The following is a 68279-nucleotide window of genomic DNA, read 5'->3' on the forward strand; positions in this document are numbered from 1 at the left end:
ACCTCACAGGGGGTGTTGATCTTGATCTTCAGGCAGGATATGCAGAGTCCGGACCCTCAGATTGCGAGCTACGGACGGGGCCTACGCCAAAAAACTTTATTGTTTGCTGGGTTGTTAATAGATGGATAATTGTCACAGTATTTATTCTCCCGAGTCTTTCTGGTAGAAATACTTTTCAAGTTCAGTGCACTGACAATATTTACATTCAATTAGAAGTAGCAAACCATTTTTTTTTTTTTTTAAATGTATTGGTTGCAATTGTTTTAATTTACAAACCAAGCAATGAAGACACAAAAAGAAACAAGCTGAAGTGAAGTAAATGTAATTACAATGTGATCTGTCGGGGTGTTGGATTTTTAACAACATCCCAATAGTAACCAGCCCAAACAAACAACACTCATTTACAGATTATCATACAAATGAATGAGGGCATAGTTATATGTGAACACTCATAATTTATGATTAAGTAAATGTTTAAAACCATATCAAATATGCAGAGGCAACCCAATAGCAGGCAAGCCAGGCAATTGCATGATTTGATTTGTTAAACATGAAAAGGACTTATCCGTCTGGCATGGCTGCTCGCTCTAACGTTAACTAACATTAATCTAGATAAATGTTCGCTATTATTAGGTGCATATCCAAGTGTTTGTGCGGTGTGTGGAGCGCGCACTGCATGACATGGAGGCGCCGACGCAATTATTTAAATTTGTTTTATAATAATAAAACAAAGATTAAATTATATTTAATAATTATTTTATTAAAATAATTATTTTATTTTATTTTCCGGACTATAAGTCGCACTTTTTTTCATAGTTTGGCTGGTCCTGCGGCTGCGACTTATAGTCAGGTGCGACTTATGTATCAAAATTAATTCATACTGACTGACATGAACCAAGTGAAAACATACCGTCTACAGTCGCGAGAGAACAGATGCTGCTCCTGTAGCCTACCCCTGAAAAAATTTACTGAAAACAAATGAAAAACTGTTAACTGAACGTTAACCTAAAGACAACTGAGAAAGCCTGAACACAAACAAAATGCCCCCAAAAAGAAAAAAATCTCCATGTTTTCGGTGCTGATGCATGATGTAACTTAAGGGTGGCGCTGCCAGTAAAGCACCTAAAAGCTGTCACAAAGAACCGGCAAAAGTAATGATTATGAATATGTCAAATATAGCATGGAGACATTTTAATTATTTATTAATAAACAATGTTTTCTGTGTCAGTGTCGGCTGCAAAGATGAAGTTGATGATGCTGACTCGCGATCTTCGCAGTAGTGAACGCGCCAGAGAGAAATGCACAATTCGGATTACATGAGCAGAGAACAGTCTGTTTTCTTTCGTTTTTAATACGTTGCTTATACAAATAGCCTACATTTTATTTCAACATATTTCAGTCGATTTTTATACTCATCTCAGTATAGCAATACAGTTTGCTAAAACATCATCATTCATTCACACACGCGATTTAAATTTAAACTGTCTTTTTGCGAGCTGTGGTAAACAGCGCGCATCCCTGCCGTTCATTCATTCACAAAACAGAAACGCGATTCACGTGAGAAGGAAAAAAAAACTTACTACAGTTTTCCTCAGCTCAGTCGGATCCTTGCTCCTCGATATACCCGCACTTCTGAGGGACATTTTCCATTATTATTATTCCTCACAGTGCTGCGAGACGGTGTAAACAAGTAATGATCTGAATAAACTTGTGTTTTCTCGAGCTGATATGGGGGCGTTCACAGGTTTGCGTGGATTGCCTCATTCATTTGCATTTGAATAGCGCGCGCTCTCCGAAGGCGGAGTCACATTACATTTGAATGAGCTGTAATGAGCTCGACTGGAATCGCTCTCTTTTAATACAGATTTCACAAGATGAGAATATTTGTTTTTTATATAAATTACTTCATTTAAAAGAAGAGAATTCAAGCTTCATGCCTGTGTGTCTGTATGCCTGTTTGACTGAGTATTCGCTGAGTTATTGTTCATTTTCGGACGCGTTTCAGAATGGACTTCACTGGCAGAGAGAAGGCAGAACTCGCTTTGTGTTTATTTTTCATTATTTGGCAAAAAGCACAACACTTTGTTTTTATTGTGAGTATACACAAAAATAATACACATTTAACAGAATCGATTGATGTATGAAACTCCTATGGAAAATCAAAGTCAACAGAGTATTTATGAGTTTCTTTTACACTGATAAAAAAAAAGCGAGCTGGTATCGCCGGCGATACAGCCGACCTCAGGGGGTTAATTGTTCTGTTTAAAAGTAGAGATTTCAAGCTTTATATGTCTCAGGTCTGTGATGCAAGTAGGCTACCTTATACGCTGAGTTTCGGTTCATTTATGAGACAAGCTCCAGTTCACGCGCCGGCGCCTCCGTGTCCTGCTTATATGTCTGCTTATTTATTAAATCCAGGCAATTGGTTGATGAAACATTGATTCAAATTAAGATACAATTAATTTTTTTGATTAAATTAAATTTAAAGACAGGCTTAGTGCTTTCTGTTTGAGGTCTCTGTGAAAGTTTTAAAGCAGTCTTTTAGTGCCGCTTTCAGAGCGGTCAGTCACGTCCGTAACGGAGAACTGTCAAGTCCGTAACATTGTTTTTTCCTCATAAATGCGAACACGAAAAATAAAATGGAGAAATAAGATGTATATCCATCCAATAAGATGGATTTTATTGATAGGCTACTGATTTCATTGTATTAGTAACATACACAGTGTCTTTGCATTCTGATTTAATTTATTGATTTAATCTAAGAAACCTGACATTAAGATGACATATATGACAATAAAAATTCATTTTTAGATTTGCTTTTTTTTTCTTCTTTTTTTTGATGGATTTGTAAAGAAATCAGATATTCTCTTCTGACTCGCCATAGTTAGCTGAGTTTGTTTTCTCGTTTGAATATTCTAATTTTAGCATAGTCACATTTACTCAGATTGACTTTTGAAATATATTTATTTCTCAAAATCACAAAACCACATTTGACATCATATAAAAACGAAATTATATTTTAAACAATTTTATGAATAAAGGTAGAAAAATAAAAACCTGTTTAAAAACAAAATCTTTATTTCAAGTCATATCATTTTAAATTCTCGTGCTGTCAGCAGGCCTAGTTCCCGCGGCCATGCATTCACAGTACATTCAAGCACAGTGTTGTGCCCTGCATATATTTATTCCAGACTATATATGCTTTTTGGGCTGGTGCACAGGGATTCCCAACCCTGAGTCATGAAGTCACCCAGCAATACATATTTCAGAGACCTGGTTGATTTAATGCTTTACATTCCCCTTCATTAGTGAAATGCAAAATTTATAGCCAAGAGACGTTAAAATGTAGCATGTCATGGGAACCAACAACAGCACATACATTTAGGCTATACCCATATTTCTATATATAATGCAGCCACTTTAAATTCACATAATGTTTCACTTCTGAGTAACAGAAATATATATATTTTTAAATATAATGAAAATTAATTGCCAACTAAGACAAGTTGAGGAAAAATACCAAGTAAAACACAAATTTGTAAATATTTGTTTGAATGTTTTTGTAATGAGCAGTTTTTAGAAAACCAGAATGCCACAATAATCACACAATAGTCAATGAAAATACAGTTCCAAACAGCGCCACAGCAGAACAACTGCAATTGTCTAAAAGGAGTAGTTGTGTAGGTGTTAAATATATATTTGTGTTTTTGAAAGAATAGGTTGAACATCAACCAGTAATCTCAATAGAACAGGGCCTTGGCGCCATCTACTGGCAATTTTATATTGATATTTAGTAGTTTAATATTTATTTAGCCTCCTTTCGGCATTTACAGCAGTTTAAATGAGCTTGCTAGAAGTTCATAGAACGGTTTTTTATAATATAGAAATTCTGAATATAATTAAGTAATGCATCCATCCACTCTACTATAGAGCTTTTTTATTATTATTGTAGCCTATAGCCTATTTCCTATTCCCATGCATGCTCGTGCATAATTGATATTGTAAAATACATTCAAAGCTTTTTACTGTTGAGATTAGTTTTTTTTTTATGTATCCAAACCTAAATAGTATTTTCTTAATATTCTTCAACGATGTTAAAAGCTATGCCTATGTTAAATAGCTATTAATGTAATTTTCTCTGCTGAAAAATATTTCATCTAATTTAATAATAGCTTAAATTATCAAATCTTCTAGCCCACACTGTTTGAACAGTGTCTCAAATAAGACAAGTCCATCATACAAGTAGCTGCATAAAAGTATGCGCTATTTTGAAATTAGCCAAGGCACATTACGTATTGCGTTCAGACGGGCAGACGAGCAGACGTTAAGACGGGCAGACGTTCTCCACACGCACGTTAACACGTCTTTAAGCTTGGTTAGGAAAGAAATGACACAAAGCGATCGCCAAAAAGTGCACAAATCACACCTCATATCGGAACGCCATAGCATGCACGCGTTTTCCGCGCGGCACGAGACGCGCCTGAGTGCAAGCTATAACCTGTTAACATGGGAGCCGAAATAAAAACGGACACGCCACTCAGCTGAGACGCTCACGCCACGCAGCCAGTGTGTCGCCGGCCTTAGGTTTTGGTTGAGGCTAAGTTGCATGTAATTATGCATAATTTACTATTATTGCTTTGGTAAGTACATGTAACATATGTAACAAGGACACTGTCAAATAAAGTGTTACTGTCTTATTTTTGTGAATTGTTATTCTAAGAAAAGAGAATGAAGGATGTAAGATTGAAGATAATATTTTTAACAAAAGGCCAAGAATATCTCCAATACAAACATATTTTTGTAACAAATACATGCATTTTCATATTAACAGTCTTCAGGAAACAAGTTAAACTGGTTAGTTGCTGTCTGCAGTATCTTTAGGCTAACAATAAGCTTCACTGACCTTTTGAACCAGGGGTAAGATATTGCATATATAAAGGGATTGATGCATGAATTCGTGTAAAATAAACACAGTAAAGCAGAGAGGCTCACAGATGACTTTTGAAATTGTTTCATATTAAGCATACCTATATACCAGGGAACCCAGCAAATGAAATATACAAAGACAATTGTGCTTAATGTTTTTGTTGCCTTCACCTCTGATTTCCTGGAGGATTTGAGATTTTTCTTTGTAAAGTTGGAGATGGATTTTGCTTGTCTCAAGGCAACTGCAAAAATTCTTACATACAGGATAAACATCACTATACACGGAGTAATGAAGCTCACTATCAAGTCGGCTGAACCCAAGGCGTTGCTGAAAGCCACTGCACATTCTCTAAAACAGATCACAGTTGTCCCTGTCAGGTTTAAGTTTCCAAAATTCACTGGTACAAGATTATAAAAGATGGATGCAGCCCATCCTAAACTTATGCAGATCAGTGTTTTTCTCATTGTCATTTTGGACATATACAGGAGTGGATCACACACAGCAAAATAACGATCAACAGCCACAAGAATGATGTTGATGAGGGACACAGACAACAAAATGTACATAATTATATGAAAGATACGACAGTGCGACTTTCCCATATAAAAACATGAGTTAATGCTCCTGACGCTTTCAACCGGCATCACACAAATTCCCACCAAGAAGTCAGATACGGCCAGTGAGAGGATGAGGAGGTTGGTCGGTGTGTGAAGCTGCTTGAAAACTGTTATGGTGATGATGACAAGTAGGTTTCCACACACCGTCAGCACAGAGATTGTAGATATGTACAAGAAAAACAAGACATTGACATAATTCAAATGAAAGTCCAGAGAGCAGCTTGTATTCCAGGAGGGAAAGCAGTGATGCTCAATGTATTCCATGGAGAAAGTCTTCACTGCTTTAAACTTCAATGCATGTGATATGGCTGCAGATCCAAAATCCTAAAGATGATTTCACTGCCAGTTTGCTTATATAAGTCCAATGACAGGTGTCATTTATGGGAGTGACCAAAAATTCTAAGCATTCTACAGTCATCAGAGTTTACAATTATCATACAACTATAATCTATTTTTATGTATCAATCTTATATTGTGTCATGTTGATAAAAAAAAAGTAACATTGCTATTAAAATTAAATCCCCCGGTTTCACAGACAAGGCTTTAAAGGGATAATTCACCCAAATATTAAACTTCTGTCATCATTTACTCACCCTCAAGTTGTTCAAAACCTGTATGAATTTCTTTCTTCTGATGAACACAAAAGAAGATATTTTGAAGAATGTTGGGAACCAAACAGTTGATGGGCCTCATTGACTTCCATAGTATTTTTTTTTTCATACTATGGAAGTTAATTGCCGCGTTTCCACTGTCGGGCCAGGGCCGGGCCAGGGGCCTCATTTATAAACGTTGCGTACGCACAAAAGAAGGCGTACGCCGCTCTCTACGCAATAATTGGTATTTATAAAAAGCAAAATTGACGGGAAAATGTGCGGTCCTTCACGCAAGCTCTGACCCAGGCGTACGCACAAAAACGGGTGAAATGAGAAATGGCGACACCGTCGGCAGACGGAAGAAACACGTGAAAGTGTGTCAAAGTGTGTGAAACTTTAGACCGTTGTGTAAAAAAAAATGACAATACTGCCTCTCATAAATAACATGAAGACTTTACAAAGCAAGTCTTACAATTAACAGCCTACACGAACACCCGTTTGATCGATCAAAGTGTAAAACAAACAAAATCAAACGAAAATTACAACAGAAATGCTAATTAACACATATTTGCAAAAAGAAAAGTGAAATATGTTCTGCAATAATATTGGCATGTTGTGCAATTCATCCTCATAAATAATATAGTAAACAGAACGAAATAATGTACAAAACTGATATTCTCGTCAATGTGTCCATCTGGCGGAGCAGATAGATGCAATTAGATAGATAGATAGATAATTAGGGAGATATATAGATAGATAAATAGATAGATGTATTAATTGTCCACTGGGGAAAGTTGTTTTCATAGTAAAACATTTCTTCATCAGCTACGGAATCATGGTATTCATGCATATGCCTTTAGTTTGTTTTATTTTTGATAAAATAACGTATGACGTATGCCTCAACTCTGGCGATGCACTAGACGCTTTTTTGCCTCAACTTTGATGTCCGACCATTTCTTCTTTATTTCGGCCACGGTCGAGGTTGTGAGTCTGCAGCATTTACGCCGTCTGCAACCTTTTGCCACTCAAGTGCCTTTTTGGCATTAGTAATGCCCACACTGTGCCCTCCAAACAACATTTTACTCCTCTTTTCCACCTCGCCAACGATAACTTCTACTTCACATTGAGTGAAGTTACGTTTTTTTTTTATTTCCTCTCTGTGTTTGCCATGATTTCGCAATCAATGAATATTAACTTGTGGGCGTTTCACGGACTATTTATGGGCATCTACGGGCGTGACATGAAGCCGCAAAAGCTGCGCTACATTTAGAATTGATTGTGATTTATTAAGGGAAAACTGCTTAGGATGTGCGTGCGCACGGTTTTATAAATCCGAATATTTCTGTGCGTACGCACGTCCTATGTTTCATCCGTACGCCACTTCTGACGCAAATCCTACGCAAAGTTTTATAAATGAGGCCCCTGGGCTTTAAACGGGCCGTGCCGGGCTGATAGCCTCGGGCTAATAGCACCGGGCCTGCGTTTCCACTGTCGGGCCAGAAGCTCCACAGCGCTTCACTAAAACACGCCCGTAACACGCCTCTCTGGAACAACGTCACACTAACCCATTCACCAACTGTGGTATTCTATGAGTAGCGTTTGGTTAGCCTACAAATAATCAGACCGAACGTTGCATACAGTGCTTTATTACTATACCAGCCCTCGCTCCCAACAACGTGCCAATATCCCTCCGCCTGATATCTATACAAACGTAATGACGTACTGTAAGCAGTACATGCAAGTTTACTGATATAATCTGAATATTACATCACTTCTTCTTATTTTTTTTTTTAACTCATGAACTCAGTTATGTTGTTTCAACTTTCAGTTACTTGAGTAAATCAACAACTAAACATTAACTTGGTCTGTAATCAACAACAAGACTCTATGAAGTAAACAAACAGATTGCTTCAGTGTAATAACTCAGTTAAGTGCCTACTCAGAAACAATTTCAAATGTAGGATATAGAGCTGCCTTTATATACATTCTCGGATTCTGGACAAACCTTTTTTTTTTTCTTTTTTTTTTAAAGACACATTCTCTTCACTTAACACTTAACGCATTTAACACATAACGGTTGTGTCACCTAGTCCATATCACCTATAGTGTATTGGGTCCATTTCACAGTCCTACTCAGTCCATGTTACCCGTTTTTCAGGCTGTGACAAAGTCTCTGAGGAATTGTGGAGGCTGTCGGTGCCTAGCAGGGTACCTTGCCACCACAGGGACTGTGTCGGCAGTGACTTCTTCATCCTCTTCTGCTGTCGATGTGTCACGCAGACCAGGGTCAAGCTTTTTGAAGAAGGATGAATTTCTTGTCACTCGATGTCCATTCCACTCAGCGGTGACCATGGAGCCTTTGACTGTGGTTACTTTGTACGGCTTGTGGTTGTATGGTGCTGTGAGTTTATTGCGCCTGGGTTGGGAGCACAACACCATGTCACCAGGTTTGAGAGAGTAATGTGCAGCGTGTCGGCGAGTGTCTGAGCACGCTTTCATTTTGGCTTTGGCCTTGTGGTCTCTCCTGCGAAGATCCTTGTCCGATCCAGTGGGTGTGCTCACAGAAGGCATCTTTGTGTGTATCCTGCGTTTGAGCAACAACTCAGCGGGTGATGTTGTTGTTGTGCTGTGTGGTGTTGAGCGGTACTCACGTAGGAATGTGTAGAGATGCTGCTTCCAGGGGATGTTCTCCATGTAGGCAACACGGAGGCATTTTCCAAGTGTTCTCATAAACCTCTCTGCAGTGGCGTTTGCCTGGGGCCATAGTGGTGTGATCTTTCGATGGTGAAATCCCATGTAGGCTGCAAACTTGCTGAACTGCTCACTGTTGAATGGGGGGCCGTTATCCGTTTTCACAGAGCTGGGAATGCCAAACATGGAAAAGATTTTATCTATGACAGGGATGACAGAGTTTGCAGAGGTGGAGTGTATAACTTCCACCACGGGGTATCGGGAGTAGTCATCTACGATGACTAGCAGGTGTTCACCTGTTGGTAGTGGGCCGTAGAAGTCTGCACTTACATCTTGCCAGACTGTGTCAGGGAGATCGGACATCTGCAGAGGTTCTGTGTGTGTTTCAGGTGTGGTGGCTTGACCTGCTAGACAGTTTCTGACCATTGCCTCGGCCTGTCGGTCGATGCCTGGGAACCACACCTTCTCTCTCAGGAGGGCCTTCGTTTTTGTGATTCCCTGATGTGCCTCATGGGCGAGCTGAAGTACTCTGTACTCGAGGGAGGAGGGAATGACGATTCTGGAGCCCTTAAGTATGATGTCATTTTCGTGTGATACTGTGAGCTCGCTTTTCACATGTTCATACTGTCTTAGCGCAGCGACTTTTGTGACTGTGTGCCATGCATTGTTGCGTATGAGAACACTAACTTTTTGTAATGTTGCATTCTTGAGTGTCTCAGATTTGATTTCGTCCAGAGTCATCGCTTTTGGTGTGTTGTTCTGCATGATGAAGTTTACATATTCTTCAGCCACTTTTGTGGCACGGGTGTTTTTGGTAGGTGTCTGTGCTGGGATTGGATGGCGGGACATGTAGTCTGCTGGATTATCAGTCCCTTTCCTATACTCTATTTTGAGTTTGTATGGCTGCAGCCGGAGTCCCCACCGCTCGATGCGGGCAGGCGGCTTGGACCTTGGGTTGTTCCAGATTAGTTCGAGTGGCTTATGATCCGTCACCATTGTGAACTCTTTGCCGTAGATGTAGAGATGAAAATGTTCGCAGCTCCATACAATTGCGAGCGCTTCACGCTCTGTTTGAGAGTAGCGCTTCTCGACGTCGCTGAGTGCTCTACTTGCATATGCGATTATGTGTTTCTTTTCTTGGTCTTTTTGCAGCAGTATTGCCCCTAGCCCGACTGGACTAGCGTCGACGATGAGCTCCGTTTCTCTGTTCGGGTTAAAGTATGCCATCGTGGTCTCGCTGGTGAGACTCTCTCTCAGTGTGCTCAGTGCTGCATCCTGTTCTACGCCCCACTGCCAGGTCGTGTTCTTCCTCGTGAGCTTTCTGAGGGGCTCTGTTACTGTGGCAAAATTAGGGATGAAGCGTGAGCAGTAGTTTGCCATGCCCAAAAGACTTCTGACCTCCGCAGCATCCTTCGGCTTGTCGGCTTGGTGTATGGCGTCGACCTTCTTGGGATCTGCTGAGACACCGCCAGCAGAGAAAATGAACCCGAAGAACTCAAGTCGCGTCTTGTTGAACTCACACTTCTTTCGGTTTAGTGTGAGGCCACGTTCTTTGAGTCGCTGGAACACAGCTGTTAAGCTCTTGTCATGATCAGCCTGTGTCGCTCCGTAGACGATGATGTCATCGCTGAGATTCTTCACCCCTGCGATGCCCTGAAGTGTCTGATGGATCTTGTTTTGAAACACCTCCGCGGCTGAAGAGATGCCAAAGTTGAGGCGCTTGTATCTTCTCAGGCCCAGGTGCGTTGTGAATGTGGTAATGTACCTGCTGTTGGGATGTAGTTCCAGCTGGTGATATCCCGATGTCAGATCCAGCTTTGAGAATATGGTCGCTCCATTCAGTTCATGAATAACGTCATCCATAGTGGGAGTTAGGTGTCGTTCTCTTTGGATGGCTGTGTTTGCTTGTCGCATGTCGACACATATGCGTACCTTATCTGGATCTTTGGGCTTTTGTGGCGTTACGATGGGCGAGACCCAGGGTGTTGGGCCTGTCACTTTTTCTATGATATCCTCATCTTCCAGTCTCTGTAACTCAGCTTCAACTTTTTGACGTACATGAAAAGGAACTCTGCGGTGTGGCTGGCATGTGGGCTGTATGTCTGAGTTTATATGTAGTGTCACTTGAAAGTCTTTCAGCTTACCAATGCCATCAAACAGCTCAGGGTGGCTGTTCACAAGCTCATCTGCTACTGTGAGGTTCACTGAGGGAGGGCTGATAGAGCGTATAATTTTGATCAGCCCCAATTCGTCAGCTGTCTGGTAGCTGAGCAGGGAGCAGCCATCACCTTTAATTACATAGAACGTCCCATCTGTTTTGGTCTTGTTCTTCGCCTCCACGCAGCCTGTGAATTTCCCTAGGATGGGCAGTGCGTCTTTGGACCCATAGGCAAGTATTTTGAGATCTGTGTGTAGGAGGCGGGGCTGGATGCTCAGCTTGTTGTATGTCATTTCACTGATGATGTTTACAGCAGCACCAGAGTCAATCAGAGCTGGCACTGTGTCTCCATATAGCTTGATTTGTGTTAGCGGCTGCTTACTGTTGCTATTGCTTTTAACAGTGTATGCATAGGATTCATCACTGCTTGAAGATGACTTGGGTTGAGCTGGTTCACTTTGTGTTTCCACCTGATTGATTTTCTTTCTATAGCTTTTCTTGTATCCCTGTGTCTCAGCTTGCTGCTCTGTGTGTTGTGGTTTTGACCTGCATTGTCTGCCGAAGTGGTTTTGCTTCCCGCATGCTTTACATTGTTTACCCTTTGCAGAGCATTCATTTTTGTGTGGCCACTCACCCCCACAGTTTCTGCATTGCGTGTTGCTGCCACCCGTTGGACGTTTTTGGTATGACTTCTTGTGGAGTTTTCTGTGTATTTGATTCACAGCTGTAGTGGGATTAGAACCCTCTTCGATTCCCTTTGACTGCAGTTCAGAAAGTTCTAGAGTCCTGCCGTATTCAAGCAGTTCTTTTAATGTCTTGTTTGCCTCCCTCAAACCGTATTTGCGCACCCTGGAGGACGTGCAGCTTTGGATGATCTGTGACTTTATTTCATTGTCTACGTCTCTAAACTCACAGTATTTTGCCAGCATACGAAGTCTCGTATTGTATGCATCTAGATTCTCACCGGGCTGTTGTGCAGCTTTCCTGAAGACGTACACTTCGTACTGGACATTCTTTTTGGGCGAGAAGTACTCGGTGAGTTTTGCTTTCACGTCTGCATACTTGTCTGCCTCCGCCGCCACTGTGTCGTATATGTCGTGCACTCTTTCGCCAGCCAGATGCAACAGGAGGGCTTTCAGTCTTGGGTCCCCGGTTATATTCACAGCTGTAGTGTAGTTCTCGAACCGCTGAAGCCACTTATTCCACCTCGGCCCGACAGAGCTGGGTTCGCTCTCTGTATCAAACGGTGGTACGGACGGGCTGTGTGCTAGCGCCATGCTAACTGTCCGGTTGCTAACTAGCTAGCTCACTTACTTTACAGCCGGTTGCTTTCACTCCGAACTTTCTTCTGCACGCAAACGTCCGCTGTCCAGGAGACGTTTTCGTTATTGTTGACCCTCGTCGCCAGTGTGGTATTCTATGAGTAGCGTTTGGTTAGCCTACAAATAATCAGACCGAACGTTGCATACAGTGCTTTATTACTGGGCCGCCTATACCAGCCCTCGCTCCCAACAACGTGCCAATATCCCTCCGCCTGATATCTAAACGTAATGACGTAAGCAGTACATGCAAGTTTACTGATATAATCTGAATATTACACCAACAAATGGAAGTTTTATAAGAAAACTAATCAGAAATCAACAGCGTTGAAAACAAACATGATAAAAGCGGCCGTTTGCTGGCATTTTTGTTGTTTACTTGAATATTTAAAACCCAAGCATCGATGTTTTACCACAGGTTTACAATAAAAAGTGATACATTGATCATAATGAATTAATTTATGTCAAAATTGCACATTAGTCACTCATAAATAAATTACCGTTAGGTCTATTTCACAAAAGAAAGAGGACACACTTACTTCTTCAGTCGCGTCTGTTACTGTTTATCTGGTAGTTACAGGACATATTTACATCACATTTAGAAAGAATGATAATTTCTACAAATATATGCCACCAAAAATACGACCTGAGGAGCTTTAGCACTCTCTCGACTCCCATACAGATATTTTCAGTCAGAGAAACAGACGAAGCTCCCGAAAAAAAAGTTGCTTTATTTTATGATAGTCCGGTATAAAGAGACGAGACGTAGGCTACTGACAGATAAAATAAAAACATGACTGTGATAGCCTTTATTTTACTATTTTTTTACTATGCGTATCTTCAAGCGTTTACTATGTTTACTATGGTAATGGTTAGCGCGCATAGTCTTTTACATCACAAACACAAGGCATTCAAACATGAACGCGAGTTAAATTATTTTAAAAGTCTTTAATGCTGACAGAATCATCCGGCGCTGCCGTCTCCCGACTCAGGTGAACTCCGCCTCTGTTCGTAACCACTCCTCTAGCCCGAGCTGGCCTGCTCTGGCCCAAGGTATTCGACGGGCCAGAAATCCTGGCCGTTGGCCCAGAGTAAGCCCCGATCAAGCCCCGGAAGTGACAGTGGAAACGCGACTGGCCCTGGCACGCACTAGCACGGCCCGGCCCTGGCCCGACAGTGGAAACGCGGCTAATGAGGCCTATAAGGCCTAATCCTGGCCTAATCTAAACCCTGTCTGTGAAACCAGGCCTGTTCTATTTGTTTTGGATTTACTTATTGTGCTCTTGAATACATAATTGCAATTTAATTCTTGAATATTCCTTCCTAATAGAAAGTACACACACACACACAAACACACACACAAAGGTCAGCTAAGAAAGCAGAGAATCACAGTCTCATTTTTTTTTTTAGATATTCGAATTGTTCGGCTACTTGATTTCATTCTCAAAAACAATAAAAGGTTAGTAAATAAATTTTTTTTGTGTGTGAATATCTGTTCACTTTCATAAGTGCATGATATTTGACATTATATAATGGCCGGTTCAGATTACGCGATTTTTTTGTCTTATGCGATAGTCACTGTGTCAGATGATTACACGATTTTGACTCCTAAAATCGTGTCGTGTCGTGGACAAGAACCATGTCAGACTACACGTTTCTTCCAGACCAGTCATCGCGTGCCGTCTTTGAAGATGCGCGTGAAGGCGAAACTAGTAGCGCCTGACTTCCGGAAACGAACGTAAACAAACAATGGATGAAGCGGCGATTTTCGTATTGGCTGTCTTGTGTTCAGAAAAAGAGAAAAAAGAGAAAGAAAACCCGACAATGGACACGTTCCTGGATTGCACGAAGAGGACAGTATGGACTGTCAATCCTTCAAAGAGGACTTGAGGTAAAATATGTTTAATCTGTAAAATCTAGTCTATGTACATGTATACACACACACACACACACACACACACACACACACACACACACACACACACACACACTTAAACTCACTCACATAATACACACACATAAACTCACTCATTCACACACACTCTCGCTCGCTCGCTCATTCACACACACTCTCGCTCATTCACACACACTCACGCATTCTCACTCGTAACACACATTATGTTAACTGACTGGAATTAGCATTAAAGGTCCCATGACATGAAATTTTCACTTTCTGAGGTTTTTTAACATTAATATGAGTTCCCCTAGCCTGTAGGCTATATGGTCCCCAAGTTTCTAGACATTTCAATCGGTGTAAATCGAGCTTTTGCTATCTTTCTCTGCCTTTGAGAAAATGGAGGCTCATACGCGCTGATCTTGAATCTCCTCCTTATGACGTCATAAGGAGGAAATGTTACCTCCCCTGTCTCTGCTTTGCCCGCCCAGAGAATATATTTTCCGCCCATGACAAAATGCGCTAGGAAGTAGGAACGCGCGATTTTAGTTTGTCCACGAGAGATATCATGGCTTTTGAGCGAGCGAAGCATAACAATTGCTCAATAATTGGATGTACAAATGAACACCGAAGGGTCAATACAGAGCTGGGCTTGCTGAACGTCTGAAACTAAAGTCTGGATCACTCTCTTTGGCTCAGCTACACACCTCGGACAAGTAAGTCAACTAATGATATATAAGTGTGTTGCTTTACTGTTTATGGTTACCTAGATTGTTACACGTAGAATGTGGCTGTAACATTAGCTATGCAGCTATGCAGTTTGTGTGTGAATACACACTGTAACGCGAGTGTTGTACACTTCTTTGTTATTTGGATAACCGTTTTCCTGTTGGTTATATGGCGCGCGATATCCGCATTTCAAGATCGCAGAGCTTGATGTAATTGTAATAAGATAAATACAGACGTTACAGATCTCTCATGAAAATGCAACAGTAGGTTCGCGTTAGCTACATGATAATAACTGTAAACCATCCGAATAAAGTACCGTATCCAGACATAATTTTTTAAACTAACCATTCGGAAACGTCCTGCTGGAGCCGCTGAGTTGCAACTTCTTCATCCGTTGCTTCTCCATCTGGATCAGATTCTGGGTCAAACTGAAATGCTTGAAAGACTGCGTGTCTTCGTGCCATTGCTATATCCAACGTAAACATGCACGCCACGGTACCGTTGCGCAAGATGGTCAAGGCCACACCCACCCTCCACCTTGCGCCGCCTTTCTCCTCCTCATTATCATTTAAGGCTACAGACACCGAAACGGCCTGTCTGAAGGAAGCTCATTCTGGGACTGGCTTAAAGTGGCTATAATTCTGCACCGAGGCTGAATTTTTGGAAAGAGATTTCAGATACAGTACTAGGGACCACTAAGGCCTATATTAAAGCCTACAAAAAGTAGCATGTCATGGGACCTTTAAGCTAACTAATCATTCATTAAATTGTACTTCGCTATAGATAAACTTGTTTGTGTGAGTGTGATTATGTATGTGTGACACATACATAATCACACTCACACAAACAAGTTTATCTATAGCGAAGTACAATTTAATGAATGATTAGTTAGCTTAATGCTAATTCCAGTCAGTTAACCCCCTGAGGTCGACGGTATCGCCGGCGATACCAGCTCGCTTTTTTTTTATTAGTGTAAAAGAAACTCATAAATACTCTGTTGACTTTGATTTTCCATAGGAGTTTCATACATCAATCGATTCTGTTAAATGTGTATTATTTTTGTGTATACTCACAATAAAAACAAAGTGTTGTGCTTTTTGCCAAATAAAGAAAAATAAACACGAAGCGAGTTCTGCCTTCTCTCTGCCAGTGAAGTCCATTCTGAAACGCGTCCGAAAATGAACAATAACTCAGCGAATACTCAGTCAAACAGGCATACAGACACACAGGCATGAAGCTTGAATTCTCTTCTTTTAAATGAAGTAATTTATATAAAAAACAAATATTCTCATCTTGTGAAATCTGTATTAAAAGAGAGCGATTCCAGTCGACCTCATTACAGCTAATTCAGATGTAATGTGACACGCCCACGGAGAGCGCGCGCTATTCAAACGCAAATGGCTGAGGCAATCCTGTGAACGCCCCCATCAGCTCGAGAAAACACACAAGTTTATTTAGATCATTGTTTACACCGTCTTGCAGCGCTGTGAGGAATAATACTAATGGAAAATGTCCCTCAGAAGTGCGGGTATATCGAGGAGCGAGCTGAGGAATACTAGTAAGTTTTTTCCTTCTCACGTGAATTTCTTCACGTGGGTTTCTGTTTATGAATGAATAAACGGCAGAGATGCGCGCTGTTTACCACCGCTGGCAAAGACAGTTTAAATTTAAATCGCGTGTGTGAATGAATGATGATGTTTTAGCAAACTGTATTGCTATACTGAGATGAGTAAAAACGTTACGTTACAGTCAGACGAAATATGAAAGACAACATTTTGTTTAGTAGATTTGGGTACAGTTTTTACTGTAGAATATACTGCCACATCAAATAAGCTTTTGTTTAGCAATTTCTATATATAAAATACTATTTTTGTCAAAAATAAAGTCATCAACTAAGATGTTAGCTGTTCCAATGTTGGCTATATTCAAACTAATGAATACATAGATAAAATGTAGGCCTATAATCATTTTTTTACAAAGAAAGAGTACACTTGAAATATTGTTGAAATTGTCATTATTGTTGTAATTGTAACCGTTTTAATAAAATAGCAAAACATATTTACAAGATAGATGTAAGCAAAATCTTAAATGGTCAATATAAGTCTTCTTCTAAATATATCTTTTGTCCTTGCATTGTGGCTCAGTCAGTGTCACACCTGAGTGAATGGCTCATCATTATGCAGAGTGGGTGGGACATTGTATTCTAAGGTGTAAACCACTCCTCGTTCACGCCCCCCTCGCATATTGGCTTTCCAAGCAAAACCTGTTTTACATCAATTTAAATCAATGTATGGTTTTATGTGAACGATAAAGCAAGACTATTTTCACATAATTTTGAAGAAAAAACTATAGGCGACGACATCCATTAGTCAAAAGTCTTATTGCCACATATTTAGTATGTGTTTTGTGGCCTTATTTCAAAAACTTTAATTTTTAGTTTTTTCGATAACCACGCATAAACATTATTCTCTCAAAAATGAAAACATGTACATACATGTGGCTCACATATTATTGTAGTCCTGTTTGTGCTATATAGAGTAAATTTACACCTTTGCCATTAATATGTTTATAAGCAACTGAAAAAAGCACAAATGTCAGAGCATGTCAGAACACCCCCAGGGCCCAAAAAAACGCTCAGACACCAGAGGGTTAACAGTTACTCACCGGATTGCTGAAGTACTTCTGCTATTTTTCGCCATCATTTTTCTTTTTTAATTCTGTCATGGTACTCTCTTGATGAAACATCATACAGGCAGGAGTACTGTTGCCACAGCTCCACGAACCTTTCCTCCATTTCATAATTCCACTTAGCAACACCATCGTCTCTATTTCGTTTCGGCATTTTTGAAAGCTGTGTATTGAAATGCGTCTGTGCTCCTATTGGTCAATGTCACACGTGATAGAACCCGTCGTGGAGGACCGAAAAAAAAATTAAACATGATAGTCTTTTTGTCTCTTGCTCGCAAGAGACAAGAGTCTTTTTGTACTCTTGCTCGCTCGCTCATTCACACACACTCACGCATTCTCACTCGTAACACACATACATAATCACACTCACACAAACAAGTTTATCTATAGCGAAGTACAATTTAATGAATGATTAGTTAGCTTAATGCTAATTCCAGCCAGTTAATAGTTACTCACCGGGTTGCTGAAGTACTTCTGCTATTTTTCGCCAGCATTTTTATTTTTTAATTCAGTCATGGTACTCTCTCGATGAAACATCATACAGGCAGGAGTACTGTTGCCACAGCTCCACGAACCTTTCCTCCATTTCATAATTCCACTTAGCAACACCATCGTCTCTATTTCGTTTCGGCATTTTTGAAAGCTGTGTATTGAAATGCGTCTGTGCTCCTATTGGTCAATGTCACACGTGATAGAACCCGTCGTGGAGGACCGGAAAAAAAATTAAACATGCTAGTCTTTTTGTCGTGGTGTCATGAAGCATCGCAGACGCAACGTAGGCTGTCGCCCGCTATGACACACTATATGGGATGAAACGATCGAATCTTGCGTCCCGACGCCCGTTGTCGTATACGAATTCCCACAACACTCTAAGTCAAACGGATCGTGGCAAAATCGGGCTAAAATCGTGTAATCTGAACCGGCCATAAGGCTTTTAAAGGTGCTCTAAGCGATGTGGGGTGATGTCACAAATTGTTGACGTTCGAAGTATTGTCAAACAAAACGGAGGCTAGCTCGACCATTGCAATGGTGGATCAACAAATTTCAACTCCACCCCAAATTACACAGGCGAGTGAAGTTGAAGGTCACACAGAAATGTGTTCTAGCTAACTTCCCTCTTCATGCTTCTCTCTCCTCCACTCCCCACTCCCCCCTTCATGTGCACGCGCACTAACCCCCCAACCCCCACCCCCAAATCATTTTTTGCCGTTTGTGGAGCCTGGGCTGTCTACAGAGACCGTGTTTTTTTTTTACAGTGTGTTCAGGGGACAGGCAGCTAGCGGACAGTGAGGAGATGTTTGCTGTATGTGACAAAAAATGTTTCAGCCTAAAAAACGTGTGACATGGCTTAGAGCACCTTTAAAAATAATCATAACGTGTTCTTGTGTTTATTTTGTAAGCAAATATGAAGCAGACTTTATTATGTAAAATAAATCTAGTCCTATACAACAGACCTGTTATTTTCACTTGTGTTAATTAGGCTATTCATCATTAAATTTCACAAAAACAATTACAGCACTCTCCACACTCCCTGAAATTTATTTTTCATTCATCTAATTCATTTTTTTAATTCTTGTTGAAGAAAGTCAATTAATTTAAATTCTATTTTTGATCTAAACAAAAATATATAAAAATATATTTGATCTCATTCAAGAAATATGTATTAGAAATTATTTGTTTTCTCCAATCAAATAGATATAGATTTAATTATACAATTATTTCTCATTTTTAAAAATACAAGTTAATAGAATTTTTTTTTTTAAACAAACAAAAAGATATGGATTTAATAAAACATGTTTCCCATTAAGGAACATTACTTAATATTTAATCTTGTCCAAAATCTAATAAAAAAAGACAAATAATTTTCATTACATTGATATTTATTAACTTATTATACATTACTTCCACACATCCACAATTTCAGTACTCAAGTGTCAGATTTTCAACTTCTAAGAGCTGGCTAACATTGACCTTAGAAAACAGCCTTAACCGAGAACAATGCAGGGATCATGGTGCCCAGGTAGGTGAAGGTGTGGACCCTCTCCATGCAGTCTCAGTTGATGTAGAGGGGGCTCAGATCTGCCCTGCGCTTTCTGAAGTCCAGAATGATCTCCTTGGTCTTTGCTGTGTTCAGAGCCAGGTTGTTAGCCAAGCACCACTTGGACAATTCCAAGACCTCTTCTCTATAGGCTGAATTGTCTCCCTCAGAGATCAGCCCCACCACCATTGTGTTGTCAGCAAACTTCAGTATGGTGTTGCTGATGTGGACGGGTCTGCGGTGTAGAGGATGTAGAGCAGTGGGCTCAGCAAGCACCCTTGTGGGGAGCCCTTGCTCAATGTTCGAATGGAGAAAAGGTTGGGTCCAATTTTAACTGACTGGGGTCTGTTAGTAAGAAAGTCTTTGATCCAGGAGCAAGTGAGTGGGTGGAGTCCCAGATCAGACAGTTTGCTGACCAGGATTTCGGGAGTAATTGTGTTGAAGGCTGAGCTATAGTCAATGAAGAGCATCCTGAGGGTAGGTCCGGACATTATGGTCAGCAATCTTTATCACAATATACGTTATCAGTTGATATATCGTTGATAGTCGTCTTTATCTTTAGGTCATGTTCCAAGAATATTCAAGTTGGCAGTTATAAAACCTCTCATTAAGAAACCACAATTAGATCATAATAACCTAGCAAATTACAGACCCATTTCAAGTCTTCCAATTATGTCTAAAATACTAGAAAAAGTTGTGTCCGCTCAACTGTGCTCTTTCTTGCAAGAAAATTATATCTATGAAAGATTTCAGTCAGGATTCAGGCCGCATCATAGCACAGAAACTGCACTCGTTAAAATTACAAATGATTTACTTCTAGCTTCTGACCAAGGCTGTATCTCAATACTAGTTTTACTCGATCTTAGCGCTGCGTTCGACACTATAGATCACAAAATACTCTTAGGGCGCTTTCACACTAGCACTTTTGGTGCGCACCCGGGTTTGAATGACATCAGAGTTCGGTTCGTTTGGATGATGTGAACGCTGTTTTCCGAACTCGGGTGCGCACCCGCGAACTGTACTCGAGTCCGCTTAAAAAGGTGGTCTGGGGTACGGTTCATGTGAACTGGGGTACGGTTTGCTGCTGATATGAACGCAATCGTACCAAATCGCGGAAGTGAACCGCTATTGATGACGTATAATCTTGCGTGCCTGCGTGCGTGTGTGTTTAACAACTGTAAAAGGGTCTATATACACTTAACTTGACGAAAAGCGGGATTGACGCACTGCAAGCAGAGAGATGATTTCTGCTTGCCTCCACAAAAATTGTCTTCGGCTGGCGGACGGACATCCCGCTGTCTTTGGAACGGTTTTAATACTTTTGCGGCAGACAGACGCAAGTGTGTTTCTGTATCTTTTCTTTGAAAACAAAATCAAAGGTTCAAAAAAAGAAGAACAAATGTGAAGCGAGCAATTCTATCCATTTTGACGCCTTTTCATAGCGGTTACCAAGCAACACGAGTATGCGCCAGCTGCAGCTTGATGACGTAAGTGTACCGCGGTTTGGATACAAATAATATAATGTGAACACAGTCCATCGGGGGCAGGGGGAGGGGGGAGCAATCGAACTCGGGTTCGGAACAAGCAATCGAACCAAGTGTGAAAGCACCCTTAGATCGACTACAAAACTACACTGGTGTTCATGGACAGGCATTAAGCTGGTTTAGATCGTACTTATCAGACTGCTACCATTTTGTCTGTTTAAATGGGGAAAAATCGAAGATAACGTCAGTAAACTATGGAGTGCCGCAAGGAACTGTGTTAGGCCCTCTGCTATTCTCAATATATGCTGCCACTTGGTAATATTATAAGAAAACATGGAATTAATTTCCACTGTTATGCTGATGACACTCAATTATTTATTTCATCACGACCAGATGAAAACACTAAATTATCTAAATTGACAGAGTGTGTTAAAGATATAAAATACTGGATGACGTGTAATTTTCTGCTATTAAATTCAGATAAAACGGAGGTATTACTTATTGGTCCAAAAAACTGCCCACAAAACCTCTTACAATACAACTTTAATTTAGAAGGATGTCCTGTTACTTTATCCACTACAGTAAAATATCTGGGTGTTATACTAGACCGCAACTTGTCTTTCGAAAATCATATTTCATGTTACAAGAACAGCCTTTTTCCACCTTAGAAACATTGCTAAGCCACGTAACATGCTATCTGTTTCTGATGCAGAAAAGTTAGTTAATGCATTCATGACCTCGAGACTAGATTACTGTAATGCTTTATTAGCTGGTTGTCCTGCATCCTCAATCCTCAAGCTACAGTTAGTCCAAAATGCAGCTGCTAGAGTTCTTACTAGGTTAAGAAAACATGATCATTTAACACCAATTCTATCATCTCTACACTGGTTACCTATTAAGTTCCGTATCAATTACAAAGTATTACTAATGACCTATAAAGCCCTAAATGGTTTAGCTTCTGGGTATTTAATGGAACTTCTATCGCCCTACAATCCATCGCGCTCTTTAAGGTCACTAAATTCGAGGCTTCTGGTCATTCCTAGGATATCTAAGTCCACTAAAGGAGGGAGGGCGTTTTCACATTTAGCTCCTAAACTCTGGAATGGCCTTCCTGATATTGTTCGAGGCTCAGACTCGCTGTCCCAGTTTAAAACTAGATTAAAGACGCATCTCTTTAGCCAAGCATTCACATAATACTTACCTTTTATACTACAGTTGAATCAGATCGAATGCATTAATATTATGAACAACAGCAATGCTAATTATTTCCCATCTGCTTTTCTGTTGTTAATTAGAGTTCGTCAGCTCCAGTTTGTATCCAGCCTCTCATGGAAACTTCAGATGCCCCAACATCCGCGAAGAGACGACTCGACGCCTGTGAAGAGACGACTCGAAGCCTGTGAAGAGACGACTCAACGCTGGCGATATGTTATGCCCTAAGTTAATACATGATTAACTAACTGTATTTTTCTATGTACATTTCTGAAATGCACTTTCTGTAAAGCTGCTTTGAAACAATATGTATTGTGAAAAAGCGCTATACAAATTTTTTTGAATTGAATTGAATTGAATATAATAATCATTACAATATGATTCAATGGTGTGTCAACCCTATTAACGCCACGAAAAAACGTTTTTTTTTTACTGCCCCCCAGAGTCCTCTGGCTAGTACTACACTTTTTTGAAAACTTTTTTGAAAACCGATTGGCGCAAATGCAGCAATACTTCTATGCATAGAAGTCATAAATAAATTACCATTGCTTGTCGCCAGTCACAACTGTTAGCTAACGTTACCATTAATCACACGTGTAAGCCAGTCCCTTTAGCCTACATGTAAGTTAGCTCCTTCACTTAAAGGGATAGTTCACTTTGAAATAAAATTTTGGTATGTTTTAGCTTACCTCAAGGACATCAAAGATGTAGGCTAGGTGTCTTTTTTTCCGCAGTAGTTTCAATTTTGATATTTTTAGGTCAAACCGTTCTTGTCTGTCAGTCATATAATGCAGGTCGATGGTCACTGTCTCAAAGAGCATGCACAGAGTCCAAATTAAAACAATTCCCCATCGTCCAAATTAAACAATCGATGTCGCATTGGCTACGGTTTCGCAGTAGCCAATGTGACATCTAGTGTATATATCTATACCCGCCCGCGCTCTCAGATCATTTGGACGGAGCTGTGTTCAAGAGGTAAAAACGATATAAATACTGTTCGTTTTCTCACACAAACCGCTCGTTTCGTGTCTTGGGCCATCAATGTTTACTTACGATGGGGAATTGTTTAATTTGGACGATGGGGAATTGTTTTAATTTGGACTCTGTGCATGCTCTTTGAGACAGTGACCATCGATCTGCATTATATGACTGACAGACAAGAACGGTTTGACCTAAAAATATCAAAATTGAAACTACTGCGGAAAAAAAGACACCTACATCTTGGATGCCCTTGAGGTAAGCTAAAACATACCAAAATTTAATTTCAAAGTGAACTATCCCTTTAAGTTAGTTGTTGATCAGGTTAACTTCTACGGTTTTAACGTTATTCTTATGCCGCTGACTCGAGATACGTTCAATGATTAAACGTTCACGTTAATTACAATTGTAAAATCAAAATAAGCCACAGGTAAACAGAGGTCTGGTATTCAACACTAACAACATCGTAGCTTGATGGTCCTGTGGAGGAGTGTGGAATCATGGGAGTCGTCATTTTCACCTCCACAGCCGATGGAATCCGTAGGACGGGAGCAGAAATCATGTTAATGAATGAGGAAGCACACTGTATTTCATTGCTTAGCTGTGCACTGCATCTGACTCAGAGCTAGAGGGTGTATGCTTCTCCGACCAGACTACACTAGTTTTAATACTAGTCCTACAAACATGCTAGTTGTATCAGTTTTGTTGCCGCTAGTCGGAGCTATTGCTGTAGGGTGTATGCTTCCCCTGCCAAACTACACTAGTTTTAGCACTAGTTCTGTGATTTATACAACATGCTTGTTGTATCAGTTTGTTGCCGCTAGTCTGAGCTTTTGCTGTAGGGTGTATGCTTCCCCTGCCAAACTACACTAGTTTTAGCAATAGTTCTGTTATTTATACAACATGCTTGTTGTATCAGTTTGTCGCCACTAGTCGGAGCTATTGCTGTAGGGTGTATGCTTCCCCTTCCCCTTGTTGTTGTATCAGATTTTGCTGCCGCTAGGGGTGTAGGCTTCCCCCAATAGATCCCATACAATTGTTAAATTGGCTACAGCAACACACTTGTTGTAATGTGTCCTTGCTTGCTCCAGCTTGGGGTGATGCTTCCCCCATAAGATTGGATCTATATTGCTCAACATATGACGCTAACATCAGGATGTAACCATTCTATCAGCCTCAGTCGTGGTGGGGGGAAGTGTATAATTTTTTTTTTTTACAGAAGTGAACTACAACCAAGTATAACAAGGTTATGACATCATTGACAGGTGACAGTGTACGCAGTGCACGTCAACAAATAACTTGTCTAGTGATTGGAATTTATTCAAATCTACATATTTGTGACTTATATATCCAAGCATCAGCATCACGCTTGTTACATTAAACCATCCAGCTGTATTAATGACATGTGTTGCTAATTCTGTGTGAACCAGAAGTTTCCACCAGGATTACTTCAGTATTGTGTACTTCAGTACTTATTTCCAATGAAAAAGATAATTGAAAATTAAATCTCCATCTCTCATCTCTAACTCACAGGCATCACTCAAAGAAACTGGAACTGGGCTGCGGATTTACAACAAGCAAGCAGCTGATTAATTTTGATATCTCAATTTTCACTTCTTCATTTCAGGTGGTATGTTATTCATTGCAATATGCATGTTTACTGGTAAACATTTCGGGTATTGACAACATGCTTGTTGCTATGGCTTATGTGGGTATTGGCAACATACTCGTTTAGGCCATCTAGGTAAGGGCAACATACTTGTTGCTTATGGCTTTCCGGTATTGTTGGTAACATGCTGTTACTCAAGCTTTTCAGGTATTGGCAACATGCTTGTTGCTTTGGCTCACTCAGGTAACTACAAAAGCATCCAGATTGCGCTGTCAGTTGGGTTTGGGGGATATTGGCATATGGTTTTGTTTTGGGGGGTTATTGCTGCTCTCCCTGCTCTTATCCATGCTAGGCTGCATGGATGCGCAGGGAGTTCTCGCCCAGAACGGAACCATACCGCCAATCCAAACTGTATGCTAATTGTCAATCGTATTTGACGGTAGTGGTCCTGACAGAAATCAAGCGTAGCTAGGGTTGCCAACCCTAGCTAGCTGGCATCCCTTATTTTGGGCCTAATTTATTTGTCCTGTGCGTGACCTCCCGTGTCCCGTTTTTTTGAGTAGCCTACTGCTCTGTTCTAACCACTGACTGATACAACAGCAACAGCAGCAGTGCTGATCACGACACTTGAGAATGATTACCGACACCTGTCATTATCCAATCACAGCTTTTTTTAATCATTGCTTTGAGACAGATCATTGTTTGATTTGCGAACATAATCCTCTGCCCTCTGCCGTCTGGAATATAAAGTTCATAAGAGATTTATTTTAAATAGAAAGCTTTTGTAACATTATAAATGTCTTTACTGTTACTTTTGATTCATGTAATGCATCCTTGCTGAATAAAAGTAGGCAATTACTTTCTTGAATTTTTTTCCTGAATTTTTTCTTGAATCTTACTAACCCCAAACTTTTGAACTGTAAGCCTAGTGTATTATGTTAAAAAAGCTTTCTATTTTAGATAAATGCTGTTATTTTGAACGATGGTTTGTTTGTAATGTGACATTTTTTTATGTATGACATTAAAATTATTTTTAGAATTAAATTGTACATAAATAGGTTAAGCAATACAAATGTGTTTGTCTGATAACCTTTTAAACACATACTTAACTGCAGAAACTGAAATGACGTACACTGTGTGATACAGTACAAATATTTTGAGTGTCCCTCATTTTCCTATAAAGAATCACGATTGTCCCGCATTTTCCTTTTCTGAAGTTGGCAACCCTAAGCGTAGCATTAGTTCTGGCAGGTCACGTTAGTCAAGCTCGCATCAGCTGACTCTCAGCTGATCCACATCTACCTATAGGAATACGACGCCTATCACTGTATACATATACAACCTCCTTCAGTATTATCAGCAGCTATCGCGTTCAGGATTTTGCCTTGAATCAGAATAAATTCTCGAATGATGTTGTACTTTAAAATCTTGAATTAAATATATTTGCAAACATTCATGTTAGTTCTATTCTGTTTACCCCAAGGGGGGTTATTGCTGCTCTCCCTGCTCTTATCCATGCTAGGCTGCATGGATGCGCAGGGAGTTCTCGCCCAGAACGGAACCATACCGCCAATCCAAACTGTACGCTAATTGTCAATCGTATTTGACTATAGTGGTCCTGACAGAACTTTATTTTAAGATGTCATTGTTACAGTGTAATTATATATTTAAGTACTGAGTAATATTAAGCAACTACATGTACTTGCTTAGGGTTAGGGTAGGATTAGGATTTGGTTGAGGCTTAGTTGCATGTAATTATGCATAATTTACTATTATTACTATGGTAAGTACATGTAACAAACAAGGACACTGTAAAATAAAGTGTCACTGTCTTATTTTTGTGAATAGTTATTCTAAGAAAAGAGAATGTATAAAGATTGAAGATAATATTTTTAACAAAAGGCCAAGAATATCTCCAATACAAACATATAAAAAATAAAAAATATTTTTGTAACAAATACATGCATTTTCATATTAACAGTCTTCAGGAAACAAGTTAAACTGGTTAGTTGCTGTCTGCAGTATTTTTAGGCTAACAATAAGCTTCACTGACTTTTTGAACCAGGGGTAAGATATTGCATATATAAAGGGATTGATGCATGAATTAGTGTAAAATAAACACAGTAAAGCAGAGAGTTTCACAGATGACTTTTGAAATTGTTTGATATTAAGCATACCTATATACCAGGGAACCCAGCAAATGAAATACACAAAGACAATTGTGCTTAATGTTTTTGTTGCCTTCACCTCTGATTTCCTGGAGGATTTTAGATTTTTCTTTGTAAAGTTGGAGATGGATTTTGCTTGTTTCAAGGCCACTGCGAAAATTCTTACATACAGGATAAACATCACTATACACGGAGTAATGAAGCTCACTATCAAGTCAGCTGAACCCCAGGTGTTGCTGACAGCCACTGCACATTCTCTAAAACAGATCACAGTTGTCCCTGTCAGGTTTAAGTTTCCAAAATTCACTGGTACAAGATTATAAAAGATGGATGCAGTCCATCCTAAACTTATGCAGATCAGTGTTTTTCTCATTGTCATTTTGGACATATACAGGAGTGGATCGCACACTGCAAAATAACGATCAATAGCCACAAGAATGATGTTGATGAGGGACGCATACAACAAAATGTACATAATTATATGAAAGATACAACAGTGCGACTTTCCCATATAAAAACACGAGTTAATGCTCCTGACGCTTTCAACTGGCATCACACAAATTCCCACCAAGAAGTCAGATACGGCCAGTGAGAGGATGAGGAGGTTGGTCGGTGTGTGAAGCTGCTTGAAAACTGTTATAGTGATGATGACAAGTAGGTTTCCACACACCGTCAGCACAGAGATTGTAGATATGTACAAGAAAAACAAGACATTGACATAATTCAAATGAAAGTCCAGAGAGCAGCTTGTATTCCAGGAGGGAAAGCAGTGATGCTCAATATATTCCATGGAGAAAGTCTTCACTGCTTTAAACTTCAATGCCTATGTGATATGGCTGCAGATCAAAATCCTAAAGATGATTTCACTGCCAGTTTGCTTATATAAGTCCAATGACAGGTGTCGTTTATGGGAGTGACCAAAAATTCTAAGCATTCATACAGTCATCAGAGTTTACAATTATCATACAACTATAATCTATTTTTATGTATCAATCTTATATTGTGTCATGTTGATTAAATAAAAGTAACTGCTATTAAAATTAAATCCCCCGGTTTCACAGACAAGGCTTTAAAGGGATAATTCACCCAAAGATTAAACTTCTGTCATCATTTACTCACCCTCAAGTTGTTCAAAACCTGTATGAATTTCTTTCTTCTGATGAACACAAAAGAAGATATTTTGAAGAATGTTGGGAACCAAACAGTTGATGGGCCTCATTGACTTCTTTTTTTTTTTCATACTATGGAAGTTAATGAGGCCTATAAGGCCTAATCCTGGCCTAATCTAAACCCTGTCTGTGAAACCAGGCCTATTCTATTTGTTTTGGATTTACTTATTGTGCTCTTGAATTCATAATTGCAATTTAATTCTTGAATATTCCTTCCTAATAGAAAGGACACACACACACACACACACACACACACACACACACACACACACACACACACACACACACACACACACACACACACACACACACACACACACACACACACACAAACAAAAAGATCAGCTAAGAAAGCAGAGAATCACAGTCTAATTTTTTTGAGATATTCGAATTGTTCGGTTACTTGATTTCATTCTCAAAAACAATAAAAGGTTAGTAAATATACAGTATATATATATATATATATATATATATATATATATATATATATATATATATATATTATATTTCTTTTTTTTTTTTTGTGTGTGTGTGAATATCTGTTCACTTTCATTAGTGGATGCAGTGGGATCAGGCACTCGAGCGATCACTGTCCTGGAAGGATCTCTGGGAAACCGACCAAGACAAGCTGACTTTCTTACTACGTGCTGTGGCTGACCCCTTGCCAACCCCAAATAATTGAAAGATCTGGGGCAAGGAAGAATATCCATCATGCAAGCACTGTGGAGCAGTGCTATGTACACTGAACCATATATTGACGGCATGCCCCAAAGCACTGGGAGATGGGCGATACAGGTGGAGACATGACAAGGTCCTGACAGAAGTCGCCAAATGGGTGGATCTGCAGAGGGTCAAAGCCAACAACAATCTGGCACCACTGTCTCCAAAATTCTTCAACTTCCAGCGTGAAGGCAACCATACTCCCACGGTAAAGGCAACTGCCAAGCACCCGCTATCCATTCTACAGCGTGCTTTTGAACCAGCGCAAGAACGAGCTTGGACACTGAGATTCTCCGTGTACTCACCAGGGCCGTCGAAGACCTCGGGCTCGATTGGTCTTCCCCAGAAGAGCCTGCACGCAGCAGACTAGACGAGTGGCTCCTGCAGGGGCGCCGGCAGGCCCCTCAGCAGAGACCCGCCCCGTTCTTCCCAGAAGTACACGACGAACTCACAAAGTCGTGGAAGGCTCCACACTCAGCGCGCCTAAAGCACTCTTTTTCCTCGACGCTCCCCTCTGTGGACGGCGCAAAGGAACAAGGGCTATGAGGCGATTCCTCCCCTCGAAGAGGCCGTGTCCGCTCACCTCTGCCCGCCCACTGCTGCTGGATGGAAGGCCAAAGCCTCGCATCCGTCTAAGCCCTGCCGCACTACTTCAGCTCTCGCCGGCCGCGCATACGCCGCCGCCGGTCAAGCTGCGTCGGCACTTCACACGATGGCTGTCCTCCAAGTGTTTCAGGCGAAGCTTTTCCGTTCTATGAACGAGTCTGGACCTGACCCGGAGGCATTTAAGGATCTGTGCAGAGCCACATACCTGGCCCTGCGAGCCACTAAGTCGATAGCCCAATCCATCGGCCGTAGCATGGCGAACCTGACAGTGCTTGAGCGGCACCTCTGACTTTGCACGTTGACGGATATGAAGGATGCAGATAAGGCGGTGTTTCTTGACTCCCCTATCTCCACTAGTGGGCTGTTTGGTCCTGCCGTCAAAGGATTTGCTGAGCGCTTCACCGAGGCTCTGAAGGCATTGCCACTTTCTGCCAAAGCGCTCCAGCTCCGCTTCGAGCCGCCAGAAGAAGGCGCCACCGCCTCAGCAAGTGAAGGCAGCACCGACGGCCTCTCAGCCCCGCCCAGCGACTGAAGTCCGTCTCGCTCTCGCTCCGCTAGGCGCCAGCAGTTCCCTGAGAGGCAGGGACCCCGACCCAAGATTGCGTTGGACCCCGAGCCTCGCAAGCCTTCCTAGCCACAGGAAGAAAAAGGGAGAATTTGAGTCCTGCCGAGGCCGGACCAATCTCCCTAAAGCTTCTCAAACATTCACCAGTCCCCTCCTCACAGGCGGCTGGAAATGTCTATATTGCAGTCAATGGGCAGGTTATGAAACACGCTCACCTGCAAACAAACGCCGTTTTAACGGCGACGCAGATAAAGCACGAAAAGAGCCCTTTTCTGTCTGTGTCACTTGTAGGTCACATGCCCACGACAATGTATGCACCCCTACACACAAGCACTGTTCCCACAGTCTCAAACACTCCCCCAGCTCATGCTGGAAGTTTCATAAATGTAGCGCGCGTGCCTACTGTCATGTACGCACCCCTATACACAAGCACTGTTCCCACAGTCATAAATATTTCCCCAGCTCACGCTGGAAGTTTAATAAAATGGCCAAGAGTCTCATTCTATGGGCTCAGCACAACCTGCGCTCGCTGAGGGCAGTGCACGTGCCAGGCATTCTGAACCAGGGTGCGGATATGTTATCTAGAGACAATGTTCCCCCAGGGGAATGGTCTCTCCACCCTCTGACGGTTAATTGTGAAGTTAGCGTGCATTGCACATAAATGTTCGCCATATTTATATAATGCAGTTTAATGAGAAAATCTACATGTACTAACAACAACATGTAAAATCAAGTATAAGAGGAATCAATAATAAATGGATGGCTATGTGCATTACATAAATATGGCGAACATTTATGTGCAATGCACGCTAACTTCACAATTAACTGAAGTTGTGACAACAGAAACCGGACAATTAACTTTTCCAGCAGGGTTAAACGCCCAGGTGAAGACTAGTCTAGACTAGTAGTTTAAAATGGTCTTGTTCCTTGCAAGGACTGAATCAGCAGTTTTCTAGTTAGTTTTAGGCCAAAATGGATGGTTATTTAAAATGTATTTGGCCAAACCAGTGATTCAAACTCATAACATTTATGTAAACAGTCCACACATCACATAAATAAAGAGGTATTGAGTAAAATTGACTCACTCAGCAGTGTTATTCTCTGGATATTTGAACTTATATTCTGTGCCAGCAAATTTGCATCAACTCCGCTTGACCCAGACATGATGGAGATCACAGAATGAGTCACCAAACCTAGAAAGATTACTGATGTTAAATCACTTTTAATCTCAGGGATACTATTAACGTATATTGTTCTAATAACTAATGTTTACCGACCTCCGCACCTGCAAAACGAAAGAATGCGGAAACCACAGCGCCCAAACTCCCAAACACATTCATTTATTATAAAGTTAGACAGTCTCTGTATTTACTGACACACACCAAACATACACCAACAATGGTCAGGAATATGAAATTGTCGTATTGTTAAATAAATGTTCAGAAACACGAGCTGTCAAAGACTTTCACATTGAATGAACTTCAGAACCAGCGACGCTTGTTCATCTCATCTCTTCACTGACTTTTCCCCGTAAATTACTCTTAATTAAGTCAACACACTTGCACTGTGTATAATGACATGCCTTTTACTTTGATATGTACTTTCGATGTTCAGTTTACATGAATTTCCTGAGTGAAACAGCTGATTTCTTGACACCTGAGTCATGTGATTTCTGTTCAATCATCTGCGTGCGTTCAGGACGTCTCATATTGACGCTAAAGGGTGCCATGTGTGTTCGATGTAGACGAAATGTCAAAAGCGTCAGTATTATGACGCCCAAGGATGAGAATGCGTTGAATATTTTAAAGCTGTCTCTAAATATAACACTTACCTTTTTTAAGTTTTTTTGTGTGTGTGTGTGTGTGTGTGTGTGTGTGTGTGTGTGTGTGTGTGTGTGTGTGTGTGTGTGTGTGTGTGTGTGTGTGTGTGTGTGTGTGTGTGTGTGTGTGTTTTTGGTGGGCAAACTAGTTAGCAAATAAGAACCAGACTTTATTATGATGTTATTTCCACATGTGTTAATTAGGCTATTCATCATTAAAATTCACAAAGACAGTTACTCAGTTCACTCAGTTCAGTTCAGTTCACTTTATTAGCCATTTGCAGTGTAAAACCACATTGGAAAAGATGTGCAAGAAGCTCAAGGTACAATGTCAAACACATAAGAGGACATAACATAAAACAGACAAGTAGGTGCCGCATAGAAACTCAATAGTAAAATGCTGTACAATAAAAACCACACATACATTTAAAGTGCCTAATTTAAAGGGCTTTGTTTAAAATGATTACAGCTTGGGGAAAGAAACTATTTAAATGGCGATCAGTAGAACATTTAACAGAGCGATACCTTCTCCCTGAGGGAAGCATCTCAAAGAAGGCCCCTGCAGGATGGCCTGAGGCATCATTAACAAGTTTTAAAGCTCGATTAAAGAGTCTAGCTTTATATGTAACCTCCAAGAGCGGCAAAGTGCAGCCAATGATCCTGCTGGCTGAGCGAACCACTTTGTTCAAAGCCTTCTTCTCTTTCAGGGTGAGATTACCAAACCACAAAGTAATACAACTAGTTAGGACACTTTCAATTACACAATAGTAAAAATTCAGAAGAATCTTAGTATTTTGAGTAAACTCTCGAAGCCTACGTAAAAAGAAGAGGCGCTGTCTCGCTTTCTTAGCAATGTTAGTCGTATTAGAGCTCCAGTTCAAGTCATGAGAAAGAGTCACACCCAAAAATTTACATTTCTCAATAATCTGCACATCAGAATCATGGATAGTAATAGGCAACTGATTCCTATTGTGACAAAAATCAATAACAAGTTCACACGTTTTTGAAGTGTTCAAAAGCAAGTTGTTTTTTTTACTCCATTGAACAACATTCTCCACCTCCTCGCGATACTGAGATTCATCGTTTGAACTAATCAGCCCAATGATAGTTGTATCATCTGCATATTTGATTATCACATTATTATCATTGGATGCTACAAGGTCATGAGTATACAATGTGAACAGTAGGGGGCTCAAGATACACCCCTGCGGTGAACCGGTGCTAACATACAGCTCATCTGAAATACAGCCATTAATTTTGACCCTTTGTGGTCGACAAGTGAGGAAATTTAAAATCCATTTACAAATGGCATCATCGAGTCCAAGACATTTCAATTTGTGAAAGAGCTTTGTTGGGACCATTGAATTAAAAGCTGAACTATAGTCAATAAATAGCATTCTAGCATATGATTTATGTGCATCTAGATGCTTGTAGACAGAATTCAAAGCAAAGGAAATGGCATCCTCAACACTTCTGTTTTTCCTATATGCAAATTGTAGTGGGTCCACAGACACAGGGATTTGATCTCTAACAAAGTCCAGCACCAACCGCTCAAAGGTTTTCATCAAGACAGATGTGAGGGCCACTGGCCGATAGTCATTCAGACACGTCACAGGTGTCTTCTTGGGCACTGGAATTATAATTGATCTTTTAAAGCTAACTGGAACAGTGCACTTCCCAAGTGACATGTTAAAAAGATCAGTCAGAACAGGAGCAAGTTGCTCGGAGCACAGTTTAAGGACACGAGGAGGAATACAGTCCGGACCAGGGGCCTTCCTAACCTTCGTCCTGGACAAGATCCTCTGGACATCCTCCTGAATAATGGTAAAACTCTGCTCATTACAAGCCGGAAAAACAACAGTTTCAACATATCCAATTTCAAAACGACAATAAAACTCATTTAGTTCGTTTGGCAAGGATGGATCAACATTAATGATGGATCCTCCTTTAGGTTTCCAAGCGGTGATAGAATTTAACCCTTGCCACATACGTTGAGGGTCCGCCTCCATGAAATGTCCCTCTATCTTAGCTCCATAGGCTCGTTTAGCAGCTTTAATAGACCGCTCCAAAGAGTATCTGGACAACTTATAAGCAGCAGCATTACCAGATTTAAAAGCCACGGCCCGCTGTTGTATTTTCCTATTTACATCCGCATTGTACCACGGGTTCTGACTAGCATGCCGTTTTATTACCTTTTTTGGAACACAGCAATCAATGCAGAAGTCGATATACCCAGTCACTGCATCACAATACTCATCCAAGTTTTCTGAATGGAACACAGACCAATCAGTAGCATCAAAGCATCCCTGTAGTTTCACTTCATTCTCCTTCGTCCAGCACTGAACAATACATGACGAAGGTTTTGATTGTTTACTCCTCTGTATATATGTAGGAAGAAGTAGCACAGAAGAGTGATCTGATTTTCCAAAGGCTGGTCTGAGACTCGATTGATAAGCAGATTTTACATTACTGTAACAGTGATCCAGGATATGTGCTCCCCTTGTTGGATGTTTAACATGCTGATAGTAGTTGGGAAAAACAGTTTTAAAATTACACTTATTAAAATCACCAGCTACTATAGCCACGGCATTAACATGGGAGTTCTCAAATTTGTGTACAATGTCACTTAATTCACTCAAGGCAGCAGAAATGTCCGCCCGCGGATGTATGTAAACACCACACAGGAACATTACCGAAAACTCCCGTGGGAGATAAAAGGGGCGGCATTTCAAAATAAGACATTCCAGGTTAACGTTGCAAGTTTTGTTCACGATGACACAATCCGTGCACCAAAGTTCGTTAATTAAAAAACACACACCTCCACCCTTCGATTTCCCGGTGCGCTCCTTCACCCTGTCCGAACGGTGGACAGAGAAGCCCGGTGGCTGGAAAGAAGAATCCGGCACGCCGCTGTGTAGCCACGTCTCTGTCAGGCAAAACACGGAGCAGTCCCGGGCCTCGCGCTGAGTCTTAATGCGACTCAGCAGGTCGTCCGTCTTATTCGGCAATGACTGAACATTCGCCAGGTAGATGGACGGCAGCGGGATCCTCGACTGGCGGCTGCGCAGTTTCACAAGCAACCCCCCTCGCTTTCCTCGGTGTCTGCGCTTCCGCCGCTGGTAGCCTGTAGCGTCCCCGCTCAGGGGCTCAGATGTACGACGTGTGTAGCGATACCTCCGCCCAGTCCTTTCGCTCTGCTCCCGACCTCCGTGGCCTGATTCCTGGCCTCGCTCGCCTCGAGTGGGGCACACATCGAAATCAGCACACCTCAGACCAGTATTGACGAATGACAGTCCACAAACTTCCTCACGAATCCTCAGAAATGTCTCGCGGCCATAGCTTAAAGTGGCAAGTGCATCAAAGACAAAAACAAACATAAAGCAGACAGTACACAGGAGAGCTCTTGCTACGGCGCCATACCTCGGCGCCATCTTGGCCTCCTTTAGTAGGCTACTCTTCACACTCTAATATCTCCTAATTACATTTACATTTACATTTAGTCATTTCACGAGTTCACATCTACATATAATTAGTACAATAAGTTTATGCGTATTTGGCGTGCTGTCCGGGGGAGGGCTCCGAGCTCGGAGTTAGGCCCGAACCCAGAGTACTCCCCCCAGTTGGTAAGTGTAGATGGAACTGGAAGTGAGGAGATGGGGTGGAGGAGGGATGCTGACAAACTTTCAATGAACAGAGATAGGTCTGCTGTGAATTTATACTCTGTCATTGAGTTGATTACTGATTAATCTCCAGCTGTGCATAAATTGGTTAATTATCTGAACCTGCTCCTCCCGAACTTTGTTAATAAAACATAATTTCACGAGTTCACATCTACATATAATTAGTACAATAAGTTTATGCGTATTTGGCGTGCTGTCCGGGGGGAGGGCTCCGAGCTCGGAGTTAGGCCCGAACCCAGAGTACTCCCCCCATAAAAGCCAGGTGAGCGCAGGACAGCAATCGTAAAATGATGTGGAATTAATCCCCCCAAAAAGTGCAGGGCATGAGAAGGTATTGTAACGACAATGACTATGACATGCGGTCACATGCTGTTCAAATTAGTAAATCCTGATCTCCAAGTCTGCTTGAACGGTCAAAATTGCATCTTTGTATATCGCAACAGGGTCGCAACATTCCAACACACACACATACAAACACACTCTGGACTGTGAAACAGAAACCCCCTACAGAAAAGGACTTTTACCCATAAAGTCACTCTTAAAGGTACTAAATATATAAATTTGTGTGTTAAGAGGTGTGTGTAAACCATAGGAAAGCATATGTCCTATTTGTGACATTAATAGAACTGCTATTGCCTATACAAATGCATAATAATGTATCGTTGCATGGCTACAACGCCTAGATTCTATTTTTGATATCTCTGTAATCCTCTCCAGCTAACGGAGTTGAATTCCAATAACAGAATTCAGTGATGCGCATTGTTTTATAAGTTCATATGTCTGGAGAAAATCCTCTCCAGTTAAAGTCAATCATGACTCATTCGAGTGGGCGTGTCTAACCGGACAAAGGAATCTTCCCGCTCAAAAAATCTCGACAGCTGATTCGTCCTACACGAAGGAGGGGACGGCACCTGGGACACTGATAAAAGTCCAAAATCTCTTCTCTTCGCTCTCTCTTCCTCTCAACTCATCCAACTTCTCTGGACCCTCCTCCCCGGCGCAGCGCTTCTCCAAGGAACATCTGAAGGAGGCCCTGGCCTTCTCCATCGAACGAACCCATGTTCGAGTCGTAACAGCCGGTCTTTGCAACTAAGATTTCCAGCCTCTCCCATCCCGGGAGACGAATCTGAACTTTCTCGGTAACGTTAAATTCAAGTGAGCCTTTACATCGTTTTGCGAAACGACCCAGAAGACAAAGCTAGACGCAAACCAGCCGGACACGCGCACGCGCGCGTCCCCTTTTCAGCATCACACTGAAAGAGTACCACATCTCGCAAGTATATTGATTCCTATAAAAGCTGTTCCAGGTGTCTAGGTCTTAGGTCTGTGATTTAAGTTACCCTCTATCTTCCCTCTATATCTTTCTTTCTTTCATTTCATGTTTTTGTTCGGTTAAATGTTTATTGGTGTTTGCATTTTTACGTACGTTTATATTTGTAGCTTATAATCTCTAGCGTGTGCCATTTTATAAATAAACCCATTTATACTTTTAACTGTCTCTGTGTTTGAAAACCCACTTTTTATAAAGTCAATGAAACAAAAGATCTATAAAGCTACAGGCTCTATATTATAAAACTACTTTGAGTAGTTTTAATTTATAAACCCAAAGAGGTTTTGTCTTCGTGGCCAGAAGACAAACTTTATTGGAGTTTTGTAAACAGGAATACTTCTTCTTAACTGTAATGATCAGACAGTACAGAACGAGGCATTTCCTATAATTGATAAAGTAAATGCATATGCGATTTATGAATTATGACCATGCGTTATAAATATTAATATTGCCAAAATTCCCTATATTCTTGAGCTAATTCGCATTAACCCAGAGGCATTTACGCTACAGTATTTACTAAAAAACGAGCTTGACTGTTCGACCGGGAGGGCTCTCGCGACATCCGACGGGAACTTGGATGCTCACGGCATCGGACGGATAAGCCCATTCGGCAGTTGAACTGTCAACTCGATGACGCAAGATTTTTACGAGCATGATTTGAGAAAGAGTTTAGCCATTCAACTGGGAGGGCCCTCGCAGCGTCCGACGGGAACTTGGATGCTCACGGCATCGGATGGGTAGGCCTCGCCAGCGGAAGGGAGGGCGCCCGCTGGACTCTGTCGGGGGGCTCGACCGAAGGGGGCTGGGACACGGGAACAGAACCCTCGCGGCCCGACGAATGGGGAGCCCACACAGCGACACGAGCGCGGCCGTCCCACGACGACTAAGACGGGCAGACTCTCACTGCGATTCGAACGGAAGGGCTCGATCAGCGCTTCGGAAGGGGGACAGAGCCCGGCCCTTGAACGAGGAGCCGTTACGTGTGCGAACGGGGGAGCCTGCCATTGTTTGTAAAAATACGCTGTATTGTAGATGTTTATTGTATCGAGCTTGAACGCAGCGAACCAAATGATACTGGAAGTGGGTTGGAACTTGGTACTGAGAGTGACAATGGATGGAGCGCAGCAGGTGATGGAAATGAATAATTTAATTATGGCTTGGTAAGCGTTTTGATGTGGAAGCGGCTGGATCTGATGTAGGTTTTGAACGCTTCTGATGTGGGCCGAGTAGGGATTTGAACATTGAACGTTTATACTGCAGTAAATCAAACGAGAGTGGTACAGTTGGATGGGGTTGGCAGATTGAAAATATAAACGAAGTGAACTTTTTGCTCGATCAGTTTACTACTTGTTTAATGAAGAAAATATGGTTTCGATATCTACGATCTGTAAATATGAGATTGAAGTATGGGTATTTGAGTCGACGTTAGATGTGATAGTCAATTCGGAGCGGTGGAGAAAACCGAAGACAGCTAAGACAGACGTGCTTCCAGTGCGCAGACGGAGTTGGTGGAATGGTATGCGAGACAGTGTCGGAATACATTTGGTGAGTATGTCAATTGCAATAGATTAACTGGTATCCAGACGAGTGGGATAAGTTCTTGAATCCTTTAATGAGCAGGAATGTTTGAGATTTATTTATGGCGGGGGGCAGGCTTACCGTAGACTAATTTATTGAAAACTGAATGCTGGTTAGATAGCTCTTTTGAGCTTTTATGCTTCAGGCACCAACGTCCTGAATTTCTGCAAAGAGTAATGGGTGCTCCTGGAACGCGTTTGGCAGTTACTGTATTACAAACTGATCAAGCGGAGCTCCAGATGAGGCATCTGAGGAGTGGCAATTAACGCGGGTGAGTAAGAACGACCTTTGTTGACGCAGTGCATAGTTTAGTTTGTCGCGATGGACCAGGATTCTGTTAGTTGACCACTTTCCCCTCTGGGAAAGCCGTGACGACTATTGGAAGGAGCTGTCAACGGCTTAATCGAGGGGGAGAGAGATGTAATCGTAGAAAAAGGTTAAGCCATTCCACTGATTAGAGTAAGTTATCCATAAACTTAGGGCGAGGAGGTGCGTGATGAAAGGGCGGCCTTGCGGAATTTTGTGTATAGCATCGTTTAGGTGGCCGAGTGGCGAGAAGAATTCGTGTTTGGAATTATTTGGGCAGTCTATGAGGTTGGACGGAAGGACTGCCTCCGCTGTGAGATTGATGCTTGCAGAAAAGAGAAAACAGATACATGCAGTGTCCGCTGTGAGACCAATGCTCGCTGGACAGAGAAGAGAGAAAAATGTATGCAGTGTCCGCTGGGAGACCAATGCTCGCTGGAAAGAGAAGAGAGTAAAATGGATGCATGCAGTGTCCGCTGGGAGACCAGTTCTCCTGCTGGAGCAGACCCATCCCTGCTAGCAGTAGAGAAAATGAACTGAAGTAACAAATCCTGTGGGAGCAAAGGAAACCTCACTGCTGTGGCAGTAGAGAATTAGCCAGAGAAACAGAGCTTGCGGGAGCATAGGAGACATCACTACTGCGGCAGGGGAGAAAGTAGTTAGAGTAACAGAAATCCTGAGGGAGCAAAGGAACCTCATTGTTGTGGCAGTAGAGAATTAGCCGGAGAAACAGTTCCTGCAGGAGCAGAGGAGACATTGCTGCTGCGGCAGGAGAGAAAATAACCAGTAACAGAAAACCCATGAGAGCGAAGGAAAACCTTACTGCTGTGGCAGTAGAGAATTAGCCAGAGAAAAAGAGCTCTTGCGAGAGCAGGAGACGGCCTTGTTACAGCAGCATAGAAAATTAGTTGGGGAAATAGAGTTCCTGCGGGAGCAGAGGAGACATCAATGCAGTGGCATTAAACAAGATTAGCTAAAGAAACAGGGCTCCTGCGGGAGCAGAGGAGACATCAGTGCGGTGGCAGTGGAGAAAATAGCCGAAGTAACGGAAAACCTGTGGGAGCAGAGGAGACATAACTGCTGTGGCAGTCGAGAAAATAGCCAGAGTAACAGAAAACCTGTGGGAGCAGAGGAAACATCACTGCAGTGGCATTAAACAAGATTAGCTAAAGAAACAGGGCTCCTGCAGGAGCAGAGGAAACATCACTGCTGCGACAGTGGAGAATTAGCTGGAGTTACAGAAAACCTGTGGGAGCAGAGGAAACATCACTGCTGTGGCAGTGGAGAAAATAGCCGGAATTACAGAAAACCTGTGGGAGCAGAGGAAACGTCACTGCTGTGGCAGTGGAGAATTAGCTGGAGTAACAAAACCTGCGGGAGCAGAGGAAACATCACTGCTGTGGCAGTGGAGAATTAGCCGGAGTAACAAAACCTGCGGGAGCAGAGGAGACATCACTGCTGTGGCAGTGGAGAATTAGCCGGAGTAACAGAAAACCTGCGGGAGCAGAGGAAACATCACTGCTGTGGCAGTGGAGAATTAGCTGGAGTAACAAAACCTGCGGGAGCAGAGGAAACATCACTGCTGTGGCAGTTGAGAATTAGCCGGAGTATACAGAAAACCTGTGGGAGCAGAGGAGAATTAGCCGGAGAAACAGTTCCTGCAGGAGCAGAGGAGACATCACTGCTGAGGCAGGGGAGAAAATTAGCGAGAGAAACGGAAATCCTGTGGGAGCAGAGGAGACACTGCAGTGGCAGTAAACAAGATTAGCTAAGGGAACAGAGCTCCTGCGGGAGCAGAGGAGACACTGTTGCGGCAATGGAGAAAAAGCCGGAGTAAGATAAAACCTGTGGTAGCAGAAGAAAACATCACTGCTGCGGCAATGGAGCAAATAGCCGAAGTAACGGAAAACCTGTGGGAGCAGAGGAGACATAACTGCTGTGGCAGTCGAGAAAATAGCCAGAGTAACAGAAAACCTGTGGGAGCAGAGGAAACATCACTGCAGTGGCATTAAACAAGATTAGCTAAAGAAACAGGGCTCCTGCAGGAGCAGAGGAAACATCACTGCTGCGACAGTGGAGAATTAGCTGGAGTTACAGAAAACCTGTGGGAGCAGAGGAAACATCACTGCTGTGGCAGTGGAGAAAATAGCCGGAATTACAGAAAACCTGTGGGAGCAGAGGAAACGTCACTGCTGTGGCAGTGGAGAATTAGCTGGAGTAACAAAACCTGCGGGAGCAGAGGAAACATCACTGCTGTGGCAGTGGAGAATTAGCCGGAGTAACAAAACCTGCGGGAGCAGAGGAGACATCACTGCTGTGGCAGTGGAGAATTAGCCGGAGTAACAGAAAACCTGCGGGAGCAGAGGAAACATCACTGCTGTGGCAGTGGAGAATTAGCTGGAGTAACAAAACCTGCGGGAGCAGAGGAAACATCACTGCTGTGGCAGTTGAGAATTAGCCGGAGTATACAGAAAACCTGTGGGAGCAGAGGAGAATTAGCCGGAGAAACAGTTCCTGCAGGAGCAGAGGAGACATCACTGCTGAGGCAGGGGAGAAAATTAGCGAGAGAAACGGAAATCCTGTGGGAGCAGAGGAGACACTGCAGTGGCAGTAAACAAGATTAGCTAAGGGAACAGAGCTCCTGCGGGAGCAGAGGAGACACTGTTGCGGCAATGGAGAAAAAGCCGGAGTAAGATAAAACCTGTGGTAGCAGAAGAAAACATCACTGCTGCGGCAATGGAGCAAATAGCCAGAGTTACAGAGAACCGATGATTAACAACGTCAAGTACACTGATTTTTGATAACGATTGTTCGTTTATCTGTTGCTGGTTTCTAAGGAGACAGCTTACGGAAAAGACAACTCTTTGCCTGAATTTAGTTTAGGCACTTTGTGTTTGTTTCATTTTGTTTCATTTAAGGATCATTGAACTATTGGTGTAAAGCACATTGCTTGTAACCATGTATAAAAACATTTATGCTATAACTAAGTTTCTACGCGATTTATGCAGATAAATTGCAGGACATGGTTAATGATACAAGTTAGGTTAAAGATTCTGAGCGCATGCGTTCAGCACGTAATGCACGAGGCCGCGAGCTACTGTAGGCCTACTTGTGAGTTTTAGTCACAAGAAAGCAGCACGTTAATGACAGAATATAATTTGGACCGACACCATTTAAAACGTGTCCCCCTCGTTATAACTGAACAACTGAATGCGATGCGAAATTTAACCACGGAGCGGAGCGCTCGCGGTGTTCAGCCAACGGGGTAGAGAGCGTAGGCTGGTCGACCGGTACTGAATCTGCGGCGCTGCTCTTTGAGGGCCTGCGGCTTCGGCCTGGAGCTGTTGGAGAAGCCCGTTCTTTCGCGTGAAGAGGGCGGCATTGCCCGAAACGTGAGCGTGGTGCTTGCAGGCCCTATGACCATTCTCCATGGCAGGGAAAAACGTTACTTGAATGATCTGATTTAGAAAAAAAATAAATAAAAATAAATGCGGAAGAAGATCGCTGGTATTTCGCCCGTGGTGGCAAAGACCCGTTTATTTGGCTTGATGCCCGCAATATAACACCCGAGGATTCTGGCAAATATTCCAAAAGGACGGAAAATTCCTTCATCGGATGGGAGCGCTTGATTCGGACATCTTGGCAAGATAGGGCGCAGCCAAATGCTGACAAACTTTCAATGAACAGAGATAGGTCTGCTGTGAATTTATACTCTGTCATTGAGTTGATTACTGATTAATCTCCAGCTGTGCATAAATTGGTTAATTATCTGAACCTGCTCCTCCCGAACTTTGTTAATAAAACATCATTTAGCAGACGCCTTTATCCAAGAAGGTGTTATCTCGTCACAGTTCTTCTTGATGAAGCTGTGTGATTGACGGGGATCCGGGTTGGAATTTGTCCGCGTTCTCCTTTAGTGTGTTAGCATAGCAGCAGGAAGACCGGTTGAGTCTCACGCGTAGTTGAACTGTCAGTGAGAATCTATAGCCGGATTTTCGAAAAGGCGGTTGAGCACGACTGCTCCGTGAATGGATCAGAGGTAGGTGGCTGGAATAATATGTATAATGAAGGAGAGGATGAAGAAAAGGAAGAAGGTAGGAGACGGATGAATGATAAAAGAATCAAAGGGAATAAAAGAGTAAGAAATGAGAAAGATAATGACACAGGAAGTGATGAAGAGGGGCAAGTTATGGTTCAAAGAGAAAGAGAGGAAAAGTATGTAGTCATAATAAGATTTAATGAAAAGAACCAGGGGAGTATGAAGAAAGTTAGCCCACTAGTGCTAACAACAACTCTGGCAAACAAGATAGGGGATATCGAATATGCAAAGGTCCTAAATGATGGCAATTTATTGGTGAGATGTGCTGATGCAGTGCAAATGGAAAAAGCGCTAAAAGTTAAAGAGATAGGAAAATGCAAGGTGGATAATACAGGAAGGGTAGGAGCTCGGATGGGAGGTGGAAGCACAGGAGTGATAACGGGGGTGCCAATGAGTGTTAGCATGGAAGAATTAAAAAGGAATATAAAAGGAGGGAAAGTACTTAATGTACAAAGATTGAAGTCAGCAAAGGAAGGAGTGATGAGAGATAGTGAAACGGTGTCAGTAGAATTTGAAGGAGAACATATTCCAACGAAAGTATTCTTGGGTTTTATGAGTTATCCAGTCAGGATGTTTGTACCAAAGCCAATGAGGTGCTTTAACTGCCAGAGATTTGGGCACACAGCAAAGAATTGTAATAGGCAGAGAAGGTGTGCTAGATGTGGAGGAGACCATGAATATGGGAAGTGTGGTACAGGGGTTCCACCAAAGTGTTGCAGTTGTGGAGGTGCCCACAATGTGGCATATGGAGGGTGTGAAATTATGAGACGGGAGACTAATATTCAAAAGATAATAGTGGAGAAAAGGATATCCTATGCTGAAGCTGTAAGAGTGTCAAAAGAGAAGGTAGATGAAATGAGAGAGCCAGTGGTTATGGAAGAACAAGTACAACATCAAAGAACCAATGATAGATTGTATGTGGGAAAAAGAGATCTAGTTACATTCATAGCAGGGGTGATAAATAGCACTGCAGAAGTGAAATCAAAAAATGAAAAAATCCAGTTGATAGTTAAAGCTGCAGTTAATCATTTGGGACTGGTAGGGCTGACATGGGAAGACGTGAGAGAGAACCTGACTATTCAGTCAAGTCAAGAGGCATCATGGGTTGGTTAATCATTTTAATGGTAATTCTTTTACAATGGAATGCTAGAAGCTTAATGGCTAATGGTCAAGAATTTAAGCATTTCATAAATGAATTGGAAGAGAAACCAGATGTGATGTGTATACAGGAAACATGGCTGAAACCAAATCTTGATTTTGTAATACATGGGTATACTGTATTAAGGAAAGATAGGTTTGATGGAGGAGGAGGTGGGTGTGCCACATTTATAAAGCTTGGATTGACATATAGGTTAATAGAAATGGGAGATGATCAGGAATATATAGCGGTGGAGGTGTGGGAAAAAGGGGAGGGGATAAGTGTTATCAACTATTATAACCCATGTAAAAGGATGATGATTGATCATTTATTAAGTATTCAAGGTCAGGATAGACAAAAAGTAGTCTGGTGTGCAGATTTTAATGCTCATAGCCCTCTGTGGGGGGGAGTACAAACAGATGCAAATGGTAAGATAATTGAAGAATTGATGGACGAGAGAGAATTGGTCAGTCTGAATGATGGAAGTGGAACTAGGATAAATTTAGTAACAGGAATGGAATCTGCATTAGACCTAACATTAGTGTCTAACAATCTGGCTGGAAATACTAGATGGGAGGTCTGGAAAACAAATACTCTGGGTAGTGATCACTACCCAGTTATATGCAGAGTAGGTGGAAGACAAGAAATAAGGGTAGAAGAAAGGATCCCAAAGTGGATATTTGTAAAAGCTGACTGGGATAAATTCAAGAAGATGAGTGAAGAAATAATGACTAGGATTGATATAGCTGGAAGTATAGAGGAGATTAATAGCCAAGTTACTTCAGCAATCATAATGGCAGCGGAAGAAGCTATTCCTAAAGGGAAAAATAGAGGTAATAGAAAATTGGTGCCTTGGTGGAGTGAAGAGTGTCAAAAGGCAGTGAGGAAAAGAAATAAAGCGTTTAAACAAGTAAAGAGGGATCATAACATGCAGTCACTAATTCAGTATAAAAAAGCGCAGGCAGAAGTGAGAAGAACTATTCGACAGGTAAAGAGGGCGAGTTGGAGTAGATTTTGTGATGAAATTGGAAGATCAACACCTGTGGGTAAGGTATGGTCAATGATAAAGAGGATGGGTGGAGATAGGAGACAGTGGGAGTACCCAGTGTTGATATTAGAGGAGGAGATAGGTGTCACTAATCTGGAAAAGGCAGAAATAATGGCAAAGGCGTTTACAAAGATACACAGTTCAGAAAATTTATCAGAAGAAGAGAGAAGGAGAAGGTCAGTAACTTTATCAGAAGAAGAGAGAAGGAGAAGGTCAGTAACTTTAAATCAAAATATGCATGCGTTAAATAGGAAGGAAGAGACTGGTAGTATTATTGATGAGGCTTTTTCACTGGCGGAATTGGTTAGAGCGATCAAAAGAGCAAAGCCTACTTCTCCAGGGAAGGATCAGGTGTGTTATGTAATGTTAAAACACCTTGGGGAAAGATCACTATTAAAGTTCCTGGAGGTATTTAACAAGATATGGAAGGAGGGAAAACTGCCAGGTGCATGGAAAGAAGCAGTAGTGGTTCCAATTAGGAAACCTGGCAAAGATCCAAGTAAACCCATAAGTTATAGACCAATTGCTCTAACATCTAACTTGTGTAAGATAATGGAAAGGATGATAACAGAGAGATTTTCATATGAAATAGAGAAAAGAGGATTACTGGTAAGTTGTCAGAGTGGATTTAGGAAGGGAAGGAACACAATGGATTCAGTAGTAAGATTAGAGACTGAAATAAGAAGGGCACAAGTAAATAAAGAGACTGTAGTTGCAGTATTCTTTGATATTGAAAAGGCCTATGATATGATGTGGAAGGAGGGGTTATTAATCAAGTTGGATAAAATAGGGATAGGTGGGAATTTGTTTAACTGGATAAAAGATTTTCTGTTTGGTAGGAAAATTCAAGTAAGAATAGGGGCAGAAGAGTCAAGCCAATATGAGGTTGGGAACGGGACACCTCAAGGAAGTGTGATAAGTCCTTTGTTATTTATTATAATGATAAATGATGTCTTTGTAAATGTTTCAGAAGACATTGGAACATCATTGTTTGCAGATGACGGGGCATTGTGGAAAAGAGGAAGAAATATAGAGTATACAATTAGGAAGGTGCAGAAAGCAATAGATAAAGTGGTGGAATGGGCTTATGAATGGGGATTCAGGTTTTCAATAGAAAATACTCAGACAGTCTTTTTTACCAGGAAAAGAATTCAGGAAGAAATTAAGCTAATGATGTATGGGAGACAGTTAGAGAGGGTAAATTCCATTAAGTTTTTGGGAGTGATTTTAGATGCAAGGTTGACATTTGCAGAACATATAAAGAAAATGGAAGATAAGTGCAAGAAAGTCATTAATGTGATGAGATGTTTGACAGGAAGAGAGTGGGGTGCCAGTCGTTCATCGCTTAAAAGTATATATGTGGCTCTGATAAGATCAGTGTTAGATTATGGTAGTATAGTGGTTGGGTCTGCAGCTAAGTCGCTTTTAATGAGGTTGGAGGTTATTCAGAATCAAGCTTTAAGAATTTGCTGTGGTGCTTTTAAAACTTCTTCAGTACCTGCCATACAAGTGGAAATGGGAGAAATGCCACTGGAATTAAGAAGGATTCAACTGATGGCGAATTACTGGGCTGGATTGCAGGGCCATAATGACTCGCATCCTACAAAAGCAGTATTGCAGGATTGCTGGGAAAATGGAAGAAAGCTAAAGGAAAACTTTGGTCGAATTGGAAATAATGTAGCTAAAGAGTTAGAAGTATTTAATCTTAGAATAAGTCCTACGGTAGTTTTTCCAGAGATTGCCCCTTGGAAGATGACATGGCCTGAGGTAGACTGGTATGTGCATGAGGAGAAAAGGAAAGAAAAGGAAGAAGTTAATCTGAAAAGAATATTTAACAATAGAGTAAGTGGGAACTAAAGTGAATTTATGCAGATTTATACAGATGGTGCTAAAAAACCAGAGACAGAAGAAACAGGGTTTGGGGTGGCAATTCCAGGGAAAGAAGTAGAAATTTGTAAAAAAACATCTAATAATTTAGGGGTATATACAGTAGAGATGATGGCAATTTTAATTGCTTTACAATGGGTGGAAAAGGTAAGACAGGAAAAGGTTTTAATATGTTCTGATTCTTTATCAGTCTTGGCAAGTTTAAGGTCATTCCATTCAAAAGCTCGGCAAGATATCCTGTATGAAGTACTTCAATTAAACACAAGGTTAAGTCATATGGGATGTCAGGTTAAATTTATGTGGGTGCCAGCACATGTTGGCATTACAGGTAATGAGATGGCAGATAGGCTGGCTAAAAGGGCGCTAACAAAAGAGAATGTAGAAGTACAGGTTAATGTTAGTAAAGCAGAGGTTAAAAGCATAATTTGGGAGAAAATAAATAAAAGATGGCAAGAGAAGTGGGATAGAGAGGAGAAAGGGAGGCATTTATACCAAATTCAGAGAAATGTTAAAGGGGATAGGGTGGGAAGTGGGAATAGGAAAGAAGAGGCTGTGATGACGAGGTTGAGGTTGGGACACTGTTCACTGAATAAAACACTAAAGTTGATAGGGAAGCACCAGACAGGGTTGTGTGAGGGTTGTCGAGAAGAGGAGTCAGTGGAGCATATAATTATGAGTTGTAAGAGATATGAAATGCAGAGGCAGGTAATGAAGAATAAGTTGAGGCAGATTGGGGTGCAGGAGATTACATTAAAAGGGTTATTAAGCGCAGTAAATGGGACTCAGAGTAGAATATTGATGTTATTTTTAAGGGAGGCGGGACTTTTCAATAGGATTTAATTGATAATTAAAGTGTGTTTTGTGTGTGAGTGTTTATTTGAGGGGAATGAGTGTTATGTAAGTGTAGGAAAGAGAATGGACAAAGTTGTATTATAAAATCTATTATCTGATCCATATTCCGGAGCAGAGGGGGGCGGTAATGCACCAAAAAGCTGGATGCCAACCGCCGTAAAATTGGAAAGAAGAAGAAGAAGAAGAAGAAGCCTTTATCCAAAGCGACTTACAAATTAGGACTAATTTCAGCGAGTCATCATAAAGAGGCAAAAGCAACAACAACGCAAGAAGTGCTCAAAATACGAAGGTCAGGTATCATTCAGAGTAGCATAAGCCTGATAAGTGATGTTTCAAAGGGAAAGGAATTTTTTTTTTTTTTCTCTATAAGGTTAAGTGCTCACGGAAGAGATTGGTTTTCAGCTGTCTTTTGAATGTTGTCAGGGATTCTGCATTCCGGATGAGGGTGGGGAGAGCATTCCACCAGCATGGAACTGTGAATGAGAATGTTCTGGAAAGTGATTTTGTGGCTTTCTGTGATGGAACCACGAGACGTCGCTCGTTGACCGATCGTAGGTGTCTGGTAGGGATGTAGACTCGTAGGAGTGAGTGAAAGTAGGAGGGAGCTGAGCCTGTGATAGTTCTGTAAGCAAGCGTCAGTGCCTTGAACTTGATGCGAGCAGCGAGAGGTAGCCAGTGCAGAGAGATGAACAGAGGAGTGACGTGGGCCCTCTTGGGCTCGTTGAAGACAAGACGAGCTGCAGCATTCTGGATCATCTGTAGGGGTTTGGTTGCACATGCTGGAAGTCCAGCCAGAAGAGCATTGCAGTAGTCAAGCCTAGAGATGACCAGGGCCTGGACGATAAGTTGTGTTGCATGCTCAGTTAGGAAAGGCCTGATCTTCCTGATGTTGTGCAGTGCAAACCTGCATGATCGAGCTGTCTTTGAAATGTGATCTGTGAAGGTCAGCTGGTCATCAAACGTTACTCCAAGATTTCTGACCGATCTTGATGGGGTGATTAATGATGACTCTAGCTGGATGGTGAAGTCGTGCTGTAGAGATGGATTGGCAGGGAGGACGAGAAGCTCAGTCTTTGCCAGGTTGAGCTGCAGGTGATGTTCCTTCATCCATGTGGAGATGTCCGCCAGACAGCTTGAGACCCGTGCAGCTACTGTGGGATCATCTGGTTGAAAGGAGAGGAAGAGCTGCGTGTCATCAGCATAGCAGTGGTAGGAAAAACCGTGTGCCTGTATGATGTGTCCCAGTGATGTGGTGTAGATGGAGAAGAGGAGGGGACCAAGAACTGAACCCTGGGGAACACCTGTGGTCAGCTGATGTGCTCTGGTGCTAATTATATGATGTGCTGATGTGCTAATTATAATGTCTTCTATTTTTGCGAATTGTCATTCTAAACAAAGAGAATAAAGGATATATAAAGATTGAAGATAATTTTTTGATCACCAATGCAAACATATTTTTGTAACAAATACATGTATTTTTACATTAACAGTCTTCATGAAACAAGTTAAACTGGTTAGTTGCCGTCTGCAGTATTTTTAAGCTAACAATAAGCTTCACTGACCTTTTGAACCAGGGGTAAGATATTGCATATATAAATGGATTAATGCATGAATTAGTGTAAAATAAACACACTACAGCAGAGACGCTCACAGATGACTTTTGAAATTGTTTGATATTAAGCATACCGATATACCAGGGAACCCAGCAAATGAAATACACAAAGACAATTGTGCTCAATGTTTTTGTTGCCTTCACCTCTGATTTCCTGGAGGATTTTAGATTTTTCTGAGAGACTCTTTTCTTTGTAAATTTGGAGATGGATTTTGCTTGTTTCAAGGCTGCTGTCAGAATTCTTACATACAGGATAAACATCACTATACACGGAGTAATGAAGCTCACTATCAAGTCGGCTGAACCCCAGGCGTTGCTGACAGCCACTGCACATTCTCTAAAACAGATCACAGTTGTCCCTGTCAGGTTTAAGTTTCCATAATTCACTGATACAAGATTATAAAAGATGGATGCAGCCCATCCTAAACTTATGCAGATCAGTGTTTTTCTCATTGTCATTTTGGACATATACAGGAGAGGATCACACACAGCAAAATAACGATCAATAGCCACAAGAATGATGTTCATGAGGGACACAGACACAAGAGTGGACATAATTATATGAAAGATACGACAGTGCGACTTTCCCATATAAAAACATGAGTTAATTCTCCTGACGCTTTCAACCGGCATCACACAAATTCCCACCAAGAAGTCAGATACGGCCAGTGAGAGGATGAGGAGGTTGGTCGGTATGTGAAGCTGCTTGAAAACGTACTCGGTTACTAACGTAACCTCGGTTCTCTCTAGAAGAGGGAACGAGTACTGCGTAAGATATCTTACGCTAGGGGAAAATCCTTTTCCGCGAGATATTGAAGCCAAAAATTATCCTTAATTTTGTAATAATGCAAAACGCGTTGCAGCAGCAATGCAGACATAGGCGAGACAGCTCGCGCGCCTATTGGCTGCTCTGCGGCAACTGCAGCAGCCTATCGAGCGAGGCCTGGCGTGACGTCAGACCCAATCAGGGCACTTCGCGCCCGCTGCGTCACGTCCCGCTGAAATGGGCGTGGTCTAGGCCTATAAATATCGCTCGCAGGCAGCTATTATCTGGTTTTTCATCATCGAAGCAACCAGAGCGTGTGCATGCACGGCAAGATACGCAGTACTCGTTCCCTCTTCTAGAGAGAACCGAGGTTACGTTAGTAACCGAGTACGTTCTCTTACGAGAGGTCTCTCGTACTGCGTAAGATATCTTACGCTAGGGGACCCAATGTAAAACGCCGTGCATGCTGAGATCTGACACCAAAGACCCAAGGGCGAAAACCCGGGGTACATATAGTGCACAATCACTCAGGGAACTCACAGGGAGTCCGGGAAGAGGGAGGGGTGCAGCCTCACTTTTCCACATATAGTAACGTCGATGGGACGCGAATTTCATCATACAGACAGGGCGGGGTACGGCCTGAACTGATGGGGAAAATGTGGGTCTTACACAGTTTGCCCAGCTTTATACTGTCGAACATTGAGCTGTGCTCAGCAGACGCAGCATTCTGAGCTGATCGCATCAGGTCAGATAATACTGGTAAATTTAGACCGACAGCAGCCTGGCCTGCAGGGTGGGAACCTCTAGGTTATAAAACCTTATAAATGTAGACGGGGAGGCCCAGCCTGCCGCCATACAAATATCTTGCAAGGCAATCCCACTTGACCAGGCCCACGAAGAGGCCATGCCTCTCGTGGAGTGCGCTCTGACACCCAATGGGCACTGCATGCCCTTGGAGGCGTATGCCAGCGCTATAGCATCAACTATCCATCTGGATAGGCTCTGTTTCGACGCGGCTAGTCCCTTAGAACGTCCGCTAAACGAAACAAAAAGCTGCTCCGTCTGTCTGAAAACAGACGAGCGAGACACATAAGCTCGTAATGCCCTGACTGGGCAAAAGGAGGCTCGCGTCTCTTTCCTCATCAGGGACCGGTAGGGCTGACAGGGAGATAACCTGCGCCCTAAACGGTGTGTTGAGGGATTTTGGAACATAACCGTGCTTAGGTTTGAGTATAACTTTTGAGTCATTGGGCCCAAACTCCATGCACGCCGCGCTCACAGAGAGCGCGTGCAGATCCCCTATGCGCTTCACTGAAGCGAGAGCCAGCAAAAACACCGTCTTGAAAGACAGGTGTTTCAAATCGATTGACTGTAAAGGCTCAAATGGCGCACCTTTCATGGCTTCCAGAACCGTAGAAAGGTCCCATACGGGGACTGAGGGAGGTCTGGGAGGATTCAGTCTCTTAGCTCCTCTAAGGAAGCGGATGACTAAATCATTCCTTCCTATTGACTGACCAAGCATTGTTTCTGAGAACGCTGCTATAGCCGCCACATAAACTTTGAGCGTGGAGGGGGCCCTGCCCCCATCCAACAGCTCTTGTAGGAAGGAAAGCACCTCCGTCACACCACAGTTTGTGGGTGACACACCACGGGCTGTGCACCAGCCCGAAAACACCGACCATTTCGAAGAATAGAGTCGTCTTGTAGACGGAGCTCTAGCCTGCGTGATCGTGTTTAATACTCCTTTAGGGAGTCCAACATGTACCCGTTGATGGCCCAGACATGAAGGGACCATAGTTCCGGGTGAGGATGCCAGATCGAGCCGCGGGCCTGTGAGAGGAGATCTCTCCCCATTGGTACTGGCCACGGGGCAGTACTTGCTAACTGCATCACGACTGGGAACCAAGGTTGGTTTTTTCCAGAACGGTGCTACCAGCAGTACTGAGCATCCTTCTTCCCTGATCCGTTCCATCACCTGAGGCAGGAGAGAGACGGGGGGAAAAGCATAGAGCGGGCGGCGGGGCCACACATGGGCCAGCGCGCTCCTGCTCTTGGAGAAAAATTCTTGACAGTGAGCGTTTTCTTGAGACGCAAACAGGTCCACTTCCGCTCTGCCAAATTTCTTCCACAGCAGATGGACTGTCTGTGGGTGTAGAGACCACTCGCCTGCCGGAACATTGTTCCTGGACAGTCTGTCCGGTCCTATATTCAAGATCCCTGGCACGTGCGCTGCTCTGAGCGAGCGCAGGTTGCACTGAGCCCATACCAGGAGGCGTTCTGCCAGCCTGTACAGTTTCTCGGATCTGATGCCGCCCTGGCGATTTATGTAGGACACCACAGACATGTTGTCCGAACGGACCAAGACGTGGTGACCTTTTATTTGGGGACAAAAACGCGTCAGCGCGTTGTCTACTGCCAGCATTTCGAGGCAGTTTATGTGCAGGAGCTTCTCCCGTTCTGACCACTGGCCGAAGAACGGTCTGCCCTCGAGCAGCGCTCCCCATCCCGAGGTGGACGCGTCCGTGGACACCACTTTCACCCTCGAGGAAGTCCCCAGGCTTACACCTGATTGGTACCAGTCGTTCGCTTTCCAGGGTTTCAGAGCTGTAACGCACTTCTGATTGACCCTGAGGCGAAGTAAACCGGGTGCCCACGCTTCGCGTGGGACTCGCGCTTTCAGCCAAAACTGCAGCGGGCGCATGCGGAGCAGACCCAGCTGGAGCACTGACGATGCTGAGGCCATGTGACCTAGCATCTTCTGAAATCTCTTGAGCGGGACAGACGCGCCGCAGCGAAAAGAGTTCGCTGTGCGTCGAATGTCTACCGCGCGCTGTTGTGATAGTCGCGCTATCATGGATAGTGAGTCCAGTTCTGTGCCCAGGAAAGATATTTTCTGACTGGGTGACAGGGAGCTCTTCGCCCAATTGACACTCAGACCCAAATCCTCGAGGTGATCGAGTAAAATGGTCGTGTGTTCTATGAGCACTGCGCGAGATTGCGCTAGAATCAGCCAATCGTCCAAATAGTTCAGCACTCGCATGCCTCTCATTCTGAGGGGTGCGAGCGCCGCATCCATGCACTTCGTAAATGTACGGGGTGCTAGGGACAAACCGAACGGCAGGACTGTGTACTGATATGCCTGGCCCTCGAAGGCGAATCTCAAATATCGCCTGTGACGTGACGCTATCTGTATTCGAAAATACGCGTCTTTCAGATCTATTGACACAAACCAATCTCCTTGGCGAATCTGCACAAGGATTTGCCTGGTCGTGAGCATCCTGAACTGTCGCTTCACAAGCACTTTGTTCAGTTGCCTTAGATCTAGTATGGGTCTGAGACCCCCATCTTTTTTCGGTACCAGGAAGTATCGGAGGAGCAGTCTCGGAGAAGGATGCCAGTTGAGTCCTCAGAGTCACCATAGGCAGAGCGAGAGCTGCGTGATCAGGAAAAAGGGGCGTCTTGAAAAAGACGCCCAGCTCTTTTAGTGCAATGGGAGTGTGTGTCGCGGCGGCGAGCACACACACATACATAAACACAGTAGCAGAGAAAGGATATAATGCCGGAAAGCGCAGCAGGAAGGCAAGGAAGGCGGCGCGGCCAGCGACTTCAGTGACTCGTCCCGCTGAAGGTGCTCTCTTTCAGACGGCGCGGCTTCTTATCCAGCTCCAGCGATGCGTGTGCTTCGCTTGAAGGATGAAAAATCTGATAATAGCTGCCTGCGAGCGATATTTATAGGCCTAGACCACGCCCATTTCGGCGGGACGTGACGCAGCGGGCGCGAAGTGCCCTGATTGGGTCTGACGTCACGCCAGGCCTCGCTCGATAGGCTGCTGCAGTTGCCGCAGAGCAGCCAATAGGCGCGCGAGCTGTCTCGCCTATGTCTGCATTGCTGCTGCAACGCGTTTTGCATTATTACAAAATTAAGGATAATTTTTGGCTTCAATATCTCGCGGAAAAGGATTTTCCCCTAGCGTAAGATATCTTACGCAGTACGAGAGACCTCTCGTAAGAGAACTGTTATAGAGATGATGACAAGTAGGTTTCCACACACCGTCAGCACAGAGATTGTAGATATGTACAAGAAAAACAAGACATTGACATAATTCAAATGAAAGTCCAGAGAGCAGCTTGTATTCCAGGAGGGAAAGCAGTGATGCTCAAGATATTCCATGGAGAAAGTCTTCACTGCTTTAAACTTCAATGCCTATGGTATATGGCTGCAGATCCAAAATCCTAAAGATGATTTCACTGCCAGTTTGCTTATATAAGTCCAATGACAGGTGTCGTTTATGGGAGTGACCAAGAATTTTAAGCATTCTACAGTCATGAGAGTTTACAATTATCATACCACTACTACAGTCTATTTTTATGTATCAATCTTATATTGTGTCATGTTGATAAAAAAAAAAGTAACATTGCAATTAAAATTAAATCCTCTGGTTTCACAGACAAGGCTTTAAAGGGATAATTCACCCAAAAATGAAAATTTTGTCATCATTTATTCACCCTCAAGTTGTTCCAAACCTGCATGAATTTTGTTCTTCTGATGAACACAAAAAAAGATATCTTGGATATTGAGAAGCATCCAAGATTCCCTATGACTCTGTTACATGGACTCTTATTTTGATATTCTTTTGTCTGGTTGTGCCTATGTTCAGTTCCTGTGTATTTAGTTCCTGTTTCCCTTGTCTCCATTGCTGTCTTGTTAGTTTGTATAGCACTTACTTATTTACTTAGGCCTTTAGATTCCCATAGGAACATAGGCCATCGATGAAGCTGTTCCATCCTCTCCAGTCTTGGGCCCTCCGCTCCAGATGTTGCCACGTCAGCCCTTCTTTCTTCATCTCCTGTTCTGTGGTTCTTCTCCAGGTGGTTCTCGGTCTGCCACTCTTCCTCCTGCCCTGTGGGTTCCACGTCAGCGCCTGTTTAGTGATTGATTTCTTTCTCCTGAGTGTGTGCCCTATCCACTTCCATTTTCTCCTACGGATTTGCATTTCTATTGGGTCTTGTTTGGTGAGTTCCCACAGGTTGGCGTTAGAGATGATGTTGGGCCAGTATATTCCTAGGAGGTGTCTGAGGCACCGGTTGGTGAAGGTCTGCAGCTTATTGAGTATGGTGGTGGTAGTTCACCAGGTTTCTGAGCCATAAAGTAGAGTGGTCTTTACATTTGAGTTGAAGATTTGCAGTTTGGTCTTGAGTGACAAGATTTGCCTTCCAAATATTGTTTAGCATGTTTACATTTATTAATTTAGCTGACACTTTTATCCAAAGCGACTTACAATTGCTATGTATGTCAGAGGTCGCACGCCTCTGGAGCAACTAGGGGTTAAGTGTCTTGCTCAGGGACACATTGGTGTCTCACAGTGGATTCGAACCCGGGTCTCTCACACCAAAGGCATGTGTCTTATCCATTGCGCTACCACCACCCCTATGTTGTTGTTGTCCACCCCATGTTGAATGTTGTCCTTGCTTTTCCGATCCTGGCTTGGACATCGTCCTCCGTGCCACCTTCCCTTGATATGATGCTACCAAGGTATGTGAAGCTGTTTACATCCTCTAGTGCATTTTGATCCATGGTTATGGGTGTGTTGTTCTTGCTGTTGATACGCACTACTTTAGTTTTTGATGGGTTTATTTTGAGACCGAGCAGAGCAGCTGTTTCCTCCAGTTTTACAGATTTTTCCTGCATCTGTTGGTGTGTGTGAGCCAGTAGTGCCAGATCATCAGCGAAATCGAGATCTTCTAGCTGCTCGGTCAAGCTCCACTGTATGCCGGTTCGTCTATTGTTGGTTGTTTCTTTCATCACCCAGTCTATGCAAAGGAGGAAAAGAAAGGGTGAAAGCAGGCACCCTTGCCGCACACCATTCAGGACCTCAAATGCCTCCGATATACATCCTTCATGGAGGACTTGATCTCGTCCCTTGGTAGGTGCTCCTTATGATGTTGATGATCTTTGCTGGGATCCCATAATGAGCCATCAGTTTCCACAGCCTTTCCCTATCCACACTGTCAAAGGCTTTTTCGAAATCTATGAAATTCACATAGACAGGTGAGTTCCATTCGATGGTCTGTACAATAATAATCCTGAGGGTGGCAATTTGGTCTCCACAGGATCTGTTGTTCCTGAAGCCAGCCTGGTTTTCCCTCAGTTTCTCATCGACCCCCTTCTGGAGCCTCTCGAGCAGGATATGGTTGAGCACCTTCCCAGCAAACACAGAACGTTGGCACAACGTAGCCAACCTTCTAACAACGTTTTATCAACATGGCCAAAAGGTTGCTATAAATACGTTGTGTGGTGAAGGTTGTTACAGCGTTGTCACAATGTTGACATTAAACCACCGTTCAGGGCCATTGTTTAAGGTTGTGCCAACGGTGTCTTGACAACCACTGGACTACATATGCACTCGTCACTGCCCTGAAGCGCGAAAATCAGCCTTTTAAATACCAACCACCTGTTGGGCTCATTGTGTTCTCATTCATCATCGAGCAAGGATCCGTGAGTATTGCATTTCATTTAGCCTACCTCAGCTATCAAACACAACCTACAACTTTACATTTACATTTATGCATTTGGCAGACGCTTTTATCCACAGCGACTTAAGCCCCTTTCACACAGAGATTCCGGAAAATACACGGATAAAGTGACCCGGGATTTGACCCGGGTTCGTTTGATTTTGGTTCATTCACACTGCCAGTGATTTTCCGGAATCAGAGAGTGCGTTCACACACAACCCGTAAAAATGCCGTAAAGACACGTGACATCGATGTGACTTGTAATCTCAGCAGCGTCTTAAGTTTGCTTATGAGCTGCGATCTCTCTCTCGAGAAACCACGCCTGTGCATTTGTTTCTCTGATTCGATCATAAACTTGCGCATTACGTACCGTTTCACAGCTGGAGAACGAGCCCGGCTTCAGCGTCATCACTACGACACGGCATTATTACGGCTTTTGTTCACACAGCGCGCGTTCCGGGACTGAACACAGCAATGTTACTAGGTCCCGACCCGGCATCGATCCCGGCATAAATCCCTGATTGCTCTGGCAATTTGCCGGGTTCAAAGCGCTGTGTGAAAGGGGCTTTACATTGCATTATCCTATACATTTATACATAGGTATGTGCAATCCCCTGGGATCGAACCCACAACCTTGCGTTGTTAACGCAATGCTCTTACCACTGAGCTACAGGAAAGCTACAACCACTGAGCTACAGTTTAATTTCTAATGTGATTAATGTAGCCTCGCTTGCACTGTTTAGTTTTTCATTTTATTTTTCTGCTCTCATTCGTTTCTTTGCTTCTCTGGATTTGTGGATGTTTCCCCGGTTACCGACCTTTATCGGCCGGCTTTCGGCTACTATCTGCCATACAGACCCGGTTTTGTTCATTAAATGTTCTGATCTGCCTTTGCTTTTTATGTTTTATTTATTATACTTAAAATAAATTTGTATATTCGTTTATTTCTTTTTTTTTCTTTTTTCACAAATGTATTACTTTTGGAAGTGCAATTTGATTACCATATGCAGTTTTAATAAAGTTGAATTAACGAAACCATGTAATTTTTACTCTTCAAAGTGTACACTTGCAGGTGTTGATTGCCCCATTAAATAATAATATAGATAAACGAACGATAAAAAGTATATTTTCTAACAAAATGCTAAATGGGGTATATAGCAGCATATAAAAATATTGTCAGAACGTCGTCTCTCAGTTGCTGAATGTCGCGTAGCAACGTTGCTACAGCCCTGTCGCGTCTTACAATTCTACGTTGTTACAATGTTGCGAGCACGTACTGTAGACAGCGACGTTGCCATTGCAGAAATGCAACATGCCAGAGACGTTGCCACAACGTAAATGTGTTTGCTGGGTTCCCAGGTGTTGAAAGGAGCATTATTCCTCTGTAGTTTTTGCACTGCCGGAGGTCTCCTTTCTTGGGGATTTTCACGATGTGGCCATCTCTCCAGTCAGATGGGACATTTTCTTCCTCCCAGATGGTTTTCATGAGGTGGTGGAGCATGTTGGTGGAGGTTTCAGTGTCGGCCTTTACAGCTTCTGCTGGAATCCTGTCTGGTCCCTCTGCTTTCCCTGCTTTCAAGGCCTTAATGGCTTTTATGATTTCCATCTTGGTGGGGGGGTTGCAGTTAATCTCCAATGGGTTTGGGGCTATTGGGATATCTGCTGTCAGTTGAGGAGGCTGCCTGTTGAGCAGGTCTCTGAAGTGTTCAGTCCATCTCTTCACCTGGTCTTCCTTGGTTGTGAGGAGTACACCCTGTGATGAGTTTTTAATGTGTGCCTGTGCATGTCTGAATTTGCCTGTGAGCTTTCTTGTAGTTAGGTATAGGTCATTCAGGTTGTTCTTTCCTGCTGCTTCTTCTGCCTGTTGTGCTAAATCCTCAATAAATTTCTTCTTGTCTCTCCTTACACTTCTTTTCACTTCTTTATTTGCTGTTGCATATTCTTTCTGTGCTGCCACCTTGGTCGCTCTGGTTTTACTTCTGTTTTCTGCCTCTTTTTTTCTTCCTCCTTTCACTCACTTTGCTATCTGTAACTCTGGATAGCCAGGGCTTGCTGTCTGTCTTCCTCCTCCCTACTACTTCTTTGCATGTGTCTTTCCACAAGGTTTTCAGACCTTTCCATATTTCAGTCTTCCACTTTGCTTGGGGTTTCTATTTCTAGGGCTTGGTACCGGTTGTGTAGTGCCACTTCGTAGAGTTCGGATCATGTACCTATATCCTGAAATTGCTGTGAGTTGAATTTGACCCTTTCTTCCCTGTGCTTCATGCATTTTAACTTCAGCTGGATCTATGCTGTGAGGAGGTGGTGGTCAGATCCTGCGTCTGCTCTTCTTCTGACCCTGACATCCAGCAGAGAGTGTCTAAACTTCTGACTTATGCAGATGTGGTCTATCTGATTTTCTGTGGTGTGCTCAGCAGACATCCAGGTGGCTTTATGGATGTCCTTGTGTTGGAATACTGATCCACCAATGACCAAGTTGTTGTCTGCACAAGCTGCTGCGAACCTCTCTCCATTCTCATTCATGGTCCCTAGTCCTTCTCTTCCCATTACTGTCTCAAGTTTGTATAGCAACCCTTGTTTATTACCATGACAACTAATCTTCTACACCTGTGCTTTATTTAGCCCCTTGCCATCTTGTGTATATAAACCCTCAGTTATCTTTTGTTCTTTGTATTGTGTTAATGTTTCCTGCTGTTGTTTCTATGTATGGTTTCTGATGTTTATTAAATGTGATACCATACCATACCATACCATGACGTGACAAGACAAGACAAGACAAGACAAGACAAGACAAGACTCTGGCGTGTTGACGTGATGCCACGCTACACCAGAGTCTCGCCATAAACTCTCTGCCTGCCCTGTTATAGCCAAGGAGGCCGTTCTTGAACCCTTTGTCTGCCCAGTCATGGCCACGGAAGCCGATTCTGAACTTTCTGAGCTTCCAGTCACGGCCACGGAGGCTGATTTTGAACTTTCTGAGCTCCCTGTTATGGCCATTGAGGCTGTAAATAATCTCTCTTTGCTGTTTCAATTTGCCACGGTATCCAGCATGGCCAGTACCGTCATGGTTCCATGCTCTACTGTTTTCAGGATCACTGGCTCCCGTTGGTCTTCAGCTTCGCCTGCTCCACCATGGGGGTCTTCATTTCCATCTGCTCCACTGTGGGGGTCTTCAGTCCTGTCTGCTTTGCTGTGGTGGTCTTCTGATCCGCCTGCTCTAGCCAGAGAGTGACACACATAGTATTACTACCAGTACGATGAATAAGGTTTAGGGCAAGTATTGACAATTCCATGATTCGATTCAATTATAATCCACAAGCTTGGGATTTAATAAAATTCCAAACTATTTGATTTTATATCAGTTCCTTTGGAAATATAAGGTACAGTACTTGACATTTTTTTCAAGAAAAGAAATCTCTTAACTTGTGTAAACTTTATAACTTTATAACTTGATATTAAATCTCGTCACGTCATGGCCGTCATGCCAGAGTCTCATCACGTCATGGCCACCCCGCTAGAGTCTCGTCTCGTCACGTCATGGCCGCCACACCAGAGTCTCATCACGTCATGTCATGGTCCCACGTCAGAGTCTCGTCTCGTCACATCATGGCCGCCTGAGTCTTGTCTCTTTACATAATGGCCGCCAGCCAGAGTCTCGTCTCTTCACGTTATGGCCGCCACACCAGAGTCTCGTCACGTCACGTCATGGCCACCAGAGTCTCGTCTCGTCACGTCATGGCCGCCAGAGTCTTGTCTCTTTACATCATGGCCGCCAGCCAGAGTCTCGTCTCTTCACGTCATGGCTGCCACACCAGAGTCTCGTCTCGTCACGTCATGGCCGCCACAGAACCCTTTGTCTGCCCAGTCACGGCCACAGAGGCTGATTTTGAACTAACTGAGCTCCCTGTTATGGCAATTGAGGCTGTAAATAATCTCTCTATGATCGGTTTCAGTTTTGCCATGGTATCCAGCATGGCCAGTACCTTCATGGTTCCATGCTCCACGGTGGTCTTCAGCTCTGCCTGCTCTGTTGTTGGGGTCTTCAGTCCTGTCTCCTCCGCTGTGGTGGTCTCTGCTCCGCCTGCTCTAGCCAGAGCATGACACATGTAGAATTACTACCATTGAGATGAATAAGGTTTAGGGCAAGTTGAAATTTGGTTAAGTGCTTGAAATAAGATCTGTGGTGAACACAAGCTCATGTTTTCATGTTTTATATTTTATTTTACTCTGGTCTGTATATATGTGAGGTCAGATCGCAATTAAATAACGTCAAACAGTGAAAACAATGATATCAGACAAGTTTGGTTTAAATAGTCTCCTTGTTATAATGAGAGAAAGTGTTTTTCTAAACCATGGGTAGAAATAAAAAACAAATATGATGGGGTCTATGGTTGAGTTAATGTAACCTAACCAGACAAACACTTCAAAAAGAGCAATTGGGGTAGAAAAGTTGATGTAGGGATTCATCAGAGAGCAAATAATAAAGGCACCCACGACCACATCGAGAGTTTTTGCTGCTTTACGCTCAGATCGTTGAGAGCTTTTAAACACATTCTCATTTTCATGATCGTTTGCCTGACCGATTGTTCTTACATGTTTTTTGCAACTATAAAAATCCTTACATACAGTCCAACTATGACAGAACAAGGTAAGAAAAAAGTTTGTAATGTTTCTATAAGACTAACCACAGTTTACTGAAAAGTGGACTGCAACTTCCTATACAGTATCTTGATTTAATGCAATTTGTATTTAATGTAATGCATAATACAGAGTAAGACACTTTAAGTGTGCCAGAGATCTGATTTTAGATCACCCTTTAATTTATCACAGAATAAACATCTGATTTTCCACTGTCTTTTATGTGATCTGCAAAAGGAAGCATCAGTATGCTGCACAGTGAGATCAGAAATCAAAATCAAACAGTGAAAACATTTATATCAGATGAGTTTGGTGCAAATATTCTCATTGTTATAATGAGAGAAAGGGTTTTTCTAAACCATGGATAGAAAAGGCCATATATTATGGGGTTTATGGTTGAGTTAATGTAACATAACCAGACAAACACTTCAAAAAGAGCAACTGGGGTGGAAAAGTTGATGTAGGGATCAAGCATAGAGTTAATAAAAAACGGCAGCCAGCAAATAATAAAGGCACCCACGACCACACCGAGAGTTTTTGCTGCTTTACGCTCAGATCGTCGAGAGCTCTTAAACGTGCTTTCTTTTTCATGCTGGTTTGCATCACCAATTGTTCTAATGTGCTTTCTTGCAATTACGAAAATTCTTGCATACAGTCCATCCATGACAGAACAAGGCAAGTAATTAGATGAAAAATAGACACAGATGTGAGAAACATGTCGAAACTGGAGTGGAGCAAACAGTAGGTATCTCCATAGTACCAGCAACCACTGATAGTACGGATCATGCTGAAAGGCATGACCACCAGTCCAATCAGCAGGTCCGCGAGAGCCAGAGACATCACCAGGATATTAGTGGGAGTCTGGAGCTGTTTGAAGTGCGCTATGGAGATGATGACCACAGAATTTCCTAGAATAGTCACAGTCGTCGCCGACACCAATATGAGATACAACACAGTCTGAGTGGACACAAGGTGTGTGCCTTTAACACAAGAGTTGTTCACTGCAGGAAAACACAACTCAGTGGGATCGTGTTCTTGTGAAGATAAATCCATCCTGCCTGTCTCAGAAAACAGAACCTATAAAATGCTGTTTTATTTAGTCTAGTTAGGGCTTTAAATAGTCTTTATACTCTTCTCTGACCCTCCCACATCATCACAGGGCAACAAATGACAATCAAGCACTCATTAAAAATGAAGAGTTAAAATATACCAAATGAAATGACATTATTTCAAATTTCTGTTTTGTCCATTACTCAATAATCATTCATCTTCGTATATAAAAATGTATATTTCAAATAAAATTGTGTAAATGACAGGATAAATGAAAGCTATACCATTTATCTCATGGCAAATCCAAAAAAATATCTGGAACTAATGAGCAAAGATGGCAGCAACGGTTCACATTGTCAAGATTCCCTATTGCTGCGTCTCAATTCGCCTACTTACATTACGCCCTAAAAGTATGTACTCATTTTGTGAAGAAAAAGTAGATACTTTTGAGTGTGGTGCAAAAAGTAGACAAGCTTTGGGACATACTATCACGTCATACAATTGCGTTTTAATGGTTGCTCTCTGTTGCATCCTGTCACGCAAACTGGCCTGTCAGTCATCTCGTCACAGTTAAAATCCTCCACATTTCATTTCATTTAATTTCATTTCATTTCATTTAATTTCATTTCCCACCGTATCGAAGAGAAATGCAGAAGCACGTTGATCTGCAGCCGCAGCCTTTCATGCAGAGACTCTCATATTAATTTAATGGCCAAACGGATCTTTATAAAAGTCCACATTGTTATTGCAGATGGAATATAACACGGATAACATAAAAAAATATATTTTTTTATCAGGTTAAACTTTGATTGGTCACTCAAACCTTTATCTGAACCTCTCACCGTCGGTTGCGCATATCTGCCATGTTTTGTAGTTTTTTTAACACTTTTTTTCTCGTGTTTGTAGTTCCTCCTCCAAAGCCCAATGGATTGTGGGCAATATTAGCCTTTAGAGTGTGCACGGATCCACACTTCGAAAATCCACTGGAAATTGTAGACCGTCCGGGGTTTTCTGGCATACTCTTTTCAACATACTATGCTTTGGGACAAACTTATTTTAATCTCACATACTGTTTAGGATGGATAGTATATGGACATTGAGACACAGAGTTAGTCTCTGTTTCATGGACTCTTATTTTGATATCCTTTTGTCTGGTTGTGCCTATGTTCAGTTCCTGTGTATTTAGTTCCTGTTTCCCTTGTCTCCATTGCTGTCTTGTTAGTTTGTATAGTAACCCTTGTTTATTACCATGACAACTAATCTTCTACTCCTGTCCTTCATTTAGCCCCTTGTCACTTTGTGAATATAAACCCTCAGTTATCTTCTGTTCTCTGTCTTGTGTTAATGTTTTGTGCTGTTGTTTCTATGTAGGCTATGGTTTCTGATGTTTATTAAATGTGATTTTGTTGTTCTTCTGCATCAAGCCTATTTTGTGGCCTCTAGCCAGCATGTGTGACATAACCAAGCGGCAACCTCCCTGTCTCTCTCTTGAATCCAACACGGAAGTGAATTAAACGGCAATTCATCAACTGGTCGCTTGAGGCTGGCTGCAAAAGTGAGTCAAATCTGCATCTCCCACATGTTGAAATGCCCAACTTTACAGCAGAAAAAAACATGTTTACAGCCTGGAGCAAAAAGTGGCTTTGGTCTATACAGCTAATTTTGCCATTCATGACAACTGTGAGGGGGTGAATTTTTTTATAACTCATCCGTTTAAATTATTTTTAAGCCTTAAATTTCTGCATAATTAAGGGTGTCCACTTTATAGTGACAGGTGGATTCCCGCTGCTGTGGTCATTAGTCATCATTAGCTGTTTGTCTGCTGTCTTTTAGCCGTCACGTTACCTTAGCTAATTGTCAGACTGTAAAAATAAATAAATTCGGGAGTGACGCGCTGCCAAGATGGCGACGGTCGGCTACGCCCACTTTAGGCTTCAAAAACGGTCTTCAGAAACCTACGGGTGACGTCACGGACACTACGTCCATTTGTTTTTTTTGTTTTTTTACAGTCTATGGACAGAACACAAGACCTGCAAGAAAAAAAAAAAGGCATGGATCTACTAGCAACCTCTCTCTTTAGCCTTCACCAAGGTGACAGGGCCATTGAGGATTTTGTAGAGGACTTTTGTGGACTTCTGGAGGATTTTAATGACGTGGCACTTAAAGACATTTTTCGCATTGATTTAAATGAACATATATTTTGTTTCATGCCTCAACATACCCCTCACTGGACTTTTGTTCAGTATATTGACTTTGTCTTAATGCTGAGTGGTTTGTAATTTTCTGTTGGAGTTGCTGATGAGGAACTCAACGCTACAAAGTAAACGCCACGCCAGAGTCTCGTCTCATCACGTCATAGCCACAACATCAGAGTCTGGAAATATATCAGGTACAATACTTGACAATTTTTTCAAGAAAAGAAATCTCTTAACTTGTGTAAACTTTATAACCCTATCAGTTGGTACATTACTATTAATGGTTGAAATTAACAACGGATTGCACATAAGGTTGTTTTTATAATACAAAAGTTATATTACTACCTTTTTTTTTTTTAATGATATACTTATGTTTGTACTCATTAGTTTATTTAATTTTATATATAAACGTTTAAAAAATGTGGCTCATAAACACTTATTTACATGACGGATTTACTTAAATATATTAAATGATAAAGAACAGGTTAAATAAAAATATAATGAATATGTAATATAGTGCATATATTTAGCACTCCTCTGTGAAGTTCCTTTATTTAGCTAACTATCAAGCTATGTACATTTTAATGGCTTTTCTGAGGTAAACGTAACATGCAACATAAATTTAACAGAGTGACTTGTAAACAAGCTGTTTTATAGATGTCTTTCCTCAGTCAAAACATTGCTTGAGCGATTTATGAGCCATGATACATTGCGGTAAGGTGTGGTCTACTGTATATTTCAACATACCTTCTGATGTTCGTTCATGTATTTCATGTGATGATTGGTATTAAATTCTTCTTTTTTTTTCATCATTCGGTATGCAATATGTATTTTGTCATGCATAAAAGAGTGGTGCATGTATGATGTATATTTGTAGACCAAAACCCAGAAACGAGTTAGCATTTTAGCACTTCCGGTTCCATTGTCCTGAAGTCAATGTTTTTTTTTGTTTTTTTGAGTGGGTATTTGGTTGAGTGCAGCACTTTATGCAAATACTGTTTATAAATGTGTGAGGATTTCCTCATGTTTGCTCGTATACAGGCCTACTAAACGAGTGGGCTGTTTTTTGGACCTGGTATTTATGTTCTGTTTGTTTAAAATAGTCATGTCTGCTTTGCAATGTACTGAATTAAGGTGGCTGGACTTTTTTTTTTTTTTTTTTTTTTTTACAGATAAAACACATTGTATTTTACACTGTTCTTTATTTATGTGAGGTCAGATCGCAATTAAATAAAGTCAAACAGTGAAACAATTTGATATCAGACAAGTTTGGTTCAAATAGTCTCATTGTCATAATGAGAGAGTGTTTTTCTAAACCATGGCCAGAAAAAAAAACATATATGATGAGGTCTATGGTTCAGTTAATGTAACCTAACCAGACAAACGCTTCAAAAAGAGCAATTGGGGTGGAAAAGTTGATGTAGGGATTCATCATAGAGCAAATAATAAAGACACCCACGACCACATCGAGAGTTTTTGCTGCTTTACGCTCAGATTGTTGAGAGCTTTTAAACACATTCTCATTTTCATGATGGTTTGCCTGACCGATTGTTCTTACATATTTTTTTATTTTTGCAACTATAAAAATCCTTACATGCAGTCTAACTATGACAGAACAACTTAAGAATGTTTGTAATGCGTCCAAGACTAACCACAATTTACTGGAAAGTAGACTGCAACTTACAGTATTTTGATTAAATGCAATTTGTGTTTAATGTTATGCATAATGCACAGTAATACACTGTAAGTGTGCCAGAGATCTGATTTTAGATCACCCATTAATTGATCATAGAATAAACCTCTGATTTTACACTGTCTTTTATGTGATCTGCAAAATGGGATCAGAAATGGAATAGTCAAACAGTGAAAACAGTGATATCAGATGAGTTTGGTTCAAATATTCTCATTGTTATAATGAGAGAGAGGGTTTTTCTAAACCATGGATAGAAAAGGCCATATATGATAGGATTTATGGTTGAGTTAATGTAACCTAACCAGACAAACGCTTCAAAAAGAGCAACTGGGGTGGAAAAGTTGATGTAGGGATCCATTATAGAGTTAATAAAAAACGGCAGCCAGCAAAGAATAAAGGCACCCACGACCACACCGAGAGTTTTTGCTGCTTTACGCTCAGATCGTCGAGAGCTCTTAAACGTACTTTCATTTTCATGTTGGTTTGCATCACCAATTTTTCTAATGTGCTTTCTTGCAATTACGAAAATTCTTGCATACAGCCCAACCATGACAGAACAAGGCAAGAAAAAAGTAAGTAACGTGTCTAAAACAGACCACAATGCATTGAAAAGCAGAGTGCAACTTCCCATACAGTATATGGATTCAATAAATTCCTCCAGTCCTTCCACATTAGCTTTTGAGTACACCAAACCATATGAATATAATGCAGCCATGCTCCAACTTATCATCACCATGACCCATGCAACAGGGATGGTTATTCTCGTAGGGTATTGAAGTGGATAACACACAGCCTGATGTCGATCAATAGCAATAAAAATGAGATGAAAAATAGACACCGATGTGAGAAATAAGTCAAAACTGGAGTGGAGCAAACAGAAAGTATCTCCATAGTACCAGCAACCATTGACAGAACGGATCATACTGAAAGGCATGACCACCAGTCCAAGCAGCAGGTCTGCGAGAGCCAGAGACATCACCAGGATATTAGTGGGAGTCTGGAGCTGTTTGAAGTGCGCTATGGAGATGATGACCACAGAATTTCCTAGAATAGTCACAGTCATCGCCGACACCAATATGAGATAGAACACAGTCTGAGTGGACACAAGGTGTGTACCTTTAAGACAAGAGTTGTTCACTGCAGGAAAACACAACTCAGTGAGATCGTATTGTTGTGAAGATAAATCCATCCTGTCTGTCTAAGAAAACAAGAACCTATAAAAATGTTATTTAGTCTAGTTAGGGCTTTAAATACTCTTCATGTTCTTCTCTGACCCTCCCACATCATCACAGGGCAACAAATGACAATCAAGCACTCATTAAAAATTAAGAGTAAAAAAATAAAAAAATACAGACTGAAATGACATTATTTAAAATTTCTGTTTTGTACATTACTTAATAATCATTCATCTTGCTACACAATTTTTATTTATTTATATATATATATATATATATATATATATATATATATATACCGTTTATCTCATGGCAAATCCAAAATTATCTGGAATTAATGAGCAAAGATGGGCATTCGATCGTTAAATTTTCTTAGTCGATCGTCGGGAGAATTAACGATCGACTATCGATTAATCATTAATATTTTTATATTGAAATTCATTATTTCTTTAACTTTTTATAAATTAAAAATGCAATGAAAATACAAAAATACAGTTTGTTTGTCCTCGATGAGATCTTTATTACAAGAAGATCAACTTGTGGCAGTGAAACTGGACGTTCGGTAGACTTGAAGATTCCTGCGGTGCTCTAAACCAGCGGAACCTGCAGCTGCGAGCCGGCGTTCTTAAACAGAGACCCATGGCCACTTCATCCGTTTTCTGTGATCGGATAGCTATCCGGTCGTGAAAAGACCAAATCTAAATGCCCTCCGAAACGCATTCGAGACGGATTTAA

At 42.0% G+C, this 68279-nt stretch overlaps 5 protein-coding genes across 5 annotated transcripts; all 5 read right to left on the reverse strand.

Annotated features, from left to right (window-relative positions):
* Positions 1-4824: 4824 nt before the first annotated feature.
* Positions 4825-5808, reverse strand: LOC309483019 (trace amine-associated receptor 13c-like; the record flags this gene model as incomplete). Its single annotated transcript, XM_082148656.1, has 1 exon — positions 4825-5808. The coding sequence occupies one exon, from the start codon at positions 5806-5808 to the stop codon at positions 4825-4827; it is 984 nt and encodes a 327-aa protein (XP_082004782.1).
* A 21103-nt stretch (positions 5809-26911) lies between these two features.
* Positions 26912-27895, reverse strand: LOC309483016 (trace amine-associated receptor 13c-like; the record flags this gene model as incomplete). The annotated part of the gene is made up of 1 exon (XM_082148652.1): positions 26912-27895. The coding sequence occupies one exon, from the start codon at positions 27893-27895 to the stop codon at positions 26912-26914; it is 984 nt and encodes a 327-aa protein (XP_082004778.1).
* A 21490-nt stretch (positions 27896-49385) lies between these two features.
* Positions 49386-54451, reverse strand: LOC309483020 (trace amine-associated receptor 13c-like; the record flags this gene model as incomplete). The annotated part of the gene is made up of 2 exons (XM_082148657.1): positions 49386-50228; positions 54296-54451. The coding sequence occupies 2 exons, from the start codon at positions 54449-54451 to the stop codon at positions 49386-49388; spliced, it is 999 nt and encodes a 332-aa protein (XP_082004783.1).
* Positions 50553-52925, reverse strand: LOC309482987 (uncharacterized protein). Its single transcript, XM_082148608.1, has 2 exons — positions 52892-52925; positions 50553-52845 (listed from the first exon to the last, which is right to left on the reverse strand). The coding sequence occupies exon 2, from the start codon at positions 52700-52702 to the stop codon at positions 51317-51319; it is 1386 nt and encodes a 461-aa protein (XP_082004734.1). The 5' UTR covers positions 52703-52845; positions 52892-52925; the 3' UTR covers positions 50553-51316.
* A 12081-nt stretch (positions 54452-66532) lies between the features above and the next one.
* LOC309483004 (trace amine-associated receptor 13c) lies at positions 66533-67558 on the reverse strand (the record flags this gene model as incomplete). The annotated part of the gene is made up of 1 exon (XM_082148640.1): positions 66533-67558. One exon carries the CDS (start codon positions 67556-67558, stop codon positions 66533-66535), a length of 1026 nt encoding a protein of 341 aa, XP_082004766.1.
* Positions 67559-68279: the final 721 nt, after the last annotated feature.

The sequence above is a fragment of the Leuciscus leuciscus genome (assembly GCF_965113295.1).
Source record: "Leuciscus leuciscus genome assembly, chromosome: 19".
NCBI classification, from domain to species: Eukaryota; Metazoa; Chordata; class Actinopteri; order Cypriniformes; family Leuciscidae; genus Leuciscus; species Leuciscus leuciscus.

Excerpts from the sequence above, each read along its gene's own strand:
- LOC309482987 (XM_082148608.1), bottom strand. The coding sequence starts at position 52,702 with ATGCTGGCAGTAGACAACGCGCTGACGCGTTTTTGTCCCCAAATAAAA.